Here is a 72,089-nt window from a genome sequence, read left to right as displayed (position 1 = left end):
TTTGAGTCTCAACTGTTATTTCTAAAAAGTGTTTGTGAGTTAATGCTTATAATACTATTACTTGTTTTAAAATTTACTACTATTATGAAGGTCTTAATCAATTTACTATTTAAGTGTAGTTAGAATATAGAAGATGGTAGAATTATTTACATTAAATATGATAACTCTTGTATCATTTATTTTATTGTTTTTGCTAAAACATGTATGAGTAGGTATAACATATATTTTTATTTAAAGCATCACTGAATGATCGAGTTAAAGAGGGTATGAGGACATTTTTGTTCTAAATAAATATAACTTGCTTTTAAAAGTTGCGTGACCTCAAAAGGATGGCCTTTACAAAATGTTCTGACCCAACTGTTTTGAAATTCCTAGACTTCACTGGTTACACTTCTGCGTTCCGAACCATACATATATATCGTTTGTGGACATCCGCACTCCAAACTTAAATATAAATATACCACTGTCTTGCGGTCTTAGTTTAGAATTGAGGCTTGCTGTTCCGATTGTTGCTAAATTAATATAACATTACAACGCGACTTCCGTTTGTACCGATCGGTCGACGTGTAAATTACAAGTGTGCACTATCAGATCTTATTATCATTGTTTTGGTTGCCTGTTGTTATACCGTCGTGCTCAAGACGAAACATGACCAGTGCCTCATCGTCGCGTCAATTGGTCACCTGCCAACGACAACATCGGCATAGGAACGGAGTCCTCACAAATACTGTCATTATTTCATATCTTATATTTTTATATATACAAATTGTACCAGATTGTTTAGATCGTGTTTGGTCGAATATTATTATTATTATTTCTTATTTTCTTAATATTATTATCACCACGACGAAAGTGATTGTGATATCTGCTACTCATTATCAATCATTGTATGTCAGCACTTCAGTCGTTGGTGATACGTTAATTTATACGTTGTCATATTATATTGTAATCCATACTTTACATACAACTCGAATGTTTATATTTTGTATGGTCATTCTTTAAGCAATTATCCACGGTTATTCTAGTTCATCTTTCGGTGGTGCATTAATATCTATTTGAAGTTATCGCACTCGATAACTTGCGCGAACACTGCGTAATATTCATTACATACTAACCTGCCATAAGTTATATATTAATCTTTGTATTTGTTTTATTATTTTACTTATTAATATTTATATGTATTTTATTGTTAGAAAAATAGGTAGGTTTTAAAAGGAAGGTTTTTGTGTTGGTTATTTTTTAATCCCCCCTCCCCTCAGAACAAGTTTGAATGTACTCAACTGCAGATACGTGTTATTGACATAATCCACAAAAACTGTTTTTCAGTAATTACGTGGTATCACAGATCGCTAGTAAAGGTACTTACAAAATTATTGAAATTTGTCTTATGCTACACTATATTATTATATTAAATTAATTTTACTGAATATATTTTTGTTATTTCGTAGACAAATAATATGTCCAAACGAAGATTAAAAACAATTTTAGACTTATCATATAGAAATAATGTAAAAACAAATACAAATGTCCAGCCAAATATAAATCATGGAAATCAAACATTCAATGATTTTTTATCTACTGCGGAGTTTGTGTTTGAAGATTTTGATACAGGCCTGGCCAATTTGGATAATGTAAATGTTGTAAAAAATGATGACATTTTACTATTACTAACACAAAATATGTACCCTGATAATACTCAATATTTTGTAGAAAATGAATCAAATAACATAATATTTTATGAAGTCCCACAACAATATAATGTTGAGTTTGAATCAAAAAATATAGTTGACAATAGTTTAAAGCTTAGTTTAATTGACAATAATTTGGTTGTTAGTAATGAAAACTTACAAAATTATTCTTTATTTGTTAAAGCTTTTTAATTAAACGACATAAATTTAATTGTTGAGGATAGTGAAGAAAATGTTTTAAATTGTGAAAAGCGTCGTAATATAATACCTTAACCTGATAAGTGGAAAAGAGAAACTACAAAACGTTTGAGAATGAATGGTAAAGAATATATTGGGTATCAGAAAAAAAAAGTCAGTAGTAAGTCACAATGTTTTAAAACCACCAAGGAATATTCAACCAACATGTTTGTCTCTGTATTGTAAAAAAGCAAAAAATAAATTTTGTAACACTTTTGATGAAACCCAAAGGTTAGAAATTTTTGTTACATTTTGGATAGCCACTTGGGAAGAAAAGAAAACACTAGCATGTAGTTTGGTTAATAAAATAAAAACAAAGCGATCTACTAAAGGGAATAGTGATGATAGTAGACGGGAAAATACTTATGAGTATAATTTAAAGTATAAAGATTTTCCTCCTGTAACTGTTTGTGAAAAAATGTTTTTAGCAACACTAGGGTTTAATGAGTGTATGCTTCATAATTGGATTAGAGAATCTACTAATGGCCTTCCAAAAAATTCTAAGCACTCTCTTGATAAAACTGTTAATGAGATATCACCCCAGTCTTTGGCAAGAAAAAGTGCTTTACATACCTGTGTAGAACATTTCAATAACTGGCTTAAAATTTTACCAAAAATGCCATTACACTATTGTAGACAAAGATCTAAGAGGTTGTACTTAGAAGGTCCATTCTTCAGTTTTCAAGAAATTTATGAATGCTATACCAAAAAATGCAATGAAGATGAATTAAAACCATTTAGTAAATGTTATTTTAATAATCAAATGAAAGTTAACAAAATTTACATCTTTAGCCCTTGTAAAGATCAATGTGATTTTTGTTCATCATATGAAATGAATCAAATAAGTGAAGATGATTATGCAGTACACTTGGCATACAAAGAAAGTGTTAGGGAAGAAAAACAGTTAGATAAAAGTAGGGCACAAAAAAATGAAGAATATTGTTTTACTATGGATATGCAAGCTGTTAAACTTTATCCATCTTTGGAAGCCAGCTCTTTGTATTACTCTATGAAATTTAAATGCCACAATTTTACTATTTACAATTTAGCCACTATTAATTGTTATGATTGGTGGCATGAGGGCGTAGGCGACTTAGAAGCTTTGGTGTTTATTATTATACTAATTAAGCATTTAACAGCAGTATATGTTGAAAAAATACTTATTATAATTTATTCAGACGGTTGTGGCTATCAAAATAAGAATATTATTATGTCCAATGTACTTCTTCAATTTTCAAAACATCAAAATGTAACTATTGAGCAAAAATTTTTAATAAAAGGCCATACCCAAATGGAGTTGGAGTGTGACAGCACTCACAGTATGATAGAAAGAAAACTTTGCAATAAAGATATATTTCTACCTTCTGATTATATCAGAATAACTACTGAAGCTAGAAAATATCCGAATGCATATAAAGCAGTATTACTAAAATATGATTATTTCTATGATTTTAAGTCACTAAAAGAATATACATCAATTAGGCCAGAAGTAAGTAAAGGTGAACCAGAAGTGTAAGATATTCGGGCATTGCTGTATGATCCGTCATTGTTTAAAATTTATTATAAACTTTTGTTTAGTGAACCATACTGTGAAATACCCAGGAAAATCATTAGAAAAAAATAACCAAAATTAAAGCAACAAAATCGAAGGAGAGTTTCAGTTTCAAAAATTATACAAAAGCTCTTTACCTTTAATCAAATCCAAATGGAATGATGTGCAAAAATTAAAACAATTTATGCCCATTGACACTCATTCTTTTTATGATACATTACTCCATTTGAATACTTTCAAAACCAAAGCTGCTAAAATATAGTCTCACTGTTAACATTTTATATTACATTCCTAGTAAGTAGTGTAAAAAATATTTTGTTAATATTATTAAAGTAAAGACCTAAAGATAAGAATTTAAAGTCTGAGTTAAAAAAATTAATTTAAGACAAGACAAATACAACTATATTTGTAATTTTGAAGTCTGAATCATTTTATTTTTATGTTTAATATTATGTATTGAACATTAATTTTGAATTTATTAGAAAAAATAATTTAAGTATAAGTCAGTTGTTTTATTTTATAATATCAAGTGTAATTTTATTTTTATTTATTTTTAAGTTTTTTCATACAATTAGAAGTCTGATTGTTTTTTAATATTAAAAAAATATATTTATTATAATATGTATAAAACAGTTTAAACCAGTTAAAATTATTTAATTTAAATTTATGTTAGTTATTTTATTTTATATCAAGAGAAGTGAAATTTTATTTTTATTTATCAAACAATTTTAAGTACACGTCTTATTAGAATTCTGATTGTTTTTTTTTTATTTTTAAATATGTATATCTGTTATATTTTGTTAAACATATCTTGTTGATTTATATGTTATTTCATTGAATTGTTAAAAAAATATAAATACCTATTATTACTACTCTAATAATATTTTTATGGATATCCTTAATTTTATTATTTCGTAATTTAGAATATTAAGTATTGAAGTAGGTATTTCAGTTAAAAAACAATAATTTTTTATTAATACAATAACCTGAATAACCTAACCTATTGTTAAGTACCTTATAATGATTAACACTTTAATAAATTATACAATTTTATTATAGATAGTTTAATATTATGCAAAAATAAACTTAATAGGTAATAGCCTGTATCTGCACATTCTGCACATTATATCATGGTGATTCCACGTATCTACACTAACTTCACACCAATTGGTAAAATGTTATTTTTGGAACATATTATTATGATTAAACTATACATTTTATGTAAATAGTGTCTAAATTTATTTGAAATGTCATTACATTAATATTTATTCAGATTTTTGTTGTTCCTGAAAAATCATAAAAATGTAGATAAGAGGTATTGCCGTTAGTGTAACGATATATATTTTTACATACATTTATTTATCATAAATATTCGATTAGAGTATACCTCATGTTTTTGATTAAAAAGTCAAGTAGCTAGTTAGCAAAAAAGTAAATAAAGTATATTAAGTAGATTATGTTGCTTAAGTAGTCTAGTAAAAATGCGAAAATAGAGAGGGAACTTGGAGGGGACTAAGTCCTTAAAATTTGTTGGAATTCGGTTTTAAAAGTTTATATTAATGTTAAGAATGTTACTTTCTTGGAACTTTAATACATTTTTACCTGATTATTAAATTCTCATTTGAAAGTTTACAAAATAATTGAGAGTAAAGAACAAATTCTTCTTTATTAAATGAGGATTATCATCTACAAGGTAGAGAATTAAACCAATAAATTATGTACAATTATAATTTTAATTTAATTTAATCAATAAAAAATAAAATCTATGTAGAAATGATGTAAAACGATATCATTAAAATTGTATTTTATAAATAACAATGTCAAGTAATCTGGTTAAAATACCAACAAGAAAGTTAAATATTTAATTTAATCATTAATAACAACTAACAAATGTTTTAAAAGTTATTATCGAAGAAAAAAAGCTAAAAAATGAAAATAAATGTTATAAATGTTATAATAGTTCTTTACCTGAAGGGGTATTCACTTTATAATATCAAGCAGTGTTGAAATTTAGATAATTCTAAGACCCTAATAGAAGGACTAATTTTTATTTTATGATTCAAAAATGAATTTAAAAATATTAAATTTAATAATAGCTAATGTACGCCAATATATTTATAAATAAAATAATTTGTTAAATGTACCTACTCTTCAAAGTTAAATTATTAGTTATTAAACTACGTAAATATAATAATTTACAAAAATATATTAATACCTTAGTTACAAATTTCATGACTTTCAGCAATGATTGGACAGATCTGCATATTACTTCAATGATATGTAAATAAAAATTGAACTTAAATAATACAAGTAAATAATACTTAGAGACTTTCATTATAATAATCTGAAAAAATAAAAACAATGATAATCAATTGAAAAAATGTAGGCAAATGCATGATTATTCTATTACCACAATAGATGTCAAGAGTACTTATCGAGTAGGTCATGTAATAGTGGTGAGAATAATAAACTACTGGACGATACATAATTCCACATAATATACCTTTTTATCTACCTGATGCCGTTGTTTTATGCTAGAAATATTTAGATTTAGCTGATCTATTTACATATTACCTATTGAGATATTAATATACTGTAATTATTAATTATAGTCTATAATAATAATTACTAATTGATATAATATTGTCGTTTATAGAAATAATTGAAGAGGATAATAGAAAATATTTGAAAATAAATTAACATTAACATTAAGATAAAGGATAAATATTTACCATTTACAAATTTATAATATTCAATATACGAAATAATTTAGGCATACTAAAAAATCTACTAACAATCTCAGTTTTACCAATGATATAATTGTTTGATGGAAGGGGAAAGCTAATCCCCCCTCCCTCTTATGTATTAGTTAATATCGAAACAAATTTACAAATAAAACATTTTACTAAATGTAATTAATGTTAGAACAATAATTAAAATATATGTATAATAGCTATTTAGGGTTGCTTGGACATTTCCCTAGTGGGCCACGTAAACTTGATATTATTGTGAGTTTCAATAATTTCCCCTCCTCTCCCACTACAAAATATTAATAATAATAATAATAATAATATTTTTTAGTTAATATTAATTAAATAGTAACCAATACTATTTTGGCTTATCCGATTTTTCACTCGGTTTACTATACAGAACACGTTAATTAACGATGAATGTACATACATATTATATATTACAAACATTACATGAAAAATGTCGGCATCTAAAACTTTTCATACATGTAATCCCACCTATGTATTTAAAAATACTTATTTTAGACCTGCGTAGTAAATTCTTATATATTTCTAATATATTAATTTCAAATGTTTTCATGTTAGTTATATTAATATTATTGCAAACATGTAGTAAATAATGATGGCGCGATAGATAGTGAAGAGTAAACACTTTCCCTTTTGAAAGTTAATCGATTTTTCAACGTATATAGTATACTCGAGAAAACTACAGATCAACAAACCCTCTCTACCTACTGTAGAAAGCGCGAATTTTTGTTTTTATTTTAATATAAATATTGTTAAATATAGCACAGAGCAATCACAAAATAATAATTTAAATTATTATATGTCCAAAGCTCTCAAAATACAAATAAGCAACATTAAAAAATAAATTGGCTAAACAATAATAATTATTTATTACAATAGTTGAACGATATAAACAAGTAAATGATAAGAGTGATAACATAATATAGATTAAAGAGTTATGTACGAAAAGACGGGATAATTCTTTAATTAAGTAAAATTATTTGTTAAGATCGAAATTATATCGTAAATAATAATCGAGCCATAATAATTTTTATACATAAATAATTAAACAAAAATCAGAGCCCCTCGCTCTCTTAAGTCGTAGGAATCCTGGTGGACACTGGCCAATAAATAACTGAGTAGCGATGACGTTAATTAAATGTAAAATAAAAATTTAATGAAACGCGTAAGATAGAAAGTTTATGATAGAATATAACATATTAAATGTGAACTCATATTTAACAAAAATTAATGAATAAGCTAGACTGCTAGACTCAACCACGTCAATACCTATATCATTAAAACATTTAAAACAAAATAAAATTGATATAAATTGATATATTGGTTATTGGTATTACTTACCCTGTGTCCAAGAGACTCTTGTTCAAAAACAAACTTGTACGTAGTACCTACCTAAATAAATATAGCAAGTAGGTACTTGGAATAAAATAATAATTAGCTGATGAATTCGATCATACGACAACTGTATCAATACGACGTCCGACAGGCGCCGTGAACAATCGCGCGAAAAGTCCAAAATGGTCGACACGTATCTATGGAATAAACTGTGTAGGAGAAAATGGAAGAACGGTACGCTCTGTTCAGTGACAACAGCAACTTGTATGGAGACGACAGCGAAAGCGCGACCTTGCGTCACTAAGTTACAGGGACTGGTGGAGGGATGATGGGGCTGCTATTGCTTTGCAAGTATGCGCGTGCCCGGTACCCGGTGTCATCTCGCTTGATCGATTTCATCGGAATAAAAATGTTAATAGTACAGTAGCCGGTAAGAATTCATTTATTATGTGTGTCAAGCTCGAACGATCAAATACTACATAACAATAATTAGGGCACGGATGTTGTTGCATTTGCAACTTTTTTCTACTTTTTCAATTAATTGCTTAGTAAGTTTGGAATGCGTATCATGTAAATACGAACTAAAATCTAAAAGTGCAATTTTTGGGAACTTTTGGATTTTTATTGCAATTTTATTGAATTTACTCATTTATAAAACAATTTTATTTTTATTTTTAGAACAATCTATATCTTAGACATAATAAGTATACCTATGTGCGATAAGGGAGACAAACAAATAGGGTGATATACATAAATTTGAGGAAAGAAGCCACCCACTGATGACACTTTCGACTTGATTTAGTCATATTCGATTTAGTTATATATTAGTAATTGTATTATAAATTATACATTTAGTAAAATCTTATATGTTTTTATTAAAGTAATAAATCTCTGCACCGTTTACGTTTAAGTCGCCTTGGAGGGCTACCTGGGATTGTGAGGGATGATGAGTTTTTAATAAGTGGATTTGAATGAGAGGATAAGCAGTTATGAAATTTTTTATAAAAGCGTTTAGCTTCGTCATGAATAGTGTTTAAGTTACAATCTAAATGTAGGGTATGGTTTGATATGTATGGAGGCGCGTTTAATAATTTTCTTAAGGTCATATTTTGGAAAGCTTGAATCTTATTCAGGTTTGACTTTTTAGCATTTCCCCATAGCTGCAATCCGTATGTCCAAATGGGTTTTGATAAGGTTTTATACAGGAGAAGTTTGATATTAATAGGGGTGGCTTTATTACCAATTAAATTCTTAAGCATACGTAACTGATTGTTTAGGGATAGTTTTTTTTCACGTATGTGTTGAGCCCAGGTTAAGCGTTGATCGAGGGTTAGACCAAGGTATTTTATAAAAAAATTTTAACAAATTTTTTTTAAGTTTTTCACAATTTCGCTTTTTTTTTATACTTTTTAAACGATTTTTTAAATGATGTTAGAAGGTTTACCTGAAGATTTTGCAGTAAGTGATTTAGTTTATTTTAAGTACGCTTCGCTAATATCAAACAACATAGAATGAAGTTTTTCAAGGTATAAAAACTCATTGGCTTCAAACCGAAGGACATTGATTTTGAAAATTTAAAAAAATTACATATGGTTCAATTTTTTAGTGAAATTTTTAATATTTTAAGTGCAATTTTTAGTATATTTTAGTGCCATACTACAATAAATTTTACTAGTTGTTGAGTATTACAAAATCCGTGCCCTAATAATAATATTATTTATAAATACGATCAGAATACACGTAATGAAACTAATTAAATTAATGATGGGAACTATCGAGTAATAATTGGATAGTTTTGTTCGAATGATCTTAATGGTTATACGAATAATCCGATATTATTCATATAATTCGATTATAGTAGAAAATAGGTATATCCGTCAAAATTTAAATTATTGATATAAACTGTGTTAAGAATATAAATAATAGATATTATGTATGTATTAGAAACATTTGTTACTCTGTTTAAATAGTGTACCATATTTACATAGTAAACTTATACTAGCAAATTTCAAAAAGTTTATGGTTTATATTTAAATATAGAATATCTTCCCAACATTCAAAATTCAGATTGATCAACATATAAATATTATAAATAATATAAACCTGTTTGTATTTGATTTTACATAAATCTTATTATTAACTATTATTACTTATTTGACTTATCTATTACATATATATATATATGTTGTCAGAAAAAATGATAATTTAGGAATTGTCGTGATTTCCTAGTCATTGTAGATAATTACTGATGATGTTAGGCATTGTTGAATATATCATAGTTTTATCAAAATGTCCGTATTATTTTAGGCAATGTTGTAAATTGACACTCCCGATCGAACAGATAATCTTAACTCGGTTTTATGTTATCGATTTCTCGATACATAAAGATAAATATCTTTATTGCCCATAATAATTGATTATTGTATATCGAACTATGTGTATCGTATCGTAACAGTCTGTAATAAACCTGTAATAAAGACAGTGGTGTTTGTGCAGTGTTCATAAAAGTGTTTATTTGATATTTTCAAAAATGGATTTAAATGAAATGCGATTAAAATTTAATATTTAATAATTATATTAAAATAAGGTAATATACCTTAATATATGATAATTTTACATACTGCATATGCTAACTATTTAATACAATTTTGTCTCAGTTTATTTAAAAAATGTATTTATTTTTTGGATTATCAATTTTTTATTTTTTGAATAATAATACCTATTGCTCAAATATCCATGTTATTGAATACAAAAAAATTGATAGGTCAATAGATAGGTGTATAATAATAATAAAACTAATTTCATCAGTTATGGCATGGAGTGCAAAGCTAATCACATGGAAGTCGCACAATATTTACACAACATTAGTATAATACATTACATAATATGTACCAGGTACCTATAGGAATTTAAATTTTTAAACTACATTTATATGAAATTTTTTTCCTATAATAAGTAAAAACTGTATTATATGCATTATATGCAAAATACATAGTTGAATATATACATACATACAAAATGTATAATTTTATATTAATATAGATATTATAAGTTTTTAATTTAATTGTAACAACACCTAAGTCCCAATCATGACATCAAACATAATTAATAACTAATAAGTATTTTAAATGACATATTTATTATTTTTGATAATTGGATATCAATTGCATTTGTAAAAATTATAATATATTCTGAGTGGTGAATGGCTTATATTATTAGATTTTAGGCAAGGATAAAAAACTTATTTATTTCTATTTTTCTTCATGATTTCGTTTAACAATGTATTTAGAAGAATTTTTGTCTCTGATATTAAGGCAATTTTTAAACTTTTAATTTAATTTTAATAAATGTAAAGATATTTGAAATGTTGATGCATAAAGATCAACATTCACTAATAGGTTAAGTTAAAGTCAAATAATTGTTATACCACTTAATAAATTTTAGTGAATTAAAATTAGCGAGCCATCAAGATAAGTATGACAAACTAAATTTACTAGATTAAATTCCTATTTCACTATATTTATTTACTATTAATATGGCTAATGTTTAAGAAAATTACTTAAAAATTATGTTTAAGTAGTAATATGCTTAAATTAGTTAACAATGGTTGCTTCTATGTTAATAACCTTATAAAATATAACTGCGAGACTATAATAAGTTATATTTAATACAAGCACTAATAATAAATTTACAATTAACATAATATTTAAATTTATTGACTAGTTTAACTTAAAGAATTTTGGTTCATGCCAGAGATTTAAAATTAGTTTAATCCAATAATAAATCATAGTATAGGTATTTACTATTCTGCTATATTTATTACAATATTAAGTGTGACCAATATTTAAACAAATTAGTAGAAAATAATATCCAAAATGATAATTCTTCTATAATACAAACAAGAAATATAAAGTACCTACCTTCTAAGTGTAAATAGAGAAATGTGCTAAATTATCAAAATTACATTTTCTGGTGTTAGTTAAAAATAAATGTAATCATTTTCGGACAATAACAACCAGTTGATAAAAATTCAAATGCACTTACCATAATAACTTAAAAATATCAACTTGATTGAAATAATGGAATAATTAGATATGTACTTTAATTTAATTTAACTTTCAAGTTTTAACTGTCACATAAAAATCATGAAGTAAGAACTAAGTGACAACGAATCACATGGTACCTAATCATTTATCATTATTATTATTATTATATTAATAAAATATTACGGTGAAAGTCTGTAAGTGCTACCACAATGACAATATTAACTACTACTTAGATGTGGTTCAAACTTCAATTTTCAGTATATTTTGATAAAATAATTTTACAATACACAACACTATTATCACGGTCACCTATACATATTATTATTATTTAAAATTATAAACTCGTCGATTTTCTGATAAAGAAATGCAATTAGGACATCGAAAATAATAATATGTAATTGGTTATAATATCAAACAATAATACAGATAACAATTTTTTATTGACTACTGACTACTGTATATTGTAAGAAATTGATAATTAAATAGTGTAGATGTACAGATTTACAATACAATAATGCATCGGCATATAATAGGAGTATAAACGTATATTATTATTATTCATTAATGGCATTTCACAAATTAAACCTAAAATTCGAATGTAATTAGTTTTTTTTAAAATTATTAATGCATAATTATAAACGATACATCAAAATTTATTAAAAATAAATCATACATGAATTAATTTTAAAAACATATGTACCTATTTGGAATTTTAAGTTACCCCCATAACCACCCCTTTTTAATAAATAATTAATATTAGATAATTTTAAATTATACGATTCAAAGAGGTTTTCATGTAGGTATTTTTTCTTAATTTAAGTATATCATATTGAAATCTGCTGTCACGTGAAATTTAGAACACCTGTATATAATCTATATGGTATGTATATCCCAAAATTTTAAATATAATTTAGATTTTATGTTTTCATACTAATAAATTAAATATTTAAGTACCCATCGTTATCCACAGTAATATGTATTATATGCTATATAACTTATAACTTATAGATTATAAATAATTTACCTTATTTTTGTACAAATCTATTTTATTAGTCGCAATTTTGAATATTTTAACGATGCATACTTGGTAATGGAACTTATTTCTTTTTAGTTTTTATTATAGTTTAAAATAAATAGGTAAAATATAATAATTGATAAATAATTTTTTTGTATAAAGTTTTAACAAATCAATGATTACAACACTAATAATTATTATTAGGTGTAAAAATATAAAATAAGTACACATTATATTATTTTACATCCATATGAAAGTTTCGTTTATTAAAATTTAGTCAAATGGCTTTAAATGTACAATATTTTCACACATTAATTTGGATAATTTTTTCATTTAAAATCTATTAACATGAAAAACATGATCCATTGACAGAAACATCTGACAGTCATTTCTAGTTACTTTAATGTGTAAGAACTTAGATGACATTTACAACACTGTGTATAAACAAATCATTAAGCGTATTTAAATATTTTATACCTAATATTATACAATTATTTAATAAAACTATAATAAAATACTGAAGGGAATAAATAAATTATTATAGTAAAAAAAATATACATAATAAACACAAAAAAGAATAAAGTGACAAAGCACTAACTTTTTATACATTGTACTTATAAAATTATTTTAATATATTTTTATTGATTATCCATAAATGCTATTACTTATTAGTTATTATAAATAAATAGATAAATTGATATATCAAAATTTTTTAAAGTGCTAACAGGACGTCATATCTGCATGTGTTGTCCTCTTCTTACCAGGGTCAGATTGGGTAGTCTCGATTTTTCGAGAAATATTTTTCTACCAGCTCTCAATTTGGTATACAGTCAACTCGCGATATAACGAAAATCTCGTTATAACGAATTCAATTGGTATATTCTTTTGAAATAATGAATTTCGACGTAACGAACTTTCGAAATAATGAATTTTTTTCTCGGTCCCTTGAAATTCGTTATAATTCGTCTACGGGAATAAATCTCCTATGTGAAAAATTAGCAAATTGAGGTTTTGGTATCACTGGATTCAGAAAAAAATTAGCTTTTATATGATTAAAACTCCTATGTGTTATCTTTCTTTTACGATTAATGAAATATAAATTAAAGAATCTCTCATGTGCAGGGCTAACTATAAACGTTTCTGGAATATCTCCTATGTGAATACTTAATCTTCTATGTGCATGATGTTTTTATAACATTTTTAAAATATCTCCTATGTGAATACAAATATGATAAGCAATCACATTGGAGGTATTGTCGTTTGTGGATTGGTTAATGTCGCGTGGGGATAGCGTACATAGATGATTTTCAAACTGATAATAACGTTAAACGTGATCGTTAATTGTTGTCAATGTGATCGCGTATTCGCGTATACTTTTAATGTTTAACAATTTAACAAATTGGTAAGTACAACTAAAGTTTATAAGCGTAATATAATTTTGAATAGGTATTAAAAATAGTGTTATCCAAATATCTAGATTAAAATGAATCGCGGTCGAAAAATAGCAGCCATGGTCACTCAAAATAACAAAGTCAATACACAGATGTGCGTCAACAAAGACACAGATAAAGTAGAAAATTGGATCGATAATGGCAATGAAATTGAGATTGACGCAAACCGATTAAATGGTATTTTTATAGATGATTATGATATAGAAATTGATACGTCATTTAATTTTGATGATTTAGTTGAAAATAGTACAACATTCAATAACAATAAAACTGATATTACAACAATACAATTAAATAGTATTGTTGATGTAAATGAAAGTAACCATGTTTTATATAACACAAATAAAAATAATATTATATTGGATGAAGGTATTAAGGAATGTCCAATATTGATAAATAATTCTCAAAATGGTATTATATTAAGTGAAGTAATTAAAAATCAAATTTTATTAGAATCTGAAATTGATACTGAATGTATTAGTACTATTGAAAACAACCTTGATGAACAGCTAAATTAAATTAATGGTGGACAAAGACAAGTGAAATACCAATCCCAAAAAATAGGCTAGCTGGAAAGGAGTATGTTGGATTTAAAATGGTAGATGGAAAAATTGTTCATTAGTCTTTTTCCTATAGGAAAAAGACTAATAAAACCAAGGTGTAATCATTGACTTATAAACCAAAAAAGTTCTAACAGTTTTATGTGTGGTTTATTTTCTGATGAAGACCGAAAACATATTTTCAAATTCTTTTGGAAAATTAAAACATGGCAGGAAAAACGAGGTTATATAAAAGGTCTTGTGACTAATCGTCCAATTACACGAAGAAGAAAAATAAACAAATTAGATTATGGTAGGAAAACTGAGAGTCGTGATATACGGTTGTGTTTAGCTAATGGACAAAAATTGAAGGTATGTCGAAAAATGTTTTTAAACACTTTAAATATTGGTGAAGATTGTTTCAAACGGTGGACTAAAAAAATAACTATAGCTAATTCAAATTCATCAGAATCAGAACATGATCCTGAACCTATTTCATTAATCCCTAGTCCAAGACAACTAAAAAAACAAAATGATATTATTCATATAAAAGATTGGTTACATTTATTACCAAATGTCCCTAGTCATTATTGCCGTCAATCAACATCAAAAATTTATGTCGAATCAAATTTCGTATCAATTGCAAGTATGTTCAATATTTATAAAGAGTGGTGTGTTTGTGAAAATATAACCCCAGCTTCATGTACACTATTTCGTGAAACATTAGATTCGAGCAATATAAAAATTCATCTACAAGGTGCGGCAGAAAGAACTCCCTAGTTTGATAAGGTTATAGTTTGGATTTGGGTGGAGGTACATTAGAGGTAATTACATCGATAGAAAGCCTTATCGATGCCATTTTTAGTATTCATCATGGCATAGTCGGGAGAGCATCGTGCGTTTGTTGTTGAGGAATTTATTAATAATGGCGGTTCACCGATAACGACCCAGCGTGCGTTTCGTATTCGGTTCGCGCTTAATCGACGTGATCCCGTTCCCGATAGCAAAACCATACATAATTGGGTATCGAATTTTAGGCAAACAAGTTCTGCACTAAAAAGAAAGTCGATGGGCCGACCTCGGACTGCAACAGGACAGGAAAATGTGGCTGCTGTGAGAACTTCAATCGAGCAATCTCCGCGGCGTTCTGCACGGAAACACGCGGCTGCTTTACACTTATCCGATCGCAGTGTTCGGAGGATTCTGCACCAAGAACTTAAAATGCACCCCTACAAAATTGTGGTTACTCAAGAACTTTTTCCAAGAGATTTGGAAACCCGTACAACATTGTGTCGGGATCTCCTTCGGAATGTTCCCCGTACAGATGTTTTGCTTTTTACGGACGAGGCACATTTTCATCTTTCAGGTACGGTAAACAAACAAAACTTTCGATACTGGTCTGAACACAATCCTCAAGAACTTCACCAGCGACCACTCCACAGTCCAAAGGTTACAGTTTGGTGTGCCATTTTCGCGTTTGGTGTGTGGGGTCCGTACTTCTTTGAAGAAGACGGTACCACTGTAACAGTGACTTCTAATCGCTATTGTGAGATGCTAGAACATTTTCTTCGGCTAAAATTGAACGACTTTTTTCACGAGTATGGACAACAAAATGTGTGGTTTCGACAAGATGGTGCAACAGCACACACAGCTCGTCATTCACTCGGCATTCTGCGAGAAATGTTTCCTGGGCATATTGTGTCCTTGCGAGGTGACATTGGGTGGCCGCCACGTTCACCGGATTTGAACCCATGCGATTTTTTTCTCTGGGGATATCTTAAAGCCCAAGTGTACCAACATCGGCCACAAACTTTGGAAGCTCTGAAGGAGGTAATAACCCAGGAAATTGCTGCTATCCCGCTCGAAATGACCCGTAGAGTCATAGAAAATTACCGTGAAAGGCTCAATCAGTGTATCGAGAATGAGGGCCGCCATTTAAGTGATATAATTTTAAAAAAAAAATGAATATAAAATGGCATTATATGTACGATTTATAAATAAAAATTTTTTTTTGATATTTGACTTGGTGTGGTTTTTATTAGTTTCCTTAATCAGGGAGTTCTTTTTGCCGCTGTACCTCGAAAAGACCAGTGTGATTTATGCATAGGTTATAAAATGGGCACTATACCAGAAACTGAATATAATGAACACATAGAAAGAAAAAATAGCGCAAGAGATGAAAAAAATAAACATAAATCAACAGTTTCTAACAATAAAGTAGTTATAACTATGGATTTGGAGAGTGTTCTGTTGTGTCCAAAAACTGAAGCCTCATCTATGTTTTATAAGCAAAAATTACAATTGCACAATTTTACAGTTTATAGACTAAATGACCATGATGTAACATTGTATGTATGGAATGAAACAGATGGTAATGTGACAGCCAATGAGTTCACAACCTGTATAATTAACTATATTGACAACCTTCCTCGTGAAGTATCAGAAGTTGTTTTAATATCCGATGGTTGTAATTACCAAAACAGGAATAAGACTTTGGCAAGTACATTAAGCTCTTTGGCTTTAGCTAAATGCATTACAATTGAACAATTGTTCTTAATAAAAGGGCACACTATGATGGAAGCTGATAATGTCCACTCAACCCTTGAACATTATTTTAAAGCACTCTTATACTCTCCAGGAGACTATATAAGTAGAATGCGAATAGCAAGAAAAAAGCAACATTACAATATTAAAGTAATTGATTATGCATTTTTTAAGAATTTTGATGCTATATGTTCTCTTAAATCACTGAGACCAGGAAAGAAAGCTGGTGATAAAGTAGTAATAAATATATGTAAACTTTTGTATACAAAAGAAGGGAAAATATTTTATAAAACTTCTTTCAACACCGACTGGGCTATTCTACAAGAACAAAATAATGTTAGTAAGAAAACTAGAGCATCCACAAAAAATGCACACATTCCTGAACAAAAACTAAGTCAATTATACTATGAACCATTACCAATATCTAACAGTAAATATTATGACTTGCAGTCTTTAAAACAAGTTGTTAAAAAAGACCATCATCCGTTTTACCTTGAAACATTCAGATATTACAAAAAAAAAAAAAAAAAAATGTAACCAAGTTCCTGAAAGTACCTAAAATTTTGATAGGTCAAGTTTTTTAATCTTTAATTGTGTATTGTTATATTTTATTAAATATGTTTAATAAAAATAAAATTTATATTTTATACTGTATAATGTTATGATAATATGTAATAATATTATATTTTGTTTTTCATTTGAAATTTGTTATTGTCTAATTAAAAAGTTAATTTTATTATCATTATTATAATTTAATTAATGTGTTTCAAAAATAACATTTATATTGTTTTTTTAATTTGTAATTTGAATAGACTGAAGTTATTATCTAATTTAAAAATTAATTTTTTTATTATTATTATATTTTATTTAAATTTTTTCATAAAATATCCTATGTAACATTTTATAAAAATTTGAAAACTTAAAATCTCCTATATAACCTTCCAGGTAAAAAAATATCCTATGTGACATTTTTTTTATTTTAATCCTTAAATATCTTTATTAGTAAAGTATGTATTATGACAGAATTTAAAATAATAAAATAGTATTTATTTATTGAACACTGTAGGTATTTTTAAATTAAATTGAATAATAGCTAATTTATAAATAAGTTTTTTGTCCCTACTGAAAAAAAGCGTTTTTTCACATAGGAGAATTATTCCCGTAGACGACGATATCGCGATTTGACTGTAGTAGCCCATATTAATATTCAATAGTAATAATTACATTCCACATTTGTTGACAAGATAATGCATTACCTCATCCATAAGATACACCTTCTACCAGAAAAAAAAATTCAGCACATTTCTAGAAAATTTTTAATTAACCTCCATAGGTTTGATTAAAAACTTAAAACGACTCTTTGAAATTTTCTCGAAGTTCGATTGACCAATCTCGGCCTACTTTTTATTAATACATAACATATACAATTTTTTTTATTAAGTTAACTGTTTAATTATTTAAGTGAATTGACCTAACATTAAAGATAAAGGTAAGAACATTATCTATGTTTTTTAGTTAGATTTTTATGATATTTAAATTTTTAAATGAGTTGAGTATATAAAATAATAATACATAAAATTGCTTATAATTTGCCTAAAAATTTAAATATTATAATAAACTAATGACAGAAATATATAATGCTCTCACCTTTAAGTCTTTAAGTTTGATAATGGATCAACTTACTCTAATATTTTAACTAATAACAAAAAATCGGAACTGTTGGCAGTACATTTAAATATGCTTAGTAATACAATGACAATACATGCAAGCAAAATGTTCTTTTAAACAACAAACATAGCTAATAAATAAACAGATAAACCTTAATAAACTCATAAACTAGTCTTGGCTAATTTAATAACATTATGCAATATGAGCTGAGATAGAGAACATAATTTAAGTATAATAAGTAAAATAAATAAGGCATTTTCTGATACAGTAGAGTCCCGCTAATCCGGACATCCGGATAATCCGGACAATGTATGTTTCGTATTTAGTACTCATGTATAATATATATATAATCGGGAATACCCATAATTAAGATATTATCGTTTCGATTATATATTGTGATTTATGATATTTTTTGCTAATATTCAGGAATACTCATAATAAAGGTATGTATTATCGTTTCGATTAAGTACATATGTATTGTGATATTATTTCGTTTAGTGGTGATTGTGTACCAGTGTAGACCGTTGCGTTTATTTTTTCCTCTGCTTATTATAAAAACAACATAAAATGACAACTTTAGTTAAACGTAAGAAAGTGACTGTAACAATGGAACAAAAACTTCAAGCTTTATTTCGTATAGATGCTGGTGAATCATTAACAAAAATCGCGCAAGAGTTAGGAGTGGGTAAGCAAACCGTTTCGGATTGGAAAAAAAAAACGAATAGAAATTGAAAATTTTTGTGCGAAAATGGTGAGCGCGGACAGTTTAGGTAACAGACGTACATTAAGAAAACCAAACAATGAATCTTTAGACGAGGCTTTGTACATTTGGTTTTGTCAACAACGTGAACAAGGAGTTCCGTTGTCGGGCGTTACGTTACAAGCTATCGCGATAAAATTTAATGAAAAATTAAAAGGAGATCCTACTTTTGCTGCTAGTGTAGGATGGTTGTCTCGGTGGAAAAATCGACATGGCATTCGTGAACTTGGTGTAAGTGGTGAGATTTTATCAGGTGACAATGTTGCAAGTGAAGACTTTAAAACGAAATTTGAAAAGTTTATTAACGATGAAGACTTAATGCCTTGCCAAATATTTGATGCTGACGAAACTGGGTTGAATTACAAAATGCTTCCAAAAAAAACATTAGCCTCAAAACTAGATTCTGTAGCCAAAGGACATAAAGTGAAAAAAGAACGAGTAACTTTACTTCCTTGCAGTAACGCTTCTGGTGATTTAAAATTTCAACTTTTGGTGATCGGAAAATCAGCTAAGCCTAGAGCTTTCAAAAACGTTAATATGAGTGCACTTCCAGCTCAATACACTTCACAAAAATCTGCTTGGATGAACGGAAACATTTTTAAAATTTGGTTTTTGAAACATTTGTGCCTACAACAAGAACATTTTTGAAACAGAAAAAACTTCCAGAAAAAGCTGTATTGTTTATAGATAATGCTCCATGTCACCCTAGTAAAAATGAATAACGAGATGGTGAAATATATGTGAAATTTTTGCCACCTAACGTGACGGCATTGATACAACCAATGGATCAAGGTGTTATTGAAACGACAAAACGGCTTTACAGAAAAAAGTTGATCATGTTTCTTTTAGAGCAACAAGAAGCGAACCCGTTAGTTAACTTTATGGATCTTTTAAAAAAAGTAACAATAAAAACTGTTCTTTATTTAGCCGCAGAAGCGTGGGAAGAAGTTAAGCCAGAAACACTTCAAAAAAGTTGGAAAAAATTGTGACCTAATATTCCTCAAGAAAACTATAGACGAGATGAAACAACTTCAAATGAAGACACTGATTTCATTAAAGTTTTTCAAGAGTTGGAAGGTTGTGCCGAGGTGGAATCAAATGATATTTCTGAATGGATAAACGGTGACACTGATGTTGGTCATCAGGTTCTTAGTGATGATGAAATCGTAAATGCATGTATTGAAAACATAGAAATAGAAGTTGACAGTTCAGAAGATGAAGATGATGGTACAGATCAATCAACAGGCCCAACACATGGTGAAGCAGCTGCAATGATGGAGCAGTTGATGACTTACTTCGAGAAACAAAGTGAAACATCTTCTGCTGAGCTACTGACCTTAAGGCGTCTAAGACATCGCACAGCGAAATTACGTCAATCTTCATTAAAACAAAAAAATATCACGGAGTTTTTCAAGTCTTAATACAAATAAAAATAATAATGGTATCTAATGTAAAATTCTAAATCAATAAATTTTGAATTCGTATAAACATGAGGTGTTTTTTGACAGCATATTTATTGTGTTATTATTTATAGTGTTTATTAATGAGTAAGTTAAAAAAAAACGTCATTTCGTTTAATCCGGATTTTCGATAATCCGGAGAGAGTCCGGTCCCATCTAGTCCGGATTAACGGGACTCTACTGTAGTTATAATTAAAAATACAACTACTGCCCTCTATTATTGATCCAATTTGAATTCACAGAGCCAGTCTATAAGTATAAGTTTTAAAGATTATACCCATGCTAGAATTTACATGGTAAAAAATTTTGATGCATTTTAGCTTACATCAATTTGTGTTTACACATTTCCAGATACTAACACTGTTAAGTTTTTCTTTATCTCATATCTATTTAAAAAAGTGAATGAACATTTTCACTATATTTGTAAATTACTTACCAATTTATTTACTATCTATGATGGTTAACTAAAGTAATACTACAAATAATGTAAATCATACTTTTTTCTCTTAAATCATTCAAATGTAGATATTTGTTTAACAGCTATCATTAATTGTGAACAATCATTATCACAGATGCTATTTTTTAACAATAGACTATAGATTGTTTTCAGTACATCCTTTTTGTCCACCAAAAATCTATAAGAACAATTTAATTTTAGTTTACTATCACATAATTTGATTTTAAATATTGTAAGTAAAGTAAATGTGCCATTTCTAGCGCACTTATGTTTATTTTCTGATTAAAAATACTGTTTTTTTTTTCACATAAATTAAGATCATAAAATAAAATAATCACAAAAAAATAAAATAGCAAAATAACCATAAAATTATTTCCAAAACACTTTAGAATTGTATTATAGTTAAATCAATTAAAGAATTAAAGAAATAATTCAAAAACCTTTGGAAAATATTTTATATTACCAGACTATGGGATGATTTTTCTTATAAATTTAAATTTAAAATGCTAGTTGAAATATAAAATGTCTAACATAAATAGTACCGGAATTATACTTAAATCAAAAATGATATTTATAAAAGTTAAGAACAGTTGTATTTATTTTACACATCCTATTTTTGATGACAATAATAAATTTATATAGTCTTGATTTAATGATTTTAAAAGGATTAGATTAATATTGAAACTAAATGTAAAATAAAGATTGAAGAAAATGAAATAAAAAAAAAAAAAAAAAAAAAAAAAACTATTAAATAATTAAACAAACAAATCAAACCTTTTGTTGTATCAATTGATAATATAAACAATATTAAAATTGAATCCTTGTTATCAGTGTAGTAAAGTATTTGAGTAAAAATATTCAAATACTTTTTAGTTTAAAGTGTATCTACATTCTTGTCTTGATTATTAATTTCAGGTACTTTAGATCAACTATTGCAACAATTTATTGTGAGTGCTAATGTACCATTCAGAATTATTGAAAACCCAGTTTTGAAATAAATAATTACTAGAGATTTACCAAACCAAAAAATTATGTCTCAACCTACACTAATAAAAAAATTGAGAACGATTTTCAAAAATTATCCTTAAAAATGAAATTTGAGATGTCCAAATATGCCCATATTGCTACAATTGCAGATGGTTGGTCGATTTTTAAAAAGTAAAATTTTTTTTATTTAGTATAATTAACATGTTATATACCTAGATACTATTATATCAATTAGTTTAATATTATATTTTGTTAGATCATACATTGGGATAAAGGTCACATGGATCAATGATGATTTATCAAGAAGTACTTGTCTTTTAGCTTTGAGACGACTAGAATGTTCACAAACGTTTGATATTTTAGCCAAAGTTATGGATGCAGTATACATACAGTTTGAGATTTCAAATAAATTATCTTATTGTACTACAGACAATAGTTCTAATTTTGTAAAATGTTTTAAGTAAGTAATCAATTATGTATTTGTACATTTGTTTCTAATAACATCCATTTAGTTAACCCTGTTGATTGTTATAACATTTACATTTTTTTGCTTATTATTTAGGACATTTAGTCATATATTTGATGAAAATCAAGATGAAAATGCTAAAAGTTCTTGTGATACTTAATGGTATGTATTAATTAATAATTATTAAATACATTAATATTATTTAGCCAAGTACTATAATAAATATAATGTTACTCATTTAATTTTTTTTCATCTTAACTGCTTTTGGTCTACTTTATTAGTAGATACTATCTAATAAATAGTAAATATTCTTACTAATGCAAAATGAAAAATTACTAATTATATTATTAAAAACTGATCTATTGACTATTTTTATATTAATATTTCTGTGTAATACCTACATTAATATACTTTTGAACTAAAAAAACAAACTTCATTGATAATAATTTTTATATTTATTTTTTTAGGTATAAAAACAAGGTTTGCTAATTATTTGATAGACTAATTTTTAATTACTGCTGCTGTCTGCCACCCACCATTTAAAACAACATGGATTAAAAGTGATATAAAAAATAATTAGCTTCAGAATATTTAAAAAATACCTATTATGAGTTTCATAACAATAATAATGAAAACAATGATGTAGAAGATAGTCAAATTAATGATGATTTATCTAGCGGTTTTATGAGAACATCTGTAACAAAGATATTAGAATGTTTGCATAATATACTGACTATCAAAAGTGTAAGATGAATTGGGAACTTCTAACAATATTAACTATTAGTAATAATATTATAAAAACATTTGTATTTTGTTATCAGGTATTTGTGAAGTACAACACTCTATTACCTAGTAGTGCGACTGTAGAGAGAGTATTCAGTGTTGGTGGTACAACTATTACAAAAAAAAAAAAAAAAAAAACGAACATGATAGATCAGTACTTTGAGCAAATAATGCTTTTAAAATGTAACACTTAAATTTTTGATTAATAAACCTAAATACCAAGAATTTATTGAATGGTTTTTTTTTTTTGTATTTGAAGATTATTTCAAATACTTTACCATAAATAATATTTGGGCAGTATTTTAAATACTTTATTTTTTATAAGTATTTGAGCAGTTACTCAAATTTGTTTTAAAAGTATTTTTTACAATACTGCTCGTTATTATAATTTGAATAAAAATTTAAAACTATATTCAGTTTTTCAAAATACAACATTTGATTTTTTATAATTTAGTAAAAAACCAATGATTTATTACCCCACTTTTAAGGACTATTATAGGAATATGGAGAAAGAATGTAAATTTAAATAAGGTAGAAATAGTGAAATACCAACAGATAAAGTTCTTGTAGGGATGTATATAATAAGTGAAATTAAATTTATTTAATTCTCATGATTTTCCTAAAATATATCTTGTGTTTATGACTATAAAGGTAATATTGTTAATTTTGATGAATATTTTATTGTTTATATCGAACTAATCGAAAAAATAAATGAATAATAAGTATTTAATTATTCCTATTGAAAACAAAAATAATAATAAACCCATAATTTAAATCAATAAAAGAATTGAACTTTTTTCAACTTTAAATATAATTCTGCACTAGAAATTAAGTAAATACAACAAATTATATTAATAGGTAAATCTTCATCAAATTCAATATGTAAAAAAATAATTTTTACTAGATACAGAAATATTAGCTGGTTCTTTACTCATATTAATAAGATATATTGAATTAAAACTTTAAAATTGTGTTAGATTATTATACATCAATAGAAGTTTTTTTATATATTTTTTATACTCAATAAAACTCTCATAAGGTAGTTTTTAAAATTGAAATTTTGATTATCTTTGGGACAGAATTTTTCATATAATTTTATCCAAAAATTGTTCAAATTACAATGACCAAATTAACTAGGATTGTGGTTTTGAGTGTCTAATTTACCTGTTTGAAATACTACGAGTAGTAGTATTAACTATTCAATATTGATTTGATAAATTTAGTGTTATTATTTTTCCTTTAATATTTCATTCTTCAATACATTGTCATAATTTAAATGGAAAAACATACTTTTTAGTTTGAGATATAGATGTTAACTCATTTATCAACAGAACTTTATAGAAGTCTCATTATATTCTATAGTTAGAATTTTAATCAACAATTTATTATTAATAATTTTTCCATTCTTACTGTAGCATTATTTTTAGTTTTTAAAAAATTGTCATCATCTGTTTTTCTCATAAAGAATATATATAAAATCTACCTTTGTAAACAGGACATAATTTTTCTTTGAAAAAAAAAAACTTAAACCAAAATTTGATGAATAACTTACAGCAATAAAATTTCTTCCACTTTGAAATAGGTTATAAGTCCTGAATTTATAGTTGGATCGTTTTTATCTTCAGAAAAATCTATTGAACATTAATTTATACTAGCTCTTACTACATTTTCAGTGTCATTTATAACTTAATCACATTTTTAACTACAATTCTATAAAATATATATGGCATAAAAATACAAAATTATCAATACATTTTTTAATATTTAAAAAACTATCCATGTCATCTGTTCTAAAAGTTGTTGTTTGACAAGGCGTATTAAGATGTATATTATTATTTTCAAGTAAAAAACTTTTATAATGAAATTTTTTAATATAGTTAGTGTCTTTAAAAAAATAAAAATATTATCTATTATTTAAAATTTAAAGTTATGGATGCAGTATACATACAGTTTGAGATTTCAGATAAATTATCTTAAGGTGTTAAAAATAGTTGACGACAATTTATGTTTCAATGATTTAAAAATTATATATGAACTAAAAAACCAATATTTACTAAAAAAAAATGTACTTAGATTTTTCCAGTAGAATAAAATAAAAAAGCTTTAAGTATTCATGATGATAAAAATTTATTTTGGAAAATTGTATTGATACAATAACTTGGGGACATTATAAAAAAAATATAGACAGAAATTATTTTGTAAATCATCTCGAAGAATTAATTAAAAATGAAAATAAAAAAGATCAAGATTTTTAGTATAGGTAACATATAAAATTAAGTCCTTTCCATAAGCTGGCATGGTAAAATGATTTCCAAAGATTTTTGGATTATTTTTATCAATTTAATTAAAATAAAATTCTAAAGTGTTTTAGGAAATATTTTTATGATAATTTGTTTTTCTGTGATTATTTTGTTTCATGATTTTATTTACACTGTTTTCTTAATTTTATTTTTGTGGTTTTTTGTGAAAAATTGTATTTGTGATTTTAATTTATTTACAATTAATTAGAAACAATATTTTTAAACAACAAATAAACTTAAGTACTCTAGAATTAGTACATTTACTCTATTACTGAATCTTTCTTGATATTAAAAAAAAATATCAATTGTATACAATTATCATAATAATTTCATAATTAATAACAAGATCACTTACCTTAGTTCCTGTATTGGTGATGTATACAAGGCCAACTGGATCATACATTTTAAAAGTTTAAGCACATTTTCTTCTAAAATTAAAAAAAAATGTAGTTTCCGCATTTCAAGGTGTAAACTATTTTCAATAGCCAACTCTTCAGGTTGGCCTATGTTATTGAAATATTTTGTTGTATCCTTATTTTCAGAAAACATTTGAAACACAATAGCACATTTTCCCAATGTTTTTATAATGGACTTGACATGTTTGAGATTCCTAAGATCTAAGAGAAATAAAATAATAATAACTAAAAGTGCTATTATTTATTAAATAAACTGAGCACAATACATACTTGTCATTCCATCAATTAAGCTCATATCTAATGTTATCATTTTTATGAGAACCTCAAAAGATTCCAATGGACGCTCTATTTTAAAATATATATCAAATGCAATGTTACAGTAAGACTTAATCTGGAGAAAAACAGGATCAAGCTCTGGAGACTCATCAGTAATATATTTTCTAGTGAATTAACATGAACTAGTTATAAATAAGTTCATAACATTTAATAAAAATATTTATTACACAATTTATTATTTAAAATAACAATATGCCTACAGTGTAATTACTACTGATATATTATAAAATAACATTTTTTTTTACATACTCTAGACGATCAGAAGATAATGATGCTAAGCCCAAATTAATATAAGCTGCTTGATACTGATACACAAATTTATTGGGTGAATCGTTTTCCAAATCGCAATACTTCAAAGTTTCCATAAATAAATTGATACATTCCACATAATTATTGGAATTACACTAAATAACAAAAAACAATTTTGATTATAAAATGTGTATCAAATAAGTCCAAAAACTATGTACTTACTCGACATATGTCTAAATATACACGTACAGCTGCATAAAACAAAGTTGAAGATAATTTATAGTAAATATTATCCCACAGAAGTGGATTAGAACTACGGTCACCTAACTTCGATAATCTCTTCTTGTAAGCATTTCCAGTCTTAAATTGTATACAATATTATATATATATATATGTACTGTACATTATTTTAACTGAAATTTAATCATTTAATTATGAAAACTAACCTTTAAATTGAAGATCTCTTTTTTTATAAAATCATTGATAGGAACTATATATTTTGTTGAATAATATGTGATGTATTTGTACAAATTTGCCAAGTTAAAATTTATCTGTTTAAAATTATCATCATCATTATTCTTTTTAAATATATCACTTCCCCATGCAAAAAAAAGCTTTGATTTTCTTGCAAAAAATTTCAACTTAAATGGACTTAAAGGAATGTTATTATTTATAGCCACTATAAAAATACAAAAATTTAAATAATTTATTGTGAATCACAACATAAAACATTATTACATTTTAAATTCTACTTTAACTTACTTAATATTTCTTCCGTATACATTTTAATGTATTCATTGTAAGCATAACCTAATTGATTATTTAAAATAATTTTATTATTAACATCTTCTTCCAATTTTAAAGCACGTGAGTAACAATTTTCTGCTGTGCTCAACATGTTTTCTTTTAAATTATTGATGGTTGTTGGTATTAAATTTAAATCTATAACATAAATATTAAATATATTCTTATAATATAATTTGACCAACTGTTGGAATATATAATTAATATTAGTATTCTATCATTGTAAACACATGTGTAATATTACATTTTACTATTAACTTTCAATCATGATATGACCAGGGCTATCCTTAAGATTTTATGAGGCCTAGGGAAAAATACTTGTAACATTTCTTAGCAATCATATCAAACTATAACCATATAAAGACATTAATAATTGTTATTACTAGGGCCAATAATTATATGCCCTAAAAATCTATAAAATATGCATGCAGTTATGCCTTAAAAATTACCAAAATATGCTCTATATTTTTATATATTTTATATATTATATTCTATATTTTTTAATTGAATGATTTTTTTTTTTATATATTAATATATTATTCAGTATTCTATAAAACAATTATTGCCAATGATTAACAAAAAAGTGTGGTATTATAAATCGTTTTTCACATATCTTCACCTCGCATATTTTACAAAACAATGTATTCCCATCCGAAGAAAATATATTTTTTTTCAAATTCAGAGATGTAACTATTGACACAACTAGTGTTAGAAGTTTTCACTTTCAGTATTTTAAAACAATCAATTTAATAACGCACCGCACGTGTAAAACCACGACTGACAACTACAATAGCCGATAGGTAAGATAAAATATAATGGCATACAAGCATATATTTGTTAACCCTAATGATTAGTGATTAAGATTAGATTTTTATAAATGAGTTGAATTACCCATAGGCAATAGTAAGGAATATATATATTGTATTATGAGTGAAACAAATTAATATTTTATGATTCCTGAGTCTTTAAGATCCTAAATATGCTGCAAAAATAAACAAAATACTATGAAATGCTCTTAAAATGCAAAAATGCCAAAATATGCAAAATAAAATTTTGTATACAGCATCGTTAGGTTATGAAACAAATTTTAGTATAAACTAGCTATTTTTTAGACTAACCAATAAAATTATGCAAATACATATAATTGTTGGCTTTAGTTATGACACAAATAGCTAGGTAGGTACCTAATTAGCAATTATAATTCAAAATTGGGGTTTTTTTTTCATAAAATATAATAATATAAATTGGTAAATAAAATTAAATAATTTTTACAATAGATTTAAATAACATGTTTCTTTTATTTATTCATCTATAATAATTCATAAATCGTTACTTATTGATATTTATACAAATTTGTTTTGATTTAATTAAATGAGAATGAAGAGGCAGAATCACACAAAATTCTGATTTTTGTAAAGTTATTTAAATAGTTATTACTTTTTCTTGATCAATTAAATACAATTAATCCTGTGTAAATAAAATAACTAACTCTTTAATATACTTAAATAAAAATACAATAAAAACCTATTTTATTAATTTCATTCACCAACAATTAATTTTTCTAACTTTTATTTTTGTAAGCTTTTCAATTATATTGTTATAGTTTACATTTTCAAAAAATTAATTATTAAAATAATTGTTAGATCAAAAAGTCGATTTTACATATTTTTGTTATCAAGTAATTTTTTTTTTTTTAATTTCCATTTTGTTTTTATGTTTATTGTGATGTTTTTTAATTATTTTAAGTTCTTTTTTTTCTGCACTACTTTCTATTTTTTGATATTTACTATGTAATCAACCAATTTATATTTTAATATCATTGTATTAACCAGATTTGAGCACTAAAAAAATAAATACTTTTTCTGCTAATAAAATCGGTTTACCTACTATTAGATTAATGAAAATTACATTTTATTAACAATGTTTTTCTTTTAAATATTGTCGTTTTTAATCTGAAATTTTAAAATATTATTTTGATTTTAATTATAATAATTTAACATATTGTATTTAATTAATTTCTAAAAAGTAACAGTATTAAACAATTACTAATAAGTTATTAGAAATAACAAACAAAAAAAGTCAGTCGGGGTGGTCACTATCAGGTTATCATGTGGTATAAAATACAAGACTTTTCAGTAACAAAATCTCGAAAATTGTTTTTTTTTTTTTTAATTATTATTCTATTTTAAGTGGTCAATAGACTAGTTTCATTTAAGTCGAAGGAGAATTTGAGGCAGCGCGATAGAGATCATAATTTAATAAACGGGTTTGTATTTTGAGAGGAAGCTTTTGAAGTGGCTTTTTACAAATTAATTAACTGTTTGAATTTTTAGATCATTGTGGAAGGCTGTGTTTGTTATAAACATAAAACATCAATGATATATTAATATTTATTAATCATATAAAATAGTATGAAAATAATAACATTTTTAAAACAAATTTTACTATTTTTATCACAAACCCCAGAGTCCCTAAAATAAGAAAAATGAGTGAGCGCTACTCGCTCTCTTCTCTCTCTAAGGATGGCCCTGAAAAATTTATTATATATTGAGATGTAACTTTAGAAGTTACATGAATGTAGGTTATGAGTATATGACTTCAAGGATGATATTTAAATAAAGTCTTTTGATGTTAGTAAAGATACTTTCTCTTAACATAATATCATGTATATAGTACTTATTGCAATCCACTGGTATGTTACTTATACATTAAAATTGCATTGTACAAAAAAAAATAAATAAAATAAAATTGTGTTATTTAATTAAATTAAATTCTTAAATCCTAAATTTACACAAATTTAAATTTCAACACTAATAGCAAACACAAAAAACAATATTAATTGATTACCTTGGTTAGTGTGATCAAAATTATTAATCAATGCTGTTCTTAGTTCAAAATCACATATTTCATTGGTTTCAAGCTCACTTTTGTATTGTTCTAATTTATCCCAATGTTTAAGAATAAACAAACAACAATTGCCACACAGGTTTAATATAGGCCCGAATAAATGGTTAGCAGTGTTAGCAACACATAAATGACATTCAAGTGACCGGCGGAAACATTTTAATGCTATTCCAAAACTAAAAAAAAAAAAATGTATTTAGCATTTAACAATTTAAAATTTTTTTTCACTCTCCATACTTTTTAGATGCAAGACAATTTTTGCCTAAATTAAAATATACATCAGATGCCTTTTGATAAAAAATTAACCTAAGGTGATTTTCCCAATTATAGTCTTCAGCATTGGGTAAATTATGCCAACTTGAAACATCATTCTTTCCAAGTATTTCAGATTCGAGATATTGCATAAGTTTAATATTATTCTCGAACAATGATGCTCTTTCCGCCTTTATCAAAATTCAAAATAAATTGTAAAATTGTTTATAAGTCAATTGTTTGTTACATACCGTAATATTTTTATCATTCTTGAAATATTGTAAGTAACTCAAACTGCTACCAACATAATACAATGCCTTATAATAACATTCTTCTATAGTTTTCACTAAATGTTTCGACATGGAATACTTTGGTTCTAAAATAATATATGGTATTGTATAAAAAATCATTAATTTTTTTCAAACAGATAAAAATAAAATTAAAAACAATCACTTTGAGATTTTATTTCTTTCATGTTGGATAAACATAAATTTTGTATGTCAATAGAATAGATCCCATAATCAAATTGAGTTGATGAAATAGCAGAATCATCAAAGTAATTATCCTTATCTACTTCAGCTAAATCTATTAAAGTGGTCGATGGATTATTATAAATTGAAATGTATATATCAGACAACATACAATAGATAGACATAACAATCTGAAAGTTAGGAAATATTCTTTGTGATTAAAATTATAACATACACTATGAATCATTAGTAATTACTTCAGGATATTTAATTTTATCTAATAATTGTAGACAATTGTTTAGTAAAAGTTGAATGGTAATTGGATTACACAATTTTTCATCTTTTGGGTAATATTTTAATTTACAAGCAACACGATATAACAACATAACTACTGGAATTGTAAAAGGATTTGAGCTATCAATTAATGATCCGGAACATAATGTTGTCAAATCATAAAGTTTAACTGCATAGTCATTTTTTCCTGTAATTTAATTAGTAAAATTCATAATAAACTCTAGTTTTATATAACACTTAAGTAATGAATTTATACCTTTAAATAACCAGTACGTATGTCCAACACTATTAGCATTTGATTTTAAAAACGAAAATGTATTTTGCATAATATTACTAATATCATTTGGCGAAAATGTTGAGCCATTCAAATATGGTATATCGTCAGTTTTCACCAACTCATACTTTTGAACAATACCATTTTTATGATAGCAAAATTCGATTTCAGGAATATCACACATTAAATTATCTAGCCAATAATCAATCCCAGTTAACATACTTAAAGATTTAGACATGTCTCTAAAATGTATAAAATAATATTAGATTTAACTCACATGATTAAAATCATAAAATGTATAAGTAAATAAACAATAAACCTCAATCTTGTGCTTAAAGATGAATTATTGCTACTTCTGAAAATTGGTAAATCCGAACCTATTAACATTTGCAAGCCTTCAAAATTCCATGAAACATTTTGGTTAAATAATCTTTTAAATTGACAATCTGGAAACACTTCTTCTGGTGTAAGTTCTTGTAAAGGAAAAGCTAACTGATCATAATTTAAACATAAACTATTAAGTATACTAAACTATGCTAATAATGTTTTAAAGTAAAACTTACTGAAGAATTTTCATTACAAAAACTTTTTATTTGGTTACAATGGAAATCTGATCCAATGGTATGGTGCAAAAATTTTGATTCTAAATTTTTATTTTGAATTTTTCTAAAATGGTTATTTTTATAAGTGATACATTCCACCTATTATTTTTGAACAAATACAAAATATTAAAATCAACGAAACATTATTAATAAATTAAGATTAAAAACTTTTGATATCTAATTAAACTATTATTATGAACTCTGATATTTTAGATTATTTTGAGTTCAAAGGAATCAGTTAATTGCAAATACACCATAAATAATCAATATTCTATTCTTTAATTTATATATATTATATATATAACCTAAGCCTAGTTGATTGTTTTTATTAGAAAAACATAATATTTGAAGCAACCTAACATAATTTAGAAAAAAAGATTGAATCATTGATATTATGGTGCCTACATATTTAATATTTATTTTATACAACTAAAAAAATATATTATTTTGTTACATTATATTTTTTAAATACTATAAAAAATTCACAAAATCTTAATTAATATTAAAGTCCGCACTAAAATTTTAAATATGTATTTCTGTATATTTGATATAAAAGAATAAACCTGATTACAAATTTCTTTAACCTTTAACCCATAGTATAATAGTTACAAATTTATAAGGATACTAAATTAATGATAGATATTGAATAAAAATTGAATATTTGATAAAATATTGAATTCAAACTAGATTACATTTTGATTGTTTTAGTAGAAATGCTCAACAAATTTTAAATCCCTTTATACATGACAACCATTGAGTGTAAAAATGCATTGTTCATATGTTAAACAATTAAATAGGAAAAACAAATTCAACTAAGAAACATTTGTAATTTATTACAAAGTAAATGCCAATAAGCAATAAAAAAATAATGATAATAACTGTAGAACTTGAAGTTATGTGTACAGTAAGTCTTTCGTTTAACGTCGCCTCATTTAGCGTTGTTTCGCTATTGTATCGTAAAAGTTTAAGTCCTTATGTTTCGTTTAACACTGCAACGGTTTCAGTATAACGTCGTTTGTAATACATGTATTCATCAAATTATTGTTATATTTATATAAATTTCATATAAAAGTATGTAATTTAAAAAGGTTTCACTTAACGTTTTTTTCGGTTAACGTTGTGTTTTCCAGGAACCTAACCTCGACGTTAAACAAGGACTTACTGTATTTGCATTTTTTTTTTTTTTTATCTTTGTTTAAATAGTATTCATGTAAAACATTTGACTTGATAAGTTGGAGTACAAAATTTTATTTTGCATATCGGGAGTATTTTTAATTATTATACACATTATAATGAAAAAAAAAATGTAATATTAAGCTATACAATTAGGTTCCTAAACTATTTATTACATGTAAATAAAGTATTTTAAATTTATTAATAAAACTCTCCATTATCAGCAAAAAGTTTGCTATAAGTACCATAACGATAATGTTAATAATAAGATACTAATATAAAAACCTATCTAGTAACAAGTATACCTTAAGTATGCCTTAATGTCTTCAACTCTTCAATAAATATGGAGTCAAATTTTTCTTAATTAAAAAACATCCTTGCCGAAAATCAATGTGCATTTATATTTGTAAATTTAAATGTTTTTAGTATCAAAATATCAATCATAACTTTCTATGTAACACATAAAAAATATTATAAAAATAGACTTTTTTTAATTAATTTTTATTTAGATAAAAAAAGATACTCAAAATACAATAATTCAATAAAATGAGGAGTTACATAAGTTTAATGTAAGTTAAATTATTTCATTATATAGTGTATTTTTAATTAATACATTTTTAAGTATTTAAATTTAATGCATGAGTATTTTTTTTTTATCTGCAAATTTTAACAAAATAAGTACAGATACATATTTTGTATGTTTTAGTACATAAACATAACAAGAATAAGTTCCTTATTAATTATTTCATGACATAACTTTATCTTATTAATCATATGTTTATTGTTTTGTTACTATGCAGCACATAAAAATTATACCATATAAATATTTATAATTAAGATAATATAATAATTATAAATTCAAATGACAAATATGATCATAAAAAAAGAACCTCACCTATGATAATCAACCTATTCTAAATATGTCTAAGCTTACCTTAATATCAGAAGATTTTACAATATTGTCGTCAAAGAATTTCTTTAACCAGGCCCATTTTTTAAATGTATCTTGTATCAAATATTTCTCAACATCAAATTCATCTAATAAAAATGTCTCATCGATTTTATGTACCATGATGCTAACCTTTAAAATAATTCAAATAATTAAATTTTAAAGACAATACCATGGAATGAAAATGTTTTATTTATTAAAATAGTTAAATTATACTTAAATATTCAATTTAGATTCATCCATTTGTACTTAGAAAAAAATGTTTTTAAATGTATTAATAAAATAATATAGCATAGTAAAATATAAAATGTGTATACATATATATATATATATGTTATGTATGTATTTTTATTTCATACACTTGATAGAAATATTTAATAATAACAATATTTACTTACAGATTTGTTATTGTATGGTATCTTACACAATTTTTTAATATTTTCAGCATCTGATACAATATCCACTTTGCCAATGCATTCAGGAATTAAATTAGCTATTTTAAAACTAAACAACATAAAGACAATATGAATTGAAGGTTTTGATATTTGTAAAAATTAATATTCCCTTGGTATTTATCTTACCTAGAAAAACAATGAAAATCACTAGATTTCAACCACACGCCACATGATTCAGCATCGATGCTATAAAGATTTTGTGGTTTTAAATTTAGATTAGTATTAACCTTATGGCGAATAAAATTGGGTGTTTGAACTGTCGAAATCCTAACAACAGCTTTTGATTTCAATTGAACACGTTTATCATTTAATGTGCTGGGCTGGTTATTTTGATTGTCCTAAAAATAAAATATGTAAATCACACTTAAATAACTGAAAAATAAATCTTTATGAGTTTTACTTAAAACAATATATATATATATATAAACGACAATGACATTAAATATGTATTTATGCCGGTTGTATGACACAAGTATAGTATATAAGTAAAGTTATTAATTATTATAAAACACACTATTAAAACATGAACACTGTATTCGTTTAATAATGGCTAGTCTTATCGAAAACGTAGTAAATTGTTTTAACTCACCATAATTATCGAAGTTTAGAACTCTAAATGGATAAGCATACAATTTTGTACGTAAATAGTTGAGCAATGGTTTGTATCCACTAATGACTGATTTTTGGTAGTCTCGTCTTACACCACTGGAATAATAATATAACAACCACGCTTATGCGATAAACGAATGCCTAAATACACCAAACTACGATCAGACAAGATACGAAGATGACGGACAAAAAACGCAACACCACATGGTTTAAGACCTCGCACTGTATGCCGTAGTAGTATAACACTGCGTGTATATTATACAATATAGGTAAGTACTTAATGTTATAATTTTTAATAAATTAATATTATTTTATCATTATAGAAGTAGACAGCAGTGAAATACTCGTTTTGTTAAACCGCGTCAGGCCGCATATTCACAAAATTTTCGACAATCACAAAATGTATACAAACCGTCGATTGACGATTACGACTTGTCACCCCTTATCAGTTTAACTCGCGGTTATAATAATATAGTAGAATTGTAGGTAACCGTGGTTTCACTTACATCAATTACATAGTTAACAACACCATTTTTATCATCAGCTGTACTCATTACCTCCCCACCATGGGCCACCATCACGTATTCAGATTTTTTATGAAAAGCCGTAGCAAGGTCATAGTTGTTCAACATATTTCCGCCCTTGTAAATTTTTAATCTTTCCCACACATCTTTTTTACAAATAGGGGGCTTGATACGTAGATACAGATGTTTAAATATTAATCCATTTTTTTTTTAAATTATTATTTTTATTTAAATGTGACAACAAACAAATATTTTTCTTTTTTAATATTAAGTATTAAAAAAGTCAGAACTATTTAAAAAATGTAAAAAAAAAAGGTTTTTGTGTCTATAATATCTGTGTAATTTTTTTATATGAGATTCGTTTAGAATTTTATTCTGCATATTAGTTTATTTGCAAAATGTGTAACATCAAACAAAAAATTCAATCTGTAAAAAATGCACCTACAACTGACTGGTCAATTAATATGTCAGTTGTCAACAAATAGTTATCGGTGAGTATAGTAAAATATTAAAATTTAAACTATAAGTACTAGAGAAACCTTGTTATATATTTTCAATCCTTATTAGCCTTAAAAAATATATACTTCTTAAATTGCAGTTATAAAATTTTATGAGATACTAGTATTAAATATTTCATGTATTTTTACTTTCGAAATTTTTTTATCGATATTATTAGTCAAAAAATTGAAAATTCCTACAGGCTTAAAAAAAGTCAAAATATTTTAAACGTATACCATGTATAAAAAAGTGTAATATAAAAATATCTGCTGATAATTTCAAGTATTTTTGAAATCGTGGATGAATAAAAAGATAAAAATGTCAAAAAAAAAAGAAAAGTTTTGTCAAATAAAAAGTCTAAACTAAAATGGTTGAATTTTAGTAAAAAAGCTCATGAGATTATGGCAATGCAGATAAATTAGATATTCTAAAAGATATAAGGTTATAAGATAATAATTAAGTCTTTTATGGAATATTATATTAATTTATATAGGTAATAATAATGATTATCATTATTGTACTAAAAAATAATTAGTATTGTTATTCCAAAGCGTTTTATTACACGGTTGTATATTATGCCGGGTAATTGGGACACATTTTACCTAGGTACCTGTAAAAAATAATATTTGTTTACCTTTTAGTTTTTACTATCCGGGGATTGGCCTACCAACTAAAACTATATTTTTAAAAAGATTCGAAGGATGGACCATGAATTATAATACAGGAATATACGAGTATATAAGTATTTAACGTTTACTAACTATTTTTTTCTAATACATAGAAATACAATTTTTTGAAATAATGCCTTACAGATTTTACAAATTTAATATGAAATAAAGTACAAAAAATCAGTCAAATAATTATAAATATTTTATTTTAATATATAAAATTACAATTATTTTTTTAAACAATATGACATAGATTTTTCAAATTAAAATCTCGTTTTATCTCCTTTGTGTTTTTTAATTTCATTAAGAATACAATTTTTTTGAATTAAAGTTCATTTTCTGATTTTTATAGTTTTTACGCTTCTAATTTTAATATAAACTTCCTTAAATATTATTAATGTTCAATGAAAAGACACTATGGATAAATTAAATTTTTTAGAAAATTGCGTAATAAATCCATAAATCTGATAAATCGATTGGAATATTTAAAACAAGTCGGTTCAAAATATTATAGCATGCAATTAAATTATAATTAATAAAATACAAATACAACAAATAAACATGACAAATTTAATTTAAATTAAATTAAATCAACAAAATTAAACATTTTTAATCACGCCTATTAATACTAAACAGACAGTCTTAAGCCTGTAAAAGTGAGAAGGAAAATGTTTTTTGAGTTTTTGAGACTTTTGCAATTTTGCTAAAGTTTATGTTCGCAAACGAGTTCTACGTATAGGGTCATTCAGCTCAGGTATTATAAATTCGTGTGCTCAATTGAGTTATGCATTTGTACGCAAACGAGTCGCAAAAAAGGGGGTAATTGTACGCAAACGGGTATCACCCATTCAGTGTGGATACAAGGGGTGGCTATAGGAGCAATGCTCGCTCTATAAAATGTCACGAAAAATAAAATAAATTATTATATTAATATGTTAAATAATGAAAAAATTATATTTTTTTAGGTATTAGAATTATTTTTAGATTATTTTTTCCGAAGAAAGAACACTACGCGTTAGTTTAAAAAAGGTTCTTAACTCAGTTTAAACCTTGAATGCCGTGTTTATTATAATAGCTTTACGTATAACTGCGTACTTTCTATTTCGCCCGGGCAAAAGCGAGAGCAGCTCCGTCCTCATCTACCACCCTATATTGATTAGGAGGTGACGAACTCTTGTTTTTCATTCCACACAATTTGCTACAATCAATAACTAGTACAGCCACTAGTAACAAGTAGTGAGTTAAAATGACTGTATAATACTATGTATATATTGTAGTGTATTTTATTACAGTTTTACATGGATATAAAACAACTGAATAAAATAAAATAAAAACTATACCTTAATTTAAACTCAACATTTTTGGCCAAATGTAAACTCCTATACGAATAACGTTTTACCTAAATCATCATTAAAATAAATATAAGCTCCTGCATCAATAACCTTTTTATATTTTTACTTGAAAATCAAAGATACTGTAATCTCCTATATGGACATGTTTACCGGAAAAAATAGGGTGATATAATTTTAATTTAAGATGATAATTTACACATGATATATAAAATAATTTAACATACCTTTAGAAGTTAAGAAAAATAATTTAATACCTAACTAGTACATTATAATTATCTCGTTTACTCATTACTAGGGCACGGAAGTTGTAGGAATTGTATATTGTTATGTATGCATTCAATTTATAGCAGACCAAGTTATAAATCAGAACTATACAATGGAAAGTTTAAAAATTAAAAATGTATATTTTGTCAATCTTACCTAAAAAAGTTCATATTTTATTGATTTTTTACACATAATATAATATTCATATTCCATATTTTTTCTTTCTTTACTTATATATTTGTACATTTCAATTAATATTGAATACAAAACTCAAAATTATCAACAAAGGTATTTATCGTAATTTCAAAAATACTGAAAAAATATTTTTTAATTATATTTTCAGCTCAATAAAATGTCAAAATTCCAACCAGTTATAATTTTTTTTTCAGTTATAAACAGTTTTTATGTGTATTATTATTTTAATAATTTATTAACAACATCTGATGTATTTTTTTCTCTTGGAATTTAGAATAATTATTTTGCACATTTTACATCATTATTAATGCATATTTTGTAATTTTTTTGTGCATATTTTGCCTTTTTTAGCTTCTACAATTTCCGAGCCCTACCCATTATCATGGGCGTCCTCAGGGGGTAGCAAGACGCACTTACCACCCCTCCCCTAGAATTTTAAATTTATTACCTAATTATAATAATTTACTGTAATGATGACGAAACATAATGTACTATAAATAAAATCTGTATAAAATCTTGATTTATTTTTTTAAATTAATTTTACTCTTCATCTCACCCCTCTAGAAAAATGTTTCGGGACACCCATACTTATTATGACGAATTTGTTAAAACAATTCGATGTATTTGTCACTAACTGACGGACGACACCATAACGGTATTTAATTACAGTAGAAGCCGCTTATTAGAAACACGGATAATTGATACAATCGTGTTATTGAAACAAAATGTCTCGGGACGGATCGGCCGTATATTAGAACATTGAAAATAAATCGGATTATTGAAACATCACATCGGTTATTTGAAACAATTGGGAGAAGGTCAGTTGACATATACACCGATTATCTAGCGATAACCAATGTACTTCAATTTTATCTTTGCTGTCGTTACGTTTATTTTTACTGTAATTTATCGCGAGAATGCTCTTTCTGTATGTACTGGTCGTACCGTTTGTAGTTTAGCTTCAGCGTGCGTATGTAAAGATTATTAGTGTTTCCTTTTTCTAAAAATCTAAAAATGTCTAAACGCTAAGATTTTAGCCAATTTTCATGCGACCATTCGTGGTTTGAAACTCATTTGACCGATTTGCTAGCCCAATACACACGCTCTGATATTTTCAATGCGGACGAGACTGGGCTTTATTTTGGAGCTCTACCTGAACACAAATACGCACTCAAAATAAGTGACAAAGCTAAAGGGGCAATATTACTCGTATGAAAATATGGTCATGGAGTTACTCGACGTAAAAAAACAAATTACGAATGATAAATATTTTACATAATATCGTAAAATATACACAATTGTGCATACTTTTTTTAAATTATACAATATAGGTACATACATACATACATATTTTTTTCGCGTACCTATTATTCATTTTTTTTTTTCAATCGCTTATTAGAAACAATCGGTTAATTGACACAATTCACCTTGGTCCCAAAGTGTTTCTAATAAGCGGCTTTTACTGTACATATATATTTTTACACAGATATAATATCGTTGTTATTAATGTTATTTATCGTCGTCGGCTGTCGAGATGTTGATCGGCATCAATAACGATTGTTGTCGATCAGTAATAATCTATTATGAGATGTTAAAATAATATTTTCGTATGACATGATACAAATCAATCAATAATCAATTTAATAAATTCTAACTTTAGCCATTTATGTTGGTATTAAAAATAAATAGTTATTTTACACATTTATAAACGATTTAAGAAATTTCAGGGGTGGAGGACCCCTTCCGCCCTCACAGATATGGCCTTGATGTATATTACAATACGTAGGACGTAGGTACAATGGCGTAATTGAGAATAATAATAGGGGGTGAATGCCTCATTCATAGCTAAATAAATTCGTCATTGGGTAAATATTGTATATTGTATAGTTGATTTAATTACTTACTATTGTAATTCAGTGCGTTGAATTGATTTTTTCCAAAAACATGGAATTTATTTATATTTAATTACCTATTATATTATAGTACTATTAGTACCTATACTTAATACATTTATTTTATTGTTTTTAACTTTTGAATAAATACTTACTTAAAGTAGAACGATGTGAATAGATTCGTGGTACCTGCAAGTACCTATAACGAGATAATAAGCTTAATTGATTTAAATATTTTGAAAATGTCATTGTGTACACAAAATATATGGTAATAAATATACATAAAAGTTTCACGGTTCCATAAATACCCAATATTTTTACATTACGATAAAATTGTCTTTATGTAATTTTGTTTAATAATAAAATAAATAAAAAAAAAACAATAAAAAAAATATACTTACTAAGAAACAAATATTAAATCCACTAACCTTAGAAACTCGCTATGATTTATACCAGAATCCTCGAGTCACCGCAGTTGTCCTAGTTCAGTATAGCATATTTAAATAGCTTAACTATTTATGGGACAAGTTGTACTTATAATAAACACCCGAATCGTTGGCTATTTTTTCGAACAATACATTTAATTAATACATTTTAAAGAAGTTAAAATACTGTCAATTAACAGTCATTTATAAATTATATAATGCAGAATGTATATATTTTATTAAGTCTCTATATTAACTAACTATTATACTCCACTATCCATGTAAACCTTATTGTATTTAAATGGTTTTTAAATCATTGATAGCATTAACTAATAGCCTTGTTGCTGATGTGTCTTTTGATCATTAAAAAAAAAATAATAATTAAGTAAACGTATTGCCAAAGCGCTACGAAATAAGACACGAGTTTTATTTTTTTATATAAGTAAGAGATACTCATTTAATATTATTCTTTATAATTAATTTTATTTATTCTTTATAATAAATACATTGTTTTGTCATTTTTTTCAAATTAATTCTAGATTAAAGTGATATGAGAGATGCTCGAATACATCATAAAATAAAATATTTAAGAGGACGTTGCACCCGCATAGCCGCATATGTTGCCTCCGTCTTACACAGGTACGACATAGTAAATTTTCAAACTTTTAGGTATAACATTATCTGTGTTTTCTCGTTGGCTTTTACGATATTTTAATTTTTAAATAATTTATGAGAATGTAATTATTTAAAAATGCTCATAACTCACTTGAAAATTAAAATATCGTAAAAAACCAACGAGAGAACACAGATAATATTCTTAACTAAAAGTTTGATTATAGGTTAATTCACTCTGATATCAAAACTAAAAGCACATTATTGAAACAGGTGAACAAAAATGTATTATATCGTGTACCTACGTGTGTAAAGATGAAGATAACACATACGGGTGCGACATCCTTTTAAGTGTGAGTCAAGGGCATATATTTAGTCATTTAGATACCTACAGCAATTGGATTAAATTTTTAATTTTTAACTCATCAAATTATTTGCATACTTATCTACACATTAAAATCAGAATCAATTTTTTTCAATGAACTCTTTATCATGAGTAATTTTATAAATTGTTTCACATTGTAATAATACGTAATTATATTAAAAGTCATCCACCAACCCAATTTATTCACAGCATTACGCTCTTTCGTTGTTCGAGCCTTGTGGTATGAGGCAAAATGTATGTTTTGCATCACATTTTAAACGAACGATTATAATATGTTTTGTTGAAGGGAGAGTAGTTGCACGAAGTATTTTCGGGAAACAAAATCAGGGTAGATGTGTCGGATGGGAGGGAGGGGAATAATCAGTGTAGCTTAGCAACGTGCTTGGTATTGATTGTGAAATTGCCAAGTGACGAGGACAAGGCGGTTTACGCCCTCGGTAACTGTTTTTGTGTTCTAATGTGAGCAACATTACAGATCGTGTAGATACATTCTATTCGTATAATTTTTTCTTCATCATAAACTGAAATTATTATTTTATCTTTAAATATTTTCTGTAGATCAGAAAAATATTTCCGTATTATGATGGTATTGAGAAATTTAGTCATAATAATTATTATATACGATCACTACACAAAGACTGCTATTGTAAAATATTTCAAATAAATATAACAAGGCTTTAATTTGAATAGAAACAATTCTTGTTACAATCAATACTAAGAAATTTTATTTTCGAATTGAAGATTCTGCTATTTTATTCTAATTTAATTTAAAAACCGGAACACTGAAGAACTACACAGAGTGAATTCTAGCATATAACAATAACTAACTTTGAATTTTCTTCTCAGAAACTTTTAAATATGATTTAAAAATTATAATAATTGTATAGGTACATCAGTAATGTAAACTAAATTAAACATACTGATAAATGACAATATTGAATTGTTTATATTTTATTTACAATAATACATAATATATAATTCATAAATTTCAGGTTCATCTGTTGTTGTTTAGTAGGTTTGTTTTATAGAATGCATATATTTTTAAAAGGATATTTAAGTCATCTACAATGACGACCATAATTTATAAGAAATAAGAAATAAACAATAAATAATAAATAAATTATTATAAAAATTGTGAAGACTAAAAAAACAAAATTGTTTATAAGTACCTATTAAAGTATACCATAAGTTAAAATTTTTCTTCGATAATCACATATTCACGCTCTAACTTTCATAACATAGAACAGTAAGTTCTGTAGTGAATTAATAATAATAATGTTTTAATGTATCATTGAAACCTAATTGTTTTGCATTACTAATATGAATAATAACATAAACATGTTTTATAGACTTATTTTGTTTCTTAGGTACATTATAAATTTAGTACACTAAAAAAAATATTATTGTGTATGCAGCGACTTTCATGAGAAATTAAGGAACTGTTCATTTTAACTTTGATCTTATTATAAAGTTTTGCTAATGAATTTTCTAGAAAATCTAGACTATTATTAAATATATTTTTTTCATTATTTATATATTTATTACATATATTTTTAATTTTTTATATTAATAACTTAATTAAATATTTAGTGTATTATAGTAAGATTAAAAAAAAAAAGTGGAAAATATTTTTATTTATACTTTCTAAAATAATATTTCTAATTATATAATTATACAAGTAGTCTAATATTTTCTTTCATTGAACTTAAATTGATTATAAATTACAATAATTACAATAATTAGTATATTTTATACTTATATTTATAATAAATTTGTAATAAAATTTAATAATCATTAAAAATATAATAATATACATATACTACTTATAATTTAATAATATTGATACTTATTTAATTAAATTAAAATTAACATTTCATTCATTTTTTTTTTTTTTAATAAGTACATGTACTATATGAATATATACAACAAATTATAAAAAACCTTTAAAAATTTAAAAAAATCTAACTCTTTTATTTTTTAAGTTATGTGCAATCAAATTTTTTTTTAACAATTTTCTGATGTAATCTGCTAAAGTTTAGCAGAGGATATCTTTTGTAGAACTGTAAAAGTTATTTTATGAAAAATTATTTAAAACTAAAAATAACATAATAGATACTAAAAAATAAATTACCTTATGAATAATAAAAATTGTTCATAATTTTTTATTTAATAGAAGTTATTTTTTAATTTCTGGTTTTATTTGATAACACAAAAAATTAGCTTCAAAATTTAAAAAAAAAATCCATAAAAAGTTTAATAGTTTAGCAGTAATTTCATACAACGATAACTAATAACTACTAACTACTTCATAGAGTACATTATTTACCTATATTATATAATATTAATAAATAAGTACATCAAGCTCAAGCATTTTTTTAAATTTAATATTTTTGTTTTAAAAAAATGGACAAGAAAGTATTTTTTCTTAGAAGTTAATATTATTGAAGCTGATACCATTTATTGAATAAAAAAAAGATAACACCCTGTGAATACAGTGATGGCGCCAGGGATGAGCCAGGTAGGGCTATGGCTCTAACTGAAAATGCCTGGCCCTACCATTGGCCTATCCTTAGACATAATAATATTCTTTTTTTTCATAAGCAGAAAATAATGGTATTTGTATTTTGTTCACTGTACAGTTTGTATGTAATTTAGATTAATATACTTCTATAATATTATATTATTGTATAATTTTTCTAATTACATATTTTAAAATTTTTTGTTTAAATCTTATTTTTTGTGGCCCTGCCTTATTACTGTTGGTCTTACATTTACCCTACCTAGAAAAAAGTCATGGTATCACCATTGTATAAATAGTTTAAAAAATACTAAAATATATGTTATATATGTATTGATTTATGGTTTAATTTCAATTTTTATCCTTCAAAAGTAATAAAAAATCATTAATATTATTTCAACTGTTTATATTATTTATAAAATATTATTACTAAGATAATATTTTCATGTAATATGCACTTTTAAATTAAATTTCATAGCATTATAATTTTTTTTATAGCTACATTACTATACCTAAGCAAGTGCTTGGAAAACTTCTAATTCATCTATAGCAGAACAATGTTTCAGTATAAGAAGAACTCAAAGTGTATCAAAAATGCCAGATTTATAAGTAGGTTTATTCATTAAAAAATATTAATAATGGTAATAGTTATATGTTTATTTAATTATTACTGCCCTGTCTGTCCTTATTAAAAATATTAGGTAGGTATTTTTATATTAATGTTTTACTCAAAATCAATAATTTGAATATTAACATACCTGCTGTAATATATAATATGTTAAAATATACCTACATACAAAATAAGTTTTTTTTTTTTTTTATTATCATTATTTATTAATTTTAGATGACAATAACACATTTCATAATACCGATATAAAAACTATCAATTTTGAAAAATTTATCTTTTCAAAACATAATCGTATTTATGATTTAAATTCTTTTGATAAAGCTGGTAGTTTATTATTTTTTTATAATATTATATTATTTTTTCCTAATCAAAATTTTTATGTGTTAATTAGGTTATTTAGATTGACAAGTCTCTAATCAAAAATTCAATGTAGGTATGTACAAGAATATAATTGATGCTCCTTGTTTTGAATAATTCAATTACTATTAGTTCTAATTTAGTCTCCTCACTACAAAGTTTAATTTTAAAAAATCAATAATAGTTCAAAACATTTTTTTATTTGGAGTAACAGAAAGTAGGCACGCTATAACAAAACTTTTATATCTAAATTTTCAGCTATTATTCAATGTATAATATAGCCTTTATAATTTTAAAATAAAAATGTAAAATTATTGTAATTATTGTAAAGTGTTCACTTTTTTTTTTAGTCAAAAACTCTATTCATAATTGACAATCTATGGCTTTGATATTCATTGCTCCGATTATCATAATTCATCTTATTTGGAATATACTAATCGTACAAAACTAAATTTCGTCCAAATAAAGGTGAAAATATTATCTGTGTTCGTATGTTCGATTTTTTTTTTTTGATAGCATTAACATAGTAATTTTTATTATATGTTGAATATTTAGCATTTTTGAATTTATTATACAACTCACAAAGTCAGCAAATGAATATATAAATTGTGTATAATAGGTACATATATTTAACATATGAATAAGAACATAGACAACATTGTTATCTATAAGTGGTCGAAATTTGATTTTTGTGGGCTAACTAGAGTCAAAATGAGTTATTCTTCGAAGACATGTTTTTGGGCGTCAACAACGGGTGAGTAACGTCGTCTTAAAAGATTATCTAAGGAATAAATAAATAAAAATTAAATCGTTAGTATTTGATTTAACTAAAACAATACATAACTATATAAGTAATAATATTACACATCATATTATCATCTTCGATCATTTTACTGTTTTAAAATGACGCGTGATAACGTGACGTCACAGATTTCGTCGGTTGGCCGCCCGCTTTTTTCAATACACGCATTACCTTGACGCGTCTATATCCATAATTTACACATTTTTTCATTTATTAGTTTACATATTTTATAATTAATAACTAAGATAAGGCAGTCAAAAAATTGAAGAGTAGTGATTATTTATTATTAAACACGACAGACTGGCGACTGGTGATATATTTCTAAAATAATAATACGTAAACCAAAAGATGTATAAATTATGGATAAATTAAACGTTTTCTACCTATAATATGTATTATTTCAATAGGATGTTTGTTCAGATTGTAGTAAAATATTTAAGCTTTTGTAATATGAAAACTGTTTTCAATTTTGAGTTTTTTAAGTTATTATATGAATAAATGAATTAAGACGCGTCAAAGAAATCCGTGTATTGAAGTAGGCGGGCGGCCAACGGATAGAGCCTGTGACGTCACACGTCATTTTAAAATGGCGATAACAAGCGAACGGAGTGAAACAATGAAAAATTGTTTTTATCAAAATTCATCATTATTATTCTTCTATAATATTTCATTGTAAAATTTTTTTTTAATTTACTCTTGGACAGTCCTTTAATAAATACAATATTTAAATAGATCTATTTGAAAATTAATTGCAATATTTGCATTTATGCAGTGTATCCACTTGCTAAGTCTGAAGTGTTTATACAATATAATTGTATGCTCATTGTTTATACGTACTATACAGTAAACTACAAATTACGAATAAAGATAAACGTGTATAATATATATATACGTATATCCTCACTTGTTATTCGTTCTTTGTTTGTCGCGGGTCGTAGCCCCTTGGCTGTCGTGTCCGAAACTGAGTTCACGCGCTTCATTATATCTACTGTAAAAATTTTTAAGGCATATATCGTTTTCTCACAGTTGATTAAACACAACAAATTTCGTTTTGTTGTTGTTTACATATGCGTTTTATTTATTTTCTTCTAATTCTCGGCTAAACCATAAAATAACAAAAATGGCATCAGCACCATACATGGAACAATATCTGGACAGTAAGCTTTTTTTTGGTTTTGAATTTAAACGGAATACTAACAGAATAATATTTTAGGTTTGGAAAATCTTCCTGTTGAATTACAACGAAACTTCAATCTGATGCGAGACCTTGATTCTAGAGCTCAAGAACAGATGCGCAACATTGACAAAATGGCTGATGATTTTATGTCGAATATCAATATATATTCGGCAGATAAAAAGAACGAAACAATGAACAGTATACAACGTCAGTTTAACAAAGCAAAAGAATATGGTGATGACAAAGTTCAATTGTCTATTCAAACTTATGAATTGGTGTGTTGATTTTGAGTTATTCACTTAACCCTAGTACTTTTTTATTATATTGTGCTTTTCAGGTGGATAAACATATAAGGAAATTAGATTCAGATTTAGCACGTTTTGAAGCTGAAATTCAAGACAGAGCTATCAGTTCTACAAGAAATGTAGAGGAAGGTTTACAAAAACGTAGGTTGTCTAAAATACATTTTATTATGATGCCATTGTATTTGATCATTTTTTTATGTGTGTTACTTTCAGGTGGACAAAGGAAGTTTAAAGATAAGAAGAAAAATGCGTCAAGTGAAGAAGAAACTGTCTTAAACAAAACATCTAAAAAGAAATCATCGAGAAAAGGTTTATGGATAGCATAATTTTAGTCTTTTTAATGTTAATATTATTGTTTATTAATTATCAACAGGCATTTTTTGTATGGGAACTACAAACAAGTCAAGTACAGCACCTAGCAAGACACCTATGGTCAGTGTTGTCCCTAATTTGATAAACCCTGCCAATAGTGTAGCTGGTGTTCTAGTAGAGACTGGTCCTGTTACTGGTACATTAGTTGCTGCTGGAGTTGTACACTCGCCTGAAGTATTGGACATGCCTGTTGATCCAAACGAACCAACATACTGTTTGTGTAACCAAGTTTCTTATGGTGAAATGATAGGTTGCGATAATCCAGATGTAAGCAATTTAATTTTAATTTAATAATTATTTATACATTTACAACTTTTACGTGTATAGGTATTTATTTAATATTGTGATCAGTGGTGGCTCGTGTTATAGGGGAACACAGGCAGGTGCCTTTCTTAAAATATTGAAAAATAATTTTGTACTAAATTACAAATTAATATGTTGTTTTCTTAATTCTATCAAAATATTTATTTAGTATGTTTGAGAAATATTATTGTAGTAAAAAAATATGTTCAAATGCGAGCATTTTTACCTACAAGTCTACAATATGTACATAGTATGCAAACACTAGGTGGCAGGCATAATATTCACTGTGCTGATTAATGCAGCAAATTTCACCCACTTTTCGACAGGAATCAATATGGCATTGTCGTGCACAAATTTGTTTGTGCTCGGATTCTATTTTCTAATGATTTACTTGATTTGTCAGTCTTATCTTCTTTGTTGTAATCGTTGGCTATAGTCACAAGCCAGTATTCAATAAGTCATTAGTCATTAACTACAACCACAGATTTGGTATAGAACTATTATAAAATTTATAAATTTGTCTTTTCTATGCGTATTGTGTAATGTTATTTAATATGTTTGTTGCGGGATGACGCCTGCAGTGTATATTGCTGTATATGTGTGTGCAATACTTACCTCAAATTTTCTATTTTCCTAATGGGCATCATAAAAAAAAAAACTTTCAATTTGACCAGCACTGGGGTATGTATATACAAAATTGAGCCGCACCAAATGTGTTAATATAACAATAATGATAATTGTTATAGTGTAAAAGTTAAATTTAAAATTAACAGAATTTGAAAGTAGTCAGTTGTGATAATACTGATAATAGAGCAGGGGAAATGTTTGCGCCATACATTCTATAAATGCCACGAGCTACCACTGATTGTGACCATTAAAAGATTATCAACAATCTATTTTTACTGTTAATATTGTTTCATTGTTTAAGTGTCCTATTGAATGGTTTCATTTTGCATGCGTCAAATTAACTACCAAGCCCAAGGGAAAATGGTTTTGTTCAAAATGTATGACAAATAAGAAGAAAAAATAATACATTTTAAATATGAAATTAATTTTTTTACTTTATATATACATTATATTTACATTAAATATATATATATATATTTATATATGTGTGTGTGTGTGTGTGTGTGTGTGTGTGTATTTGCAAATAATAATTTACGGTGTATAATATAATGTTAATTTTCTTACAGTATAAGAACAATTGATTAAAATTTTGCAATTTGTAATATTATTATTGTCATTGAATTACAAACACGAATTATATAATGTGTATTCAAGAATAAAATTTAGTTTCCTTATTAAATTTGTATTCTTATTTAAAAGCATTTATATTTATTTTATTAAAATCTGAAAATAAAATCCACTTTTCAAATTAGTTAAATTAAAAATTACACCATTTTTTATGTTAGAAAATGTATTTATGGAAATAAAGATACGTTTAGCATAACTTTTAGGTGGTACCACTATTCAATCTTATTTTTATAAAACAATCTATCTATTTAAACTCTGTCATACATTTTTTCAGTTTGAATAATAATAATAATATATTGACCAGCGCAGTCGTATCATTTTAGGGCTATGTTTATGTGTTGCAAAATAATTATTTTGACATCTACAACCGCATCATTCTGTTGTAATGTTGTAAATTGTCATATTTAGTTGTTAAATTTAATAGACTTGTCAAATGCTAAAGGAAACATATACTTTAGTGTTTAAAATATATGCTGTATAGTAGGTGTTGAGTGGATATTTGTAATGGACATTACATTTCGAATTCAATGATATACTATTGTACATAATTAATGATATTAAGCAAATACAGTTAGCCTCTATCACTAAGTATATTTCATATGTTTTTTGATATTGCTTTCAAAGTATTTTATTTTACTATTAGCAATACAGTAGGTCGAATTAATTATTACCGAAAACATTGTACTTAAAAATATTATTGTGTGTATAAAATATAATAATATTTTATGTTCCTATGAATAATGTTTTTAAATTATAATAAATACTGTATTTATAGTTTAAGTACGTATTTTTTCAAATTTTAAATTCAAATATCTATGATGAAAAAAATTATGTTTAAAGTTTTTTTAGATTTTTAGTTTTATTGTGAACTATTATGTCAGTACAATATAAGTATATTTATGTATATCAATGTATATTATTTCTTTTTTTTATAATAATAGTAAAATGTTCCTTTTTGTAAAAAAAAGTTGTTGGGAAAATACATTATTTTATTTTTTAATTTAGTTTATATTTTAATAGATGAATACATTTAAATTTAGTTCTCTTTGGCAGTAAGGAGGCATAGGTAATTTATGGAAAGCTCTATGATCATTGACATTAAATAATTACTTATAAATCAAATGGTATAGTAATGCTGTAAAGATAGGTACTTGATGTTCATTTAGAAATATGTAGTTATATGAAATAAGCTTAACAAACTTAAATACTATACTAGTAATGATATATTTTTATAAGTTAATAACAGAAAGACGTAGGTATACTATATTTTAATAACTAATATATATATATTTGTTTTTGATAATACAATGATTAAACGTGTAATTAAAATTTTATAATAATTTTTATTACACCTACTGAAACTAGATATCATTTAGATTTTTATGCTAATTATATAAGCTCATTAGACATTTTAAGTGACTTATGTTATACGAAAATATTTTAATCCTAAAGATAAATATAACATTCATGCAGATATATAAGTATATTGTGGTGGTTGTTTTTATTTTACAGTCTTAAGTATAAGTTTTCTTTGCCTTATACTTTTTGAAGTTTGAATTCCAATTTAAACTCAAATGTATGACACACTTGATTATAAAGGAAGAAATAACAGGAAGATCATATAAGTTATTATATGTCTATACATTTTATAGAACTACCGACAAAGTGATTTATCAGATATAGTGTTTACTACAACACTGATACATATCATTAAGGCTGAGTTTTAATGTCCTAACAAATCTCAAAAAATATCCTCAAAAGAAATGTAAAAATTATTTTTAAAAAATCAGAAAATACACTATAAAAATGGATTTAAATTATATTAATTATACTTTAAAAATTGGAAAAAATGTTTTAATGATACTACAAAAGGTACCTAGTGTATTTCTTTTCTTTCTTTCTTTTTTTTTAATAGTATTGTTCGTTGTTATTTGTTTAGTTATTTTGTGCTTCTGTTTTCTTAATCATTCATTCTAAAATAATAATTAAAAAAAAAATTTTTATCGATTATAATTTTTCGTGCTATATAATTTATTTTTCATACCGTCGCAGTTTGCCGAAAGTCTCTTTTTAATTGCAACAATTTTTGTTCATTTTATGAAAAAATTGTGAAAAATGCTGTAAAAACTAAGAAAATGTAAAAAAAAAATTACTTAAAATAATCAGTATCACCCAAAACACATTTTATATTTACGGATCAACGTTTCAAAACACCAGAAAATAAGATGCATTTGAATTAAAATCTTAATTCTACATATTATATACGATAAGTATATCAATAGGTGTGCGCACGGGGCGAGCCCCGGCACGACTGAAATCTTTTTAGGGGCATAAAACATTTTAACCACATACTAACACTAATAATGAATCAATACATTAGTGGTTAGTTTTTATGAAAGCAAATAATTTCATGAAATAATTTAATGAATTTTTCATTGCACTGAAATTATTCAGTGTAATACCAGTTACAAGTTGTTTTTGCGAATGGATATTTTCTAAATTAACAATAATAAAAAATTAATTAAGGAGTACTATACATGAAGATCGACTTAATAATTAATTGTTAATGTTTACTGAACTAAAACTAGCAGCTAGTATTAATATTAACATGGTCATTGACGAATTCATAATAGTATAGCAAATATATGAGAATTAATTTATAATTCTTTAATAAAAAATTATTACATAATTAAGTTTATAAAATAAAATATTATGTATATACATTTTTTTGTTCGTTAAAGCAAGTTTTTTTTTTTTTTTTTTTGTATAGTGTTTTCTTATTTGTATGCATAATTATATTTATATTATTTTAATTTTAACTTCAAAAATATATGTCTAGAAATTTTCACATTAATGTTGTGTGCACATACAACTTGATTATATTTACACAGTTTTTAATTTACAATAAATTAGAATGTATATTAATATATTAAAAAAAAAATTAGATGCACTGTCCAAGTATTGGGACATTAATTGTTTCAGGCTCGACCGGAAATTGAAGTCTGCGCACGACTATTGACATCCTACAGGTAAAATCTATAGATTATAGATCAAGGGTGAATCGAAGGGGGCGTGCGACTCTTCCCTCCTCTCAAATGAAATATAAAAGATATTATAGGAGATTATAAAAGATACTTTATCTGATGACCTTTTTTTTTGGAGTTTTGCTGTTTATGTCCCCCCTTCTCCAAGGAAAATTTCTGGATCCGCCCATGTTATATATCACACATGTACAATCGTACAAAATCGTTATGACGTAAAAAAAAAAATAATTAAAATTAAAAAACTAAACATAATATATAATAAGTTCAAATAAACTAAGGCTTATTCTAAATTCTATTTCTAAGCTTCTTAGTTCTTACAAAATTAACTATAGGTACCTAGATATAATAATTTGTTTTTTAAATAGATACTTATATTTCATATTATTTTAATTAGATTTTTTTTTTTATAAGTATTGTATCACACTATCACCTGTATTTGAGTAAATGCGTTAATCCTATAATCGTCGTATCTCCCCTACGTTCTGAGCTAATGATTTTCCAAAATAAATCGGATGAACGCCGTTATTTTTAACGAGGTATAAATTTACAATGATATAATTTGCTAGTGTGCCTTGTTCTCGTCACTTTTAAAGCAGAATGACCTAAGATTTCATTTACAGTAACATGATTCAATTTAAGTAACTTTCATGACCCAACAATACGGTATTACGATAATGACTCGTCAATGTTTGATTTAAAAAGTAATAATGTCAAACGATTAAAATAAAATGCAAGCACAGTTTTTGGTTAGAAACATTTTTATTGGTTTAAAATTAATGATGAAATAAAAATACTTAATCTGTGTTACAGTCGTCGCGCATCCCCGTTAAACTGTCGCACGCCTATACGCTCTTGCAGAGTTTCAGCGGAGTATCACAAAAGCGAAACGGCCGTGCTTGCGCTTCTAATCGTGTTAAAAAGTAATATTGAAACATAGATTTACAAATTTAAACTACTTTATTTCTAATATATATATATATATATATATATATATATATATATATATATATATTTATTAAATAATGTTTACGTCTGTCTACGATCCACGACGAAAGTAATTCATTATCTTATGAAAAATACTGTTGTTACATTCTTCCATTCGAAATGATATCACCAACAATATGTAAATACAATAAATACCTAAAAACAATTGGGAGTAAAATTATGAAATTATTCTGTTAACATTATTTTAATTAATACTCAATATACTTACTAGCACAGATCAATGTATAAGTAATATCAGTAAAAGGAAAGACTTTGAAACTAAATATTATGTACAGAAAATGTATTCCATGAACCACCAACCAAATATCGATGCTTAGAATATTTTTCTGAAAAATAAAAACGTATAATGAATGTTAATATTGTAATATTGTCATTAATCGTAGGTAAATTTGTTTGGCATATATATTGTATACCTATAGCAGAGGTAACCATAAGATCGATCGCAGACGACTTCAAGATCGATCATACTAGAATTTATTTTTAGTCAGTTTTATCAAATATTTAGCGTTGGGAAAACTCAATAATTAGCAATAAATGAAAAATTAAACGTATGGAAATGTATTGCTATGAGTATATTATAATTAATTTGAGATACGATTTTGAGGAATTTAAAAATTATAGTCGATAATCATGTTTATGTATTTTCCTTTTTCCTAAGGTAACAATATTGAAAATATTTCTATGCAAAAAAGTAGGTAATTGATTTGACACAGATTCAAAAAATATCGAATCTAAGATTATACAAATAAAATCAGGTTTATTCCTTAAAGCTAGAAGTTCTAAAAACAATGTTTAATAGGTAACTAGTATCTACTGAGTGAAGAAAAATATTTTTGTTTTAAATATTTACATATTTCGAGTGCCTAAACATATTTATGTAAAATAAAGTTTCCTAACATATAAGTTATTAACTAAGAATATCGAGCTACACTTTTCAATGATCATTTATAGTAGTGTTTTCATTTTGAGGTCAGCGATTAATTTTTTACGTTTACAGGATAAATATTTGTTAAAAATAAAATATGTATAAGTACTCAAATTATACTATTGTATGTATTGAACTTACCTTAAATGTTGCTCTTAGCAGAAAAAAGTTGACGATTAGAAGCAAATCAAAAACGAATGAATGACACCACTTACATAATATGACAATAAAGTCATCCGGAGTGAAGCGCAACAAGATATAAACTTCAATTCGATTATAATAAAAAGTCAAATCTATAAGTATATAAAAGTAGATAAATTAATAAAAAAGATAATATGAGTTAGTTAACTTAAGCTAATATATTATGCTATTAACTTATAGATTAACGTTTTAACTGTAAGTTAATAGTTAATAATCATTATACTTATAAAGATTTTATGTTAATATGGAGAAAAATATTAACTTAGCTCAGTTAAAAGAAGTACCTATTTCAATATTTTTTATTTACTATTTGAGTTATACATATTGTGATTGTGTAACTTTAATTTTTTTTTTTTTTAATACTTTATGACTTAATATTTTAATGAATATATGTACCTATATTATAGATATTCTTGAATATGCTGGTTATAAACTAATGGTTAAGTAATGATTACACGTTTTTGTCAATTAAATTATTAAATCAAGAATTATTTATTTGTACTTATAATCATTGCATAGTAAATAGTAACTAAAGAAAAAAAATTTATTCATTAGTATTAATATGATTTTTACTTGGCAACATTATTTTTTACGATAACAGGAAAAGGCTAAATTGTTACAATGGATTCTTTAGTTAATTAAGTTATTAAGTTAAGTCAAAAATTAATTTACTAGATAATTTACAACATTAAAAACAAAATTTTTTTTAGATTTTTCTAACTTTTAATCTATATGCTAATTTATATGACGGTACACACTGCACACTCATATTTACGAAACACTAAAATATTTTTACATCGTTACATACGCTTATTGCATATCGTTTTACATACGCTGGTCGATAAATATAATTTATTTTGTCATATTTTAACAATTTGTAAATTATGAATATGTACCTATTTATTATTATTTAAAAAAAAAAATATGAGTATAAATAAATAAAATACAATGTATAATACATATTATATTTAATATGTATTAAATCCTTAACATTTAAAAACAATAAAATTAATTTGAAAGTTCAAAAGTACGTTAAAAACCAGTTTTTTTTCATTATGAACAAAATCGTTTGGAAAGGAAGTGTATTTTAATCAAATTATTGATTATTAAATACATTTTTTTTCTTTACAATTAGCAAACGTGTAAACTAATAATTTAAGATGTAAAAAAAAAAAAATAAATAAAAACAAAAGAGTCTTTAATGTTTTTATACATTCAAGATTTTCTTTAGTTATTAAATTTAAATATAACTCAAGGCGTACTAGAGGCACTAGAACATAGGCTAAAAGATTATGTAATATGTGATAAGAAAAAAATAGCTTATTAAAGACCAAATAGTATTATGATAATAAATTAATCTGTATGTTTATTTATAAGAATAGTACACTTACTAAAATTGGAAGTCAATCCTAAAATCCATAGAAAAAATAAAATTACCATCTTAAATATTTTGATTACGCCTACTGTTCCAAAAAAACACTAAAACAAATAAAATATATATATATATATATATATATATATATATATATATATACATACATACATATTAATGAAAATAATTTATTTATTTTAGCCAATATTTTATAAGTATTGATAGGGAAGTTATGATATTGGACTGCATGTTACTTGCGTCCCAAGAAAAGGTATTTTTTTCTGGTAGTAAATTTTATACTTGCATCCCGTTTTGGAGACGCAAATCGGCATTATAATTATTATCGATATTACCTACTAAAATCATTAAAATCGATAGTTCATAAACTCTACTGAATAATAAACTTCACTATTTGTGGGATGAGGACAGTCGGTTTATAGATATAATGATTAATCTATAATAATCGTGGACTGTAGTAGGTATATCATAATAATTAGATATATTATGATATATTGTATTTATAACCTACATGTAGGTATTATGTGATGAAAATATGGTAGGGAAACGGGTGATTGTAAATTCCACCAATTTATTGATAGTCGATTTTTGAATTGAATTTAAAACATGTAAATTTCGCTGGTACGTATTTTTGACCTGAAAACATGTTAACTCCACCGACGGTGAAATAAGTAAATACTAACTAGTAATAATTATAAATTATTCAATATTTTTTTTGAATTTGTTTAAATAAAAAATGATATAAGTATTTAAATTGTAAATATATTACCTATGTATAAATAAGAAATCTGTACATAAATTATGTACCTATATCTATTGTAACTTATTATTATTATTGCTTACTTTAGTTTTTGCGTGTTTAATAATTTTATATCATACCTATACTGTAATACTAATTAATTAATTACAAGTTTAAAAGGGTAAATTTCAAATATCTAAATAAAAATAAAAATGTGAACTTACATTTTTTTTCAGGCAAAAAAACAAACTGGTGGAATTCATAATGTGCTTAGGAAAACACACACACACACACACACACACACACACACACATATATATTATATATAGTACAACTTGTTTGCTGTTAGATTCAATAAGATATAGTAATTACGTCGATAATCTTTTGTATTTTACTCTTATTATGTTTTCACATTTTACTTTTATTTAGTACGACTCGTCTTATCATGACAAAATCTAAAACATGAATTTTTATTTTTTAGATTATATTATATTATACTTGAATTTAACTATAATTATAATTATCAAAGCAAAATGTAAAACATATGCATTTTGTATATTGATATGAATGATATGATATTATGAAACTTTAATATGATAAATTAAAATAAACATCAATTTTTTTTCGTAACATATTGATAACAATTATATCGATAGTTTCGGGACGTAAAAACGGTATAACAAGACGCAAATATGCTATGACCCTTTTTGAATCTTTTTCTGCGGAACGCAACTCGCCTACTGATAATAATTTTAGACGCAAATAGTATGCACCGGATTATAAATCTGACCGAACAGGGTACTTGTTATTTGGTTGTCGCCCTAAAACAATTATTAACCTATCGACCCACCATTAGGAAACCATCCATTAAAACTTCGAAATTTATGATCAATATTTTTTAATTTTTCACATTAATCGTAATTGATAATTATAAGCATGATGTCGAGTGCTACTGCTGGGAATAGATATTCCCTTCACGCATTCACAGTCAACTCTTTATATTTTTGCTGATATGCTCATTTTAACTACCATTACAGATTGTATATATTCAAAGAAATGTTAAAAAAATAAAAATGATAATTATAAAAGATATAATAAAAATTAGAAACTCATAAATTCTTAAGGTAATATAACAAATACTGGGAAAAATTTTTTTTGACTACTATGTGTTGTGTTGTTTTGTTTTGTTTAAGTACGCAAATTTTAATATAATTTACTAAACAATGGAATAGTATTCCCACTTTGATTTCAACTGATTAATGATATTAAGAGATTAAATACTCTTTGTTATTGTAACTGATGCAAAATTAAAATGGCTGAATAGTGGGCAGTGGCTATCTCTTGAATATACTATATGAATTGGGGAAAAATGAAAAATCTCGAGTGTTATAAACTGAATATAATAACTATGGATTAATACCGGTGATGGGCTGATTTTTGTTTATTGCATTGTAATATATTTTATTTCATATTCTTAAAACAAACAAATCAATATTACCCTTCGAGTTTGTTATAAGCAATTTCCACTGTTTATGATTCGAGCAAGGTTGAGATTAAAGGTGATAGATGGGCATATGTTAAGTTTTTTCGAATATAGGAATATAATTTAATTCTTATAAAATATAAATAAAATATAAGTGAAGTACCGTGATCGAAAAATAAAATAAAATTGTTTATGATGTAGGGTTAAAGCTATGTTTTTATGATTTTTTTTCGTTTGACGAGCGTCCTATGATATCTGAGTGAATATATTATGTATATTGTTTATACATACTGTTATTCACCAAACATGCTCAATGTTTAATCTATTTTTTTTTTTTTTTTTTAATAATAAATATAAATTCTGATGATTTGAATTTTTAGCCTTATACTTAATTAAGACCAAATTTTCACATACTTAGTTAAGATTTTTAGATAAATAGGTACTATTTAAGGAATTTTCTATGCATTAGTGAAATTTGGGCTTGATATGTAGGGCTTATCTTTCTTACGAGATGTTTATAACAAATAAAATTGTCTATTTTATCATAAAATAATGTTAAAATATATATATTTTAATTTATAACATATATTTAAAAACTAAAAAATATAATTTAAGATTACTAAAACCTAATTAACTACAACAACAGCTACTATATACTATAAATATGTCGTGATCTGTTAAATATTTATATTTACCATTAAAAATAAAAAGACTGATTTAGAGGATTTTAGTAATCTATTTAGCAATAAATAATTTACTTAATTTATTACAGTAGGAAAGATTGGTTTTCATTTAAAAAATAGAAGTTTGCACGAAGATAAGTCTATAGGATTTTTCTTAAATGATATAAAAAAATCTAAATACATAATTAAAAATGTGATACTTATAAGTATATTAAAAAAAAAAAAAAAAAAAAAAATAGAAATCTGAATAAATAAATTATTGAAGAAAATAATATAAATGAGCGTGCTGGATGATTCATACTTGGTTTATAAGTATAATATAAAATACTATCGACTATTAATTGTTCATCAAAGTTATGAATCGTTATTGTTATATTATTATTTATAAATTTAAATACAAAATAAAACTAGCAAAATGTATGAATATATCTTTGTAATATTATTATTAAGTAAAATTAATCACATACTTACAACGTGTATGAAAGTCATGCATCTGGTGAACTTACGCTGAACACTGATACCGTTAAACAACTTTTCTAAAAGGGGCATGTTTTTTGAATACTGTTAAGCGTAGAAACTAGAATTTATGATCAGAATATCTTTATAAGATATTGTGTAAATTTTAACTTGTTCGACGTCGAAAGTGGATACTTAACCCGGTCAAAGTCGAAAGCGAAATGCAGGCGCCGTCCGCGTCGTGATCCGATGAAATATCCACCCTCTGCCTAGATGTTCACCGCAGCCTCACCGTGTTCAAGGACGTACGATACGTCAGAGTACCTCGACAGACGTCAGTAGCCCCGGCAGGAGATGCAAAAGTCTCCATCGCCTAACCTATATATTCCGGTGGAAGAAGTGGAGAGGTGGAAAAGAAGGACGGCCGAGAGACTCGTAATAATAATGCTATATTATTATTACTATGTTATTATTATCATCACCGTCATCGTCATTTTGTGTATCTGTAAACATGCTCCGAGGACCGTTGATTGATCAACGCAAAACGACCGAAGACCCTGTTATAACTCGCCACCATCACGTATGATATTTTTCGTTATTTATTTTTATCACGTATACAATTTCATATTTTTGTCGTCAAGTAGTGGTTTTCGAGAACTTATAATATTATTATATTCATTCGGATTCAGGATATCCATCATAACGTTTGAAATGTTTCTTTTCTTTTTTTATCAGTTAACTTTGTATAACGTATATATATACTATTATGTGGGAGATAGATTCACTATATTAAGAAAAATAAAGATTTTCCAGGAAGTCCAGTCATTGTAGTAGCATTTTGTATTTTGTAGTTTGTAACATAATATTATTTGATTATAGTGTTATAATTTTTATTGAAAATAGACAATAAAATAATATGGCGTTTACATCGGACGCTTATAAAAATATTTAAGTCACATTCACATACATCATTATATTAACTCTTCATTTTTTTAAAATCCAAATAACACATTATGGATACTATGAATATTTAGTGAAAACAGTCATCTTACGCATTATGTCAACCAAGCGAAATTAGTATACAATAGCAGTTTTTAACCTGTGGTCTACGGCCCCCTGGGGGTCTATGTTGGGGGTCCACGACAGCCTTAAAACACAACATGCGTCAATAAGTACATATTGCAAAAGAAAGGTAGGTATTCGAAAAAAATTTGGTAAGGGGTCTGTGATCTACAAAAGGTTAAAAACCACTAGTGTACAATATATATATATAATGTGTACGTGATAACTAGAAAACGGATTTAAATGCTCTAAAAAACAAAAAAAAAATGCCTTAAAAATACGATTTAATGCACTCATAACAGACTTTTTTTTTTTTTAAATGCTCTTAAAATTATTTTTAACATTGAAAAAATTTGTTTAATTATATAAATTTTTATTTTGTATATTGTATATTTGTAATTAATTGTATCACTGTATAAGTGTTTACACGTGTTAACAATAATTTTGTTTGACATCAAATTATTCTGATCGGTAAAAACATAATAAATAATAAAAATAGAAGTACGACTTATTATGCGATAAATAATATTTTATTTTAATTTTTTTAGAATGAATGTTAACTAAATTTTTATTGAATTTTTTCCATTTCTTGGTAAAAGTGACATAAAAATATACAAAATACACAAAAATGTGATAGCAAATAATACAATAAATGTGGCCCAAAATGTTTATTGTATACCTTCATCTTTGTACAGGCGGTCTGTGATTGCGGCTCAAAGTTACCTTTTTTACCTTTTTATCTATCCTGATTGTGTTCAATAGGTTAGGTAGTATAAAGTGTAAATTATGAAAATTTACAAAATAAAAGTAAACAAATAAATTAATATAAGTAATATTTAATAATAAATTTCGATTTCATAAGCTATTAGCAAATAAAATAGAAAAATGGTGTTATAAATTATTAAATATTTTAATAACGAATAATTGTTTTGAATTTTTTCAAGTATTTACGTAAAAGTATTTGAATTTCAATTTCAAATACGTCCAATACAGTATTTAAAATATTTACTTTATATTATAATTATAAGCTATTTTCTGAACCAATGGTATGTTTGGATGCAATTAAGATACTTATATTTGGGATAAAATACGACTACCTGAATTCGGGCCACAATCAGCCATCTCCGCTACGTATTATGCAGTAATTACATATATTGATTGGAAAAATTCCGCAGTGGGGAAAAATCTGTACACATATAGCCATATATATATATATTCTATAGAAGTCTAATTCTAGTTATAGAAAGACTAGGTTAAAATGAACGCTAGTTTTTAAATTTTAAAGAAGATATTGCCAGTCATTCGTTAAAATTTACGTAAGCTACACGAGTTTAGCCACAAAGGTGGACAAGTTAATGAAAATAATTAACTAATGTTAAGTTACATTAAAATAACATTAGATTGATAAGTTTGAAGTTAACTGTTAATAAATTATAAATTTAACTCGATAAGTTAAAATCTTATATGTTAAAAATATTAACTTAACTCAATTTAAAAAAAGTTAATCTATTTTTTTTAATTAGTAAGTAAATCACACAAAGAGTGACTGCGTCTTTCTAATTCACTAAATTATAAAAAAACCCTTTACTTTACATGATATATTATTTATTTGAGCAATATACATCTCAAATTAATAATTTAACAAATATTACTTTTTTTGTATAATATTTCAATTGAAGGTCATATAAAATTAAAACATTAAAATTTATAATTTATAATTTTATTCAATACTTTCTTATATAAACTGAAAAAAGCTAAGTTATTTAGGTGGTGATTTAAATATTTAAGTTCATAAGTGGATTAAAAAAACAAATTAACTAATCAACTTAAAAAATTAAAAAAAAAATTAACTTTTTAATTGCTTAAATACTTGGACAGTGCCCTTAATTTTTTTTTATTACACACAACATTAATGTGCTAATTTTTAAACATATATATTTTTTAAGTTAAAAATAAAATTATATAAATACAATTATGCATAAAAAGAAGAAAACACAATACCCAAATTTAAAAAACTCGGTTTAATGAACAAAAAAATGTTTATTGGTAATATTTTATTATATTAACTTAATTACGTGATAATTTTAATTAAATAATTATAAATTAATTAAGCTCCTATTTTCCATACTTTTGAATTCGTCAATATTAATGCAAGATTTTAGTTTTAGTTCAGTAAACATTAATTATTAATTATTAAGTCGGTCTTCATGTATAGTACTCCTTAATTTATTTTTTACTATTGTTAATTTAGAAAATACTCGTTCGCAGGAACAACTTGTAACTGATATTACGTTGAATAATTTCAGTACAGTGGAAAATCCATTAAATGATTTTATTTTATTATTTGGTATCATATAATTTTGCAAAAATTACTTCAAAAAATCAAAAAATGCATTATAAAAATATATTTAATTTATATTTATTATAATTTAAAAATTAGAAAAATATTTTATAATGATACTACAGTAGGTAGTGTATATTTTTATTGTTGTTTTTTTATTAATAGTATTGTTCTTTGTTACTTGTTTAGTTCTGTTGTACTTCTGTTTTTTTAATCACTCATTCTAAAATAATAATTAAAAAAATAAAAATTACCTTCGACGATAACTTGTCTCTTTTTAATCGCAACAATTTTCGTTCATTTTATGAACAAATTGTGAAAAAAAAAATAATGAATATCGTTATTTGTAGTTTAAACATGCAATGCGTCCAAATAAAAATTTAAAATCTCAAAAAAAAAAAAAATTTTATATTTTATTAATTTCTTGATTTCAGTATGGACTATTTATGAAGACTTTGAGTTAAATGTTTAAGATTTAGTTATAAAAATGGTATATTTTAAAATTTTTCAATAAAACAATATAAAAATGTTCGTGATTTTGATAAATTTTGAATTTCAAACAATTAAAAACATATATTGCATCTATGAGTTTGAAATTTTATAATTTATTCGGAATTTCATATTTTATTTTTAAGCTTTTTGATCAAGTGAAACATTTTTTATCGACATTAAGAGAAATAAAATTAACTACATTTCAAATTTCAAAAGTTTATAAATATCTCTAAAGAGTCTGTTTTGTAAATTTTATTGTGTAGAAAACGTACTTATAAAAATTTGGTGATAATGTCAAGTATCTACGGTTATTCGTTTTTTAATTATAAAAAAATATCAAAAAACGTTTGATGAAAAATAATTATTTTACGGGTGAATGTTTAATGTCATAAAAAGATTAACCTTTAAACGCTCATAAAAATTTAATTAGACTTTCTGTTTGTTATTCATTTTTTTTTAATAAAGGCTTAAAAACTTATAAAAAATATAAAAGAAACTTATGCTAGATATAAAAACAAATATTAATTTCCATTACAACAAAAATTTGAAAATTTTCAAGATTTTACGAATTATGTCAAATTTCTAAATTTAAACGTTTACAAAAAAAAGTATATATATATATATAATATTATGAACATAAATTTTTGATAATTTTTAATTGGTAAATGAATAATTTATTAGAAACATTGTATTAAATATTCAAACATGTTTATCCAGTGAATATTTTTTTTCATCATTAAATTTTAAATGTGTATAAATAGTTTAAAAAGAAAAGAAATGTTTTAAACATTATAATTAAATATAGAAAATTATCATTTAAATATTTGATAAAAATTTCAAGTATCTAAAATCTAATGTTATTAGTTTTTGAGTTACAGTAAGATTCAAGATCAACACACACGAATCATATTCATATTACATTCTAAGCGTAAGTCTAACTTGTGGTGTCTGCTCATTAATCCAACCATTAAACATGCGGATATAATATTATAGATAGGTTTAACATTACCTATGTTTATTCTCTTATATCCCAACACATGAATTCAATTTAAGTTCATTAATTTTGATCTATTTGTTATTTCAAAATACGTTCCATGCATGGTAATCAATCGATATGATAAACACCTTAATTTAAAATTAATTTCGATAAAAAAATTCCAGAAAAATCATTTTACTAAATTCTTCAAACAGTTTAAAAAATGTGACCTGGAGCCGAAGAGTATATTTTTAACAAATGATAATGAAAAAAAAATTACGGGAACTGTTGATTATTGTTCAATCTTTGACTGCTGTTCCTTCGAGTATAATATATCAATTGCGCCGAAAATCACAGGTAAAAAAAAATGATGGGATGGGAAAAAAGGTATACATCAATTGCGCCGATCAGTATTTCAATGTTATAAATTGTGTACATCAATTGTGCTGATCGATTCTTAAATATATTATTATATATACGTGTATAATACAATTAACCGACATGATAAATTATTAGACATGGAAAAATGAAATATAATATTTGACCATTTGTTCGACATATTTTTAATTGCCTCACAATCTGATAAAGCTGATGTTGTCAGATAATTCACTTTTATATCAAATATTTTAAAACTTTTACAGTAATTGACTTTTAGATTATAAATTGTATAAATTGTGTGTAATGTATATATTTTTGTTTATTGTTATACAAATTATTATAAAAATAATATAATTAATATAACATTAATAATAATATAAATTAATATTTAATTAATATAATATAATATAATCATTATAAAAATTAAAACCAATTAAGATAGTTTGTGTCATTGTCAAATTCTCCGGCGCAATTGATGTATACCTTTTTAATACACCTTTTTTTTACTAGCGCAATAGATGTATACTATACAGGTAGTGTCCCAAATCCGGTGCAATTGACGAACACCGGTTTCTTCAATAGTTTAAAGAAATAAACGTTTTTTTTTTTACAAATTTAAGCATTCAGCAAAATTACCTAATTATATTTTTCATTGATTAATTGCCTATTTATTTTTTAATTAACTAAAATATGATTAAAAATTAAATATAAATAATATTTGTATTGTTATACAAATTTTAAATACAAACTATAAAAAAGAAAGTTATATTATTTTGAGTTATGGTGAATTTAAGTCAGAAATATTTAATAATAATAGCAATAATAAAAAAAGGTTTATTTAATATTGTTATCGGGAACATCGTTTTGCTCTCGAGATTTATCTGTTATTATCGTGAATGTCATAAATCTCTGTTTGCAAAATGATCCTTAGAATAATAATATCGTATACAAATATATTATGCCTGGATTGATAGGTAATAAAAAGAAACGTGCGGCGTGTGCTATCGCATGGCTTTATGCCGATTTTTATTTTAATAATATATTGATTTTTGCCCGGTTGCTCCGGGCTACGCGTCCGTGGACATTTGCGTCATGTATTCGTACTATATTTGGGGACACAGGTTAATACGGTTGTGGTGGCGCGGTAAAATAATTATTGTCAATAGTGTGTTACGATTGTGTGTGCGAGTGTCAATAACCTACACCCATAGAGGTGAAAGCCAGACAGGCACAAGGCCGAACTCGTATAATGTAATTGAATATTATAATGCATGAATGCATATTACTAATACAGTGGTTCTAAACTTGTTTTTGGGAAGTATTTATTTTATTTTGTTTTGTTTTGATACATTATTCGGCCGTGTTAGTAACAAAGATATTATAATTCCAAAACGTGATACTTATTAATTTATTTTATTTTTACGACTACACTTTTTATCCTTATTTTACCTCTCGAAAACTAAATCATAATAATCCGTCCAACGACTATAAAGAGCGCATAATTAATAGAAATTTAAGTTAAATTAAAAACCTAGGAAAACTTTTTACACAAGTTATCCTCATTCCCAATATATTATTATATTAACAGTTTAAATCAATTCCGATCTTCATGATGTGTATTCTTCGTAGTTCGTATTTTATAGAAACTGCAGTTGGCATATTTCTTGACCATAGTACGACGCAGGGGACAAAGCGAAAATTTCTACGTAGTATGTGTATTATTATTGATACTGTATACTTACTTTTATCGATCTTAATCTGGTTTAGTATGAGAAACAATTAATGTTATTACTATCATTAATAGTAGTTACTAGTACCTGATTATAATATAATAAAATTTATAATTTTAAGTTAGTGTGTTGTTTTACTAAAACACAATACATTGCACACTGTAAATATATTAGATTATGCTGAATTTACCAAAAGGGTTGAAACGAATTTAATCCTGATGTCATTTATATTAATTTTTATTAATAAATAAATAAAAAAGTCTAAAGAAATTTTGGAGTAAATATACAAACAAACAATAAACTCATTGCGATGTATTACGTGACTAGACATATTGATAACCTAATGAGTACCAAAAGAGATACTTAATGGCTATATTACTTATCTATCTTAAATTAATTAAACTATTATATCCTAATGCTGTTTACAAGTATGAAACACGTAATCAGCCTGATATGAATGTTCAATTACATTATCTTTAATAATATAATTCGATAAACATATCTATTGTGAAAACTATAATAAAAATAAAATTATTATATTAATAAATACCTACATTTTATTATTTAACAATTATTAAATTATTTGGAGTACAATTTTAAATTTTATTTATTGTTATACATATTTTATTATTATCTTGTCTAATTAGAAAACCACACTATAATTGATAATTACAAGTTATTAGTAATTAATTCATTACTAATATTATTAATGATAAAAATAATTGTTTCGTTTTAAAAATGTTATAATAAAATTACGAATCCTATATTGGTTCAGCGCATAGGAAAAAAATAAAAAATACGAATGTATAATAATATATTACCTATATATTGTGCGTAGAGATTTTTGTTCTGTCTTCGCGCCATGGCAAAGCGTTCTAGGATCGGGAAATACTCCAACAGTTGTATCGATTCTGAAAAAAAGGTGGTAACTGCGTTCAAGCATTCAAAGACGTAGAACGTTGGAGCAAATCATCGAAATAAAATACGATCTGTTTGATGAATAGAAAGTTATAAATCGTTTAAAATAGTGTTTATTCCACTAAAAATACTGTTTGGACGAACATAAGTATAAATAAGTTTATAATATATTGTATAGTAATGTAAATTGTCCATTTAAAAAATAGTCACATACAATATATTTACCTACAATATAAATAATTAATAATGGACTCTTTTAAAAATGTATTAATATAGTAATATTGTAATACAATACCTATAAAGACAAAAAATAATAAATAAAACTAAGTATACATAATAATATAATTAATAACTTTTAAAGTGATATTGTATTCACTGTATTGAATTGGTTTTTAAAAATAAGGCAATTGATGTACCTATTTGAATTGGTCAATATTACTTTCTTTATACTTATTCCAAGTTTTTTTTTTGTTGATTCTTTTGTTCGAACATTAGGGATATTTTTTAAATGGAAATGATTTTAATAATATTTTCGGTTTAGATTTTTTTTACTGCGATAACTTGATGAGATTGAAGGTATAATGAGTATTACTGATTATTAAAGAATTACTGATTAATTTTTAGTTCTGGAATACCCAAATATTGGCGGTAATTCTCTCAAATGAGGTGGGAAATCTGAGTTTTCGTCCATATATGTGTCTAAGACATAATCAGCAGTTTAGTCAATAATAAGTAATAACTGTTAAGATATATACTTCTTATTAAAAAATTCATTTTTAGTCTTTATACTTCGAATAAACAAAGTTACAACATAACAGTATTACACAACACAATACACTGGAATGTTATGAATTGTGATATAGGTATACAACTTGTATTGTATGTCTGTATCGTAATTCTATATTTAATCATAGTGATTAATAATGGTTACAAAAATATTGTTCGAATCAAAATCAGAAAGTAAAAATAATAAAATTGCACTCGCTTAAACTGAACATTTTTCAGTTAAAATAATTATTTTCGACCAAATAATGACTATTGTTCATATTGAGTATACACATTTGAATTTAATCGCGGTTTTTTTTTTTTTTCATTCGGAAAGGCTATGATAAATTAAAAAATATAATAACAAGCTTGGTTTAAGGATCATTTGGGCCCTGGACATCATACACAAGGATTTTATTAATATTATAATTTTAAAATGAGTTATGAGCATTTTAAAGTTTTAATATTTTATATACCAATAACTAAATGTAAAATATCAATATCAATAAAAGCCTATATGAATGCCTAGATAAAATTATTAACTTTAAGTTTGATAATAGGTAAATTTACTCTAATGTTAAAGCTAACAACATAAAATGGATTCTGCTCAACGAAAATTTGCCATGTTGTGTAATGAGTTAAAAATATTATAATTATATAAGATATGTGATTTAATAGGAAGTTAATAAAAAAAAAATGAGACAATGAAGTTATGTTTCACAATTATTAGTATACTTGCATGAGATTGTTTTTAAATGTTGTTTTTTTTTTGTTATACATCTTTAACTCACCACTTTATGAGATATCTTATGAGGAATAAAGTTCGGAAGTTTTTCTTTCCCATTGGAGTAATTTTTGAAGAATATTTATTACAAATATTCTTCATTTACTTTTCGAAGAATATGTGATCCAAAGTTGTATCTTGCACGACTTGACTTGGTAGATATTGAAGACCAAAAGAGTAAAAGGTATGTTGAAATGATGTATTTGACAATTATTGAGAGATATAACTATAATTAGTTAAATTTATTTCACTTATAAAACAAATACATTGAAAAACGGTACAATTTTTGGAATGATGTTGGCCTAAGCACCATGTTGATTGTCGTATCGTATAGATGTTGATTATGCTACCTTTGACCGTATACGAATTTGTAGATAGCGGTATTATTCATTCGTGTATGTGTAGTATCGTGTGTCATTATTATTATACTAAAGAATTTGTATTTGTACAGCTGTAATGATACTGTGCTATTAATTTTCTTTAAGCTATAGGTAATTAAATAATTGAGATAAATAATGATATATCAGAATATGTACGAAATATTACAGTTTTATGTATGTAAGACGGAGAAAATACATGCGGCTGTGGCGTTCTCTTAACTTAAAAAAAGGGTCGCTGTAAATTGCGGTCAGAATATATTTGGTATATATGTAAACTCCAGCTGAGGTATAATTTGTATAGAATCAATTTATTTATTAAAATCAATATTTCCCTTCCCATTTTCAGTCTTAGGACTGGCAATATAATTGTTTTAGTATTGGTAGGTTTGGTTAAAAATATTCGTTTTGCTGTTTTTTGTTTATAATTAAAAAATATATTATTAAAAAAAAAATTGCAATTAAGAAACTGGTAAAAATATGTAAGATAATTTCCGCACTTAGTCTAACCAAGTAATTTTTTTTTTTGCTTGCAATTCATACATTATTTCATGTATAAATGTTTTTTTTTTCAGTCATTTTTTTTTTTGTTTTTTGTTCTTTGACTGCTTAAGCTGATATCTACATCGTAGATTATTAGTTATTACCAGGGCTAGGATAGTATAGGATTTTGCATTTTTTTTAGAATTTACAGGATATAGCTTTTCAAGCATAAAATGTGATTTGGTCATCTAAAAGTTCAAATATATAGTTTTTATTTTGCATATTTTTGCATTTTTTGTACTTTTTTGAATTTAGGGTCATTTTTTCAATTTTACGGTCATTTTTTTATACTTGATTGAAATCTGGGTTATATTTTTATACATTTTTAATTTTTTTAAATTTTAAATGGTCATCGTTATTGATCATTATAACTTATAAATTATTGTACAAACATATAAAGATATAACATTAAAATAAAATCATAAACATATTTTCTAAAAATATTTAATACTTCAAAATACCAATTGTTTATATGTATAATATAAAATATACTCGTTAGATTAACAGAACAATAATCGATAACAATGTTTGATTACGTGTTATCTTCATCAATTTATTATTAAATTTAACGTGCCAATACCTATTAATTATACGTATGATATTGGCCTGATGAATTTATTTGTATACTTATAAATATTTATTATTATTTATTAATTTATTAATATAATTATATTTTTTAGTGTTTATTAGGTCATTTTTTTAGGTTTTTTAGGTCATTAAAATCCTAGCCCTAGTTATTACCTATTACTAATCTTTAAATTGTACAGCCGACCGGAAATTGAAATATCCCGGGCCGCAATTTATGTATGTCATAAAAATACACGGGTCGCAATTTACGTATGTTTTAAAAGTACATGGGCTGCAATTTACATAAGTAGTATATGACTATGACCTTTTTTTTGGGGCACAATTTACAGACTCTGAAAAAAAAATTGTAACAGTCCCTAAGTACAAACTTAGATTCAATTTATTACTGGAAGTAATCCTCAATGTTAATGATGTTTATTGATATTTTTCTATAAAAAATATATTATAGTACTGCTACATACCATTATATTTTAACTACTCTATTATAAATAATTTGTTTGTAAAACTATAGTTTTAAAAGACAATACTTTAAAATAACTTAAATACTTTCTTTTTTTACCTTATTACGTTGTTTTAGTAAATATTTTTTTGGTATTGTAACGATATACAGGTTACTGACGTGTCATTTATGCCATATTTTGTGATTTTGCTTAGGTAAGAAGAACACAGGAACGTAGAGTACGAGAGTATAAATCACTGATATAGCTAGGCAGTCAAGTTAGAGACAACAGTCAGCTCTATATTTTAAGTAACATTTATTAATTTGATTCACTATAGGTATAATGACCTACTACCTAATAGATGAATCATAATATTTCAATTGCTT

General features: G+C 25.3%; 3 protein-coding genes and 1 pseudogene across 3 annotated transcripts in view; 2 read left to right on the top strand and 2 right to left on the bottom strand.

Moving 5' to 3' along the window:
• LOC112595511 overlaps positions 1–5,774 on the bottom strand; it is a 12,806-nt gene extending 7,032 nt beyond the window's left edge. Inside the window, exon 1 of the mRNA XM_025340762.1 lies at positions 5,693–5,774. Within this exon, the coding sequence (XP_025196547.1) occupies positions 5,693–5,710 (18 nt within the window). The 5' untranslated portion in view covers positions 5,711–5,774. The remainder of the gene's footprint in view (positions 1–5,692) is intronic.
• A 13,645-nt stretch (positions 5,775–19,419) lies between these two features.
• On the top strand, positions 19,420–20,260 carry LOC112595534 (annotated as a pseudogene).
• A 1,321-nt stretch (positions 20,261–21,581) lies between these two features.
• On the bottom strand, positions 21,582–36,208 carry LOC112595474 (erythroid differentiation-related factor 1-like). The gene is given in 18 exon segments (XM_025340707.1): positions 21,582–21,707; positions 26,421–26,682; positions 26,752–26,921; positions 27,067–27,221; positions 27,289–27,426; positions 27,513–27,745; positions 27,829–28,008; positions 30,718–30,950; positions 31,012–31,402; positions 31,480–31,687; positions 31,754–31,977; positions 32,047–32,306; positions 32,384–32,556; positions 32,628–32,765; positions 34,774–34,920; positions 35,187–35,292; positions 35,370–35,581; positions 35,833–36,208. Coding segments are annotated over 18 exon segments (3,357 nt in total). The 5' UTR covers positions 35,836–36,208; the 3' UTR covers positions 21,582–21,583.
• Positions 36,209–47,898: 11,690 nt separating this feature from the next.
• Positions 47,899–50,182, top strand: LOC112595468 (inhibitor of growth protein 4-like). Its single transcript, XM_025340696.1, has 6 exons — positions 47,899–48,129; positions 48,186–48,424; positions 48,487–48,595; positions 48,668–48,763; positions 48,828–49,093; positions 50,058–50,182. The coding sequence occupies exons 1-6, from the start codon at positions 48,093–48,095 to the stop codon at positions 50,157–50,159; spliced, it is 849 nt and encodes a 282-aa protein (XP_025196481.1). The 5' UTR covers positions 47,899–48,092; the 3' UTR covers positions 50,160–50,182.
• Positions 50,183–72,089: the final 21,907 nt, after the last annotated feature.

This window comes from Melanaphis sacchari, unplaced genomic scaffold (assembly GCF_002803265.2).
Source record: "Melanaphis sacchari strain LSU unplaced genomic scaffold, SCAv2.0 Contig27_pilon_pilon, whole genome shotgun sequence".
In the NCBI taxonomy this organism is placed as follows: Eukaryota; Metazoa; Arthropoda; class Insecta; order Hemiptera; family Aphididae; genus Melanaphis; species Melanaphis sacchari.
The sequence above is the reverse complement of the archived record's forward strand: the minus strand, read 5'-3'. Positions and strand labels throughout refer to the sequence as shown.

Excerpts from the sequence above, each read along its gene's own strand:
- LOC112595468 (XM_025340696.1), top strand. The coding sequence starts at position 48,093 with ATGGCATCAGCACCATACATGGAACAATATCTGGACA. Across the intron at positions 48,130-48,185 it reads CATGGAACAATATCTGGACA|GTTTGGAAAATCTTCCTGTT; the intron begins GTAAGCTTTTTT and ends ATAATATTTTAG. Across the intron at positions 48,764-48,827 it reads AAAGAAATCATCGAGAAAAG|GCATTTTTTGTATGGGAACT; the intron begins GTTTATGGATAG and ends AATTATCAACAG.